This window comes from Crinia signifera, chromosome 4, assembly GCF_055691185.1.
Source record: "Crinia signifera chromosome 4, ASM5569118v1, whole genome shotgun sequence".
Taxonomy (NCBI): Eukaryota; Metazoa; Chordata; class Amphibia; order Anura; family Myobatrachidae; genus Crinia; species Crinia signifera.
The window spans coordinates 31,366,143-31,427,090 of NC_139220.1; the positions used below are offsets into that span (position 1 = coordinate 31,366,143).

General features: G+C 48.0%; 1 protein-coding gene across 1 annotated transcript; it reads left to right on the plus strand.

The window, feature by feature from the left end:
* The first annotated feature begins 41,324 nt into the window (after positions 1-41,324).
* On the plus strand, positions 41,325-42,176 carry TMEM81 (transmembrane protein 81). The gene has a single exon (XM_083179586.1). It carries the CDS (start codon positions 41,414-41,416, stop codon positions 42,074-42,076), a length of 663 nt encoding a protein of 220 aa, XP_083035712.1. The 5' UTR covers positions 41,325-41,413; the 3' UTR covers positions 42,077-42,176.
* The last annotated feature ends 18,772 nt before the right edge of the window (positions 42,177-60,948 follow it).

A 60,948-nucleotide genomic window follows, 5' to 3' on the forward strand; every position in this document is an offset into this window, starting at 1 on the left:
AAACCCTTAAGTTACAAAAAGGTTAAAGAAGATGATGTGCCAGCGGTGGCTGTACCAATAATTGGACAAGACGGTTCTCAAAAATGTATAACAATTTAATAATATAAGAAATTAAAATACGTATAAAGTATTACAAATAGCACGATGAATCATTAGACTTGAAGTCCAAAATACACTGATAAAACATATATCACCGGGATATTTTTGCTTGTTATTTATGATGGAAATTTCCCATGGAAAAACTGACAATGTGGATTCATATTACCATCCTGGTTGGTCTGGTTGATGTCTGTATCCAGACTTGGGTGACACAGCAGTCCTGGAAATGCCCTATGGTTTCAAGGGCTCAAGCTTCCCACTTTATGTGCTCTACCTCTTGAATGCTGGATGATTAGGGATCATGCAGTTATCCCAAAAGATTAGGTCCAGATGTTTGTGAGGGACGTCTGTGGGTGGCAGGGGCGGATTGGCCCACCGGGAAACCGGGCTGTTTCCCGGTGGGCCGGCATATTTTTGCATGGAAGCGGCCGCCCACCCTTCTCAACAGGGCCGGCCGCGGCATCTCCGTGCACTGTTCCCAGATTAAAGATGGCCGCGGCCAGCCTCGCATTGTCCCACATTTAAAATGGCCGCGGGAGGGCTGTTGCGCATGCGCGTGCGCACACAGCCGCTCCCGCGGTCCGGGGAAAGGCTGGCTGGCTGCTTTGCCCGGCCCCACGTGTGTTCAGACGCCACAAGAACGCCAGAGGGCTCCTGAAAGGCTGCAAACTTCCGGAGCGGGGCATAACGTCGGCGTGGAGGTATGCGCAAGGGGTAGGGGGAGCGTCGCAAGTGATGTGTTTGCCCCATTGATGCACAGCTGGAGTCACACTTACATATTGTGGCATGCCCAGAAATTGTGGATTTGGATTTAAAAGTGTCCATGTGTCACCCATCCCCTAAGCTCAGTATGGCAGCATGCAGAAACATTTTATCTGTAACAGTGACTGACACTGAATTCTATTGTAGGAAATAAGGAAGGGAGGTAGATATGAGAACAATTATTATTATTAACTCTAAGTTCAAACTGAAGGTATAAATTACAGTATATTTGAATGAAATATACAGCTTGCAAGTAGATAGTGTATATATGTATGTATGTATGTATGTATGTATGTGTGTGTGTATATATATATATATATATATATATATATATATATATACAAGGTGATTCATCGCGCCCTACGGGCGCTCTTCACACCGACGTAAGGGGCTGCGCCCCCTTAATTTGAACGTTTGTATATGAGAAATATGGTTAGAATTGTATAAAAGATGCCCTGTATTGCAACTTAGGTGTCAGCGAATCGCGGGAGGGGGGGTCGCGGAGGGTGCCGCGAATTGCAGGAGGGGGGTCGCGGGGGGTGCCGCGAATTGCAGGAGGGGGGGTTGTGGGGGGGGTGGATGCTGCGAATCGCGGGAGGGGAGGGATTGCAGAGAATCGCGGGAGGAGGGTCGCGGGGTGGGTTGCCGCAAATCGCGGGGAGGGGGGTTACGGGGGCGGGGGTTGCGGCGAATCATGGTAGGGGGGGTCGCGGGGGGTGTGCCGTGGAATCACGGGAGGGGGGGTCACGGGGTGGGGTGCCGAGAATCGCGGGGGGGTGTGTGTGCCGTGATTCGCGGGGAGTGGGGGTTGCGTGGGGGGGGTGTGACGCGAATTGCCACAAGAAAAAATCAAGACAGAAAGGTCAACACATGTAAATGTTGACATAAGTGTGGCACTTCATTGGTGTCCATGTCGACACATGAGAATGAATATGAAAAAATTCAAAAAATGAAAAAAAAAACTTCAAAAACTCATGTCAACCTTTTTCATTGTCGACCATAGCCATGTCAGTGTTTTTCCATGTGCAATTTAATTCTGGAGCTGCCGCGAATTCCCGGGGGGGTGCCGCGAATTGCGGGAGGGGGGGTCGCGGGGGTGGGTGCCGTGAATCGCGGGAGGGGGGGTTACGGGGCGGGGGTTGCGGCGAATCATGGGAGGGGGGGTCGCGGGGGTGTGCCGTGAATCACGGGAGGGGGGGTCACGGGGTGGGGTGCCGAGAATCGCGGGGGAGGTGTGTGTGTGTGCCGTGAATCGCGGGAGTGGGGGTTGTGGGGGGGGTGTGACACAAATCGCCACAAGAAAAAATCAACACAGAAAGGTCAACACATGTAAATGTTGACATAAGTGTGGCACTTCATTGGTGTCCATGTCGACACATGAGAATGAATATGAAAATATTCGAAAAAAAAACTTCAAAAACTCATGTCAACCTTTTTCATTGTCGACCATAGCCATGTCAGTGTTTTCCATGTGCAATTTAATTCTGGAGCTGCCGCGAATCACGGGGGGTGCCGCGAATTGCGGGAGGGGGGTCGCGGGTTTGGGTGCCGCGAATCGCGGGAGGGCGGGGTTCACAGGGGTTCCGGTGGGGGGTTGCCGCGAATTGCGGGAGGTGGGGGGTCACGGGGGGGTAACGCGAATCGCGGGAGGGGGGGTTGCGGGGGGGTGTGACGCGAATCGCCACAAGAAAAAATCAACACAGAAAGGTCAACACATGTAAATGTTGACATAAGTGTGCCACTTCATTGGTGTCCATGTTGACACATGACAATGAATATGAAAACATTCAAAAAATGAAATAAATCTTCAAAAACTCATGTCAACCTTTTTCATTGTCGACCATAGCCGTGCCAGTGTTTTGCATGTGCCATTTAATCCTGGGGCTGCTGCGAATTGCGGGGGGGGGGGGGGCGGGGGTGCCGCGAATCGCAGGAGGGGGGTCGCAGGGGGGGTGCCGCCAATCGTGCAAGGGGGGGTCGCGGGGGGGTTCTTTTTGCCGGGAATCGCGGGAGTGAGGTCGCGGGGGGGTGTTTTTTCCGCGAATCGGGGGGGGGGGTGGGTCACGGGGGAGGGTTTGCCGCGATTCGCGGGAGGGGGGGGTCGCGGGGTGGTGGTTATGCCGCGAATTGCGGGAGGGGTCGTGGGGGGGGTTCTTTTTGCAGCGAATCGCGGGATGGGGGGTCGCGGGGGTGTTTTTGCTGCGAATCGCGGTAGGGGGGGTCGCGGGGGAGCGGGTGGGGAGGTTTTGCCGCAAATCGCGGGAGGGGGGCGCTCACCTGGTGGCTGTGGAGTAGCAGTGCTGGGCAACATGGGAAGGCAGTGGGTGTCTGGCACTGTCTGTGGGCTCACTGGGCTGGTTCTCTGTCACATACCTCCCAACATGACCCTCTCCAGGAGGGACACAATGCTCTGTTTCTAGACTTCCCCTTAATGAATGATTGCCATCACCTGTTTTAAACAGGTTAATTTCTCAGAAAGGTGTTCAGCACAGATGAAGGCAATCACACATTAAGAGGAAAGTCCAGGAACAGAGCGTTATAGACACAGACACCCACTTTGAGTGACAGATGTAGCCAAATATATAGGAGATTCAAAAAATGAAATAAATCTTCAAAAACTCATGTCAACCTTTTTCATTGTCGACCATAGCCGTGCCAGTGTTTTGCATGTGCCATTTAATCCTGGGGCTGCCGCGAATCGCGGGGGGTGCCGCGATTTGCGGGAGGGGGGGGGGTTGCGGGGGGTGGGTGCCGCGAATCGCGGGAGAGCGGGGTTCATGGGGGTTCCAGTGGGGGGTTGCCGCGAATTGCGGGAGGGGGTCGCGGGGGGGTGCCGGGGTGCCGCGAATCGCCGGAGGGGGGGTTGCGGGGGGTGTGACGCGAATCGCCACAAGAAAAAAATCAACACAGAAAGGTCAACACATGTAAATGTTGACATAAGTGTGGCACTTCATTGGTGTCCATGTCGACACATGAGAATGAATATGAAAATATTCAAAAAATTACAAAAAAACTTCAAAAACTCATGTCAACCTTTTTCATTGTCGACCATAGCCATGTCAGTGTTTTCCATGTGCAATTTAATTCTGGAGCTGCCGCGAATCACGGGGGGGTGCCGCGAATTGCGGGAGGGGGGTCGCGGGGGGTGGGTGCCGCGAATCGCGGGAGGGCGGGGTTCACAGGGGTTCCGGTGGGGGGTTGCCGCGAATTGCGGGAGGTGGGGGGTCACGGGGGGTGCCGCGAATCGCGGGAGGGGGGGTTGCGGGGGGTGTGACGCGAATCGCCACAAGAAAAAATCAACACAGAAAGGTCAACACATGTAAATGTTGACATAAGTGTGCCACTTCATTGGTGTCCATGTCGACACATGACAATAAATATGAAAAAATTAAAAAAATTAAAAATAAATCTTCAAAAACTCATGTCAACCTTTTTCATTGTCGACCATAGCCATGTCAGTGTTTTGCATGTGCCATTTAATCCTGGGGCTGCTGCGAATTGCGGGGGGGGGGGGGGCGGGGGTGCCGCGAATCAGGGGGGTCGCAGGGGGGGTGCCGCCAATCGTGCAAGGGGGGGTCGCGGGGGGGGTTCTTTTTGCCGCGAATCGCGGGAGGGAGGTCGCGGGGGTGTTTTTTCCGCGAATCGGGGGGGGGGGTCACGGGGGAGGGTTTGCCGCGATTCGCGGGAGGGGGGGGTCGCGGGGTGGTGGTTATGCCGCGAATTGCGGGAGAGGTCGTGGGGGGGGTTCTTTTTGCAGCGAATCGCGGGAGGGGTGGTCTCGGGGGTGTTTTTGCTGCGAATCGCGGTAGGGGGGGTCGCGGGGGAGCGGGTGTTTTTGCCGCAAATCGCGGGAGGGGGGCGCGCGCGGGGGGGGAGGTTTTGCCGCAAATCGCGGGAGGGGGGCGCTCACCTGGTGGCTGTGGAGTAGCAGTGCTGGGCAACATGGGAAGGCAGTGGGTGTCTGGCACTGTCTGTGGCTCACTGGGCTGGTTCTCTGTCACATACCTCCCAACATGACCCTCTCCAGGAGGGACACAATGCTCTGTTTCTAGACTTCCCCTTAATGTATGATTGCCATCACCTGTTTTAAACAGGTTAATTTCTCAGAAAGGTGTTCAGCACAGATGAAGGCAATCACACATTAAGAGGAAAGTCCAGGAACAGAGCGTTATAGACACAGACACCCACTTTGAGTGACAGATGTAGCCAAATATATAGGAGATATATATATATATATATATATATATATATATATATATATATATATATATATATATATACAGGTCGAGTATCCCGTATCCGAATATCCGTTATCCGAATTATTCCGAAATACGGACATTCCAGAAAGTGAAAAAAAATTTTTTTTTTGCTAAAAACTCACTGGGGACATTTGTAGCAGCACTACTGGGGACATGATATGTAACTGGCACTATATATGTGCAAGACAATTATTGCTTGGCATTCAAATTCAGTGCTGAGATAGTACACACATTTTGTTTCACGTTTTGAAACCTTGTTTTTTTAACAATTAAAATATATTTGTGTGTATTTTATGTGTTTATACAGCATAAATGCAAGATACTTCAAAATACATCATTGAAATATTAAAATATTCCGAAATACGGAATAATCCGTTATCCAAAATTCTCCTGGTCCCGAGCATTTTGGATAAGGGATACTCAACCTGTATATATATATATATATATATATATATATATATATATATATATATATATATATATATATATAGTCTGATTTTTTCATTGTAAGGCATCATTCTGTCATACCCCATTCACACCAGAAATGCAGGGACAAACCCGGGAATTCAGTTCCCGGGACAAGCAGGGACATTCCCGGGTTTGGACCCATTCACACCAGAAATGTCCCTGCATTTTCTGGTGTGAGAAGGGGGCAGGAAGGAGGCCGGCAGGAGGTGGGGAGGAGGCGGGCAGTCTGCGGGATGGCGTCGGGCAGTCGGCGGGATGGCGGCGGAGGTGGGGAGAATACTCACCCCGGTTGCTGGTCTTCCGCACAGGCCAGGGATCCACACAGGCGGCGGCGCAAATGACGGGACAGGCGGCGGATGAAGATGACGCAGCTCTCCGGCGTCCTCACTGCCGCCGGAGAGCTGCGTCATCATCATCCACCGGCTGTTCCGTCATTTGCGCCCGCCGCCTGCATTAATTCCCGTCGGACAGGACACGGAGGACACGGCAACCCGGGTAAGTATACCCTTTACCTTTCACACCAGCCAGGTCCCCGGGTTGAACCCGGGAACAACCCTGCTACCTAGCCGGGTTGGATTGCCGGCAAATTAGCCCGGTAATTTGTCCCGGGTACCTTTCACACCAAAGGTAGTACCGGGTTGTTCCCAGACTCAACCCGGGAATTTAGGCTGGTGTGAATGGGGTATTAGTAAACAGTAAATAATCTAATTTTAGTTAATGTGAATGTGAAGATGAAGCAACATACAGTACTGTACTGTATGTTGGTTATGTGGAAAGGTATTCTGTGGGTTTGCACTTATCTGCAGCCTACAGTAGTTCTGTGTTTTCAAAGGCATTGTGCTTTAACTTTTCCATGTGTACAGATGACTTTTTCATCTGTATATTACAAAGCTAAATAGCAACAATAATTAAATTATTATTGTTGTTTCTGTTGTTCAGGGGCGGATTGGCCCTGCCAGGAAACCGGGCTGTTTCCCAGTGGGCCTGCATATTTTAGCGTGAAAGCGGCCGCCCACCCTCCTTAACAGGGCCGCGGCCATCTTTAATCACACAGTGCACAGAGATGCCGCAGCCGGCCTCGCATTGTCCCACATTTAAAATGGCCGCGGGAGGGCTGGTGCGCATGCGCGTGCGCACACAGCTGGTCCAGGGAAAGGCTGGCTGCTCTGCCCGGCCCCACGTGGCTGTTGTGTTTGATTACATCGTTTGAAAAATCCTACGAGTGCCGCTGCCTGTCTCATTTCTTCTCTATCCACTGAACCAGAGGGCACCGGGGTGGTTGCTACGTTGAAGGGAGTGCCGGGCCGCCACACACCTGTACCTATATAATTGGTTGAACAAAAAGAGGCACTCTGGAGGTCTTTATATTGAAACGATTTTTAGTGAAGAAATACCAACGTTTCGGGGTCTGCTAACCGCTTTGTCAAGGTGTATAAAATAAGACAAATCAAACATACCTTATATAACAGTGCTGAGGTGCGTGCGGGAGCTCCTGGTACTGGGGCGGGCAGCGTCTGATGTCACTACCGGTGTGATGCGTCATGTGGGGGAAACTCTCCCAGCGTCTTAGGTTGCTGGGCAGCGCTCCCAGCGTCTTGGGTTGCCAGGCAATGCTCCCAGTGGTTGCCCGGCAACCCAAGATGCCGGAAGCGTCTTGGGTTCACGGTGTGTGGCATATGTATAATGGGCATTATGGTGTGTGGCATATGTATAATGGGCATCACGGTGTGTGTGGCATATGTATAATGGGCATCATGGTGTGAGGCATATGTATAATGAGCATCACGGTGTTTGGCATATGCATATTGGGCATCACGGTGTGTGGTACAGTATATGTATAATGGCATCGCGGTGTGTGGCATATGTATAATGGGCATCACGGTGTGTGGCATATATATAATGGGCATCACGGTGTGCGGCATATGTATAATGGGCATCACGGTGTGTGGCATATGTATAATGGGCATCACTGTCTCCCCTCCCTGCATCCTCCACCACTTTGTGACTCCCCTCCCTGCATCCTCTGCCACTCTGCATTCCCACTCCTACCCTGCATCCTGGGCCACCATGCCCCACACACTCTGCGTCCTGTGCCACCCTGTGTAAATCCTTACTCTGCATCTCTCCTCCCAGCATTCTACGCCACCCTCCATCCCCCCTCCCTCCCTGCATCCTCTTCCACCCTGCCACTCTACTGTGTTGGGAGACCCCCTTTCACCCCCCCCCCCCCCCGTCTATATCTCCCCAGCCCCACAGGCTGCAGAATAAACGCTGTACGCATGTGCCTATTCTGCAGCCTGAGGGGCTGGGGACATAGCCAGCAGCTCAGAGAGCCACTAGCCATGCCCTCACAGCGGCAAAAATTGGGTGTGGCCTTGTTGAAATAGGCCACACCCCCATATTTATAGACCACACCCCCCAAAAAAAAATCTACGCGCAACTGCCGACTCCGTTAGGGCTGCTTCAAAATATTTCCCGGGCTGGTTTTAATTCCCAATCCGCCCCTGGTGGGTGGGTTGGACAGGTCACCGCAATTGCAGAGATGGTGTCAGCAAATGGGTTTTAGACAGCTCAATGCGTTTTCCCGGATAATGTACCTCCGGCTTCCTCAGGAGCTTTTCGAAAACATACAGTAGATATCAAGAAAAAGGTGTCGAGCCCTAGTGGTAGATTCAGGGCTACCGTTAGAAACTGTGACAAAATAGGCATGGCCGCCCTTCTCCTTTTTAAACCAATAGTGTCCGCAGCACTTACCACACTACTCTACCTCTGAGGGTAGCTACCAGCAACAGCCAATTATAGTGTGGCCATTGGTGCAATGTATACCACAGCTAGGCGGTGTGCTAGTCAATGTTCCCTCTAATTTTACGAAGGCTGTGTGCGGCAAAAGATTTTGGCTGTGCAACTTTGGAAGGAAATGTAAATTTTTGTGCGTCACTTATATATAACTGGAAAATGACGTTCAGCATTTGTGTTAACTTTACTTCAAAATGATATTAAGCATTTAAACATTCAAAACACAGCACACAATGTAGTTAATGGGTGAAACACACATTAATTGAGTCCACAACTGCAAAAAGGGACCACTGCTGCTTTGTGCGCTCTGTTGTAATGTCTGTGCGCACGTTCGTTGAGTTGTGTGCGCGCGCACGCGCGCACAGCTTAGAGGGAACACTGGTGCTAGTCCTCTGCGCTGCCCTGCAGCCTCTCAGAGCCAGTCTTGAAGAGCTTCTCTGGATATTTTTTTTTTCTGCTGTTTGCCGGTTCTGTGCAAAGGCTGCTCTGCTAGTTATCCATAGCCCAGCTATTGACTCTCAACTCCCTGTGTCACCTGGATCACGGTATCCCAGTTCCTTTTGCTGGAGCCACTGTGACCTCATAATAAAGGCCTAAATCAGACTTGATTGCAGGGCAAATTTGTTCTCAAATTGGGAAAACCATGTGCACTGCAGGGGGGCAGATGTAACATGTGCAGAGAGAGAGAGAGATTCGGGTGGGGTGTGTTCAAACTGAAATCTAAATTGCAGTGTAAGAATAAAGCAGACAGTTTTTACCCTGCACATAAACAAAATAACTCACCCAAATGTAAATCTCTCTGCACATGTTACATCTGCACCATCTGCAGTGCAGCATGGTTTTGCCCATTTCGAGAACAAATTTGGTCTGCGATTGGTTCTGAATAAGGCCCTATGTTTTGCCTCAATTATATCTGGACAGTTATTCAGTCATATACTGTACCATGCGATTATTGCCTATCATACATGAGTTCATCGGTCCATAATTCCAAGTTATCAGAAGCTGACCAGTTCTCTGTCTTGCTTGAGTACCATAGTACCATACATCCATTGTATTTGCTGATTGTATTCAAGGAACTTCAATAAACCTGCCCAATTCCAGCTTGAAGAATCTGCCCCTATTGCAGTCTCTGATCCCCATCCAGATTCACAAATCACCCACAGTGTGACACTTTGCTATCTTTCTGACCGTTATGAACTTGTTATCAGGGCTGCCGAGAGGTGGGGGAGCAGGTACTAATTACCTGGGCCCGGGCTTGCTGGAGGGCTATGGTCTGCCCCCCCCCCCCTTCCTGTTAGCAGCAGCAGCACACACCTACAGCATGTGCTGACAGCAGGATCACCACGAAAGTCTCACTGACAGCCTGAAAGTTTAGGCTGAGCCTGCTATCAGCACTGCCCCCTCAACTTTAGAGTGTTTTTTTCACACCCCCCCTAAACATTTGAGGGCCCTGCTTGTATAGATAACACCTTGCACTGGAGAGCACCAGCGATAGAGACTGGGACGCGCGTGTGTCCCAGTATCACGGTGGCTGGGCAGCGTCTCTGCTTCAGGGAGATGCTGGCCAGTTCGGGGGGGGTTGGGCGGCAAGGGGGACCAGCGACAGGCTCCGTTTGCCAGGGGCGCATGAGCATCTGGTACGCTTGCGCCCCTAGCGGTAGCCGGCCGCTGGCGATAGAATCGCCAGCCCCTGCAAAGTTAAAGTCGGCTCCATCTGTACATTTGCATTAGGAATTGCTGCTGGTAATTGCTGCATCAGGTTCTTCAGTGCCACCCACTATAGCTGAGCGGTGACCAGACAGCATGCACAGAGTTCCAGAACCCAGAAGTGGTCTACAGATTAGGCGTTCTACAGTGTCGTGGTCATCCACAGATTAGGTGTTCTACAGTGTTGTGGTCATCTACAGATTAGGCGTTCTACAGTGTCGTGGTCATCTGTAGATTAGGCGTTCTACAGTGTCGTGGTCATCTGTAGATTAGGTGTTCTACAGTGTCGTGGTAATCTACAGATTAGGCGTTCTACAGTGTTGTGGTCATCTACAGATTAGGTGTTCTACAGTGTCGTGGTGATCCACATATTAGGTGTTCTACAGTGTCGTGGTCATCTACAGATTAGGTGTTCTACAGTGTCGTGGTCATCCACAGATTAGGCATTCTACAGTGTCGTGGTCATCCACAGATTAGGCGTTCTACAGTGTCGTGGTCATCCACAGATTAGGTGTTCTACAGTGTTGTGGTCATCTACAGATTAGGCGTTCTACAGTGTCGTGGTCATCTACAGATTAGGCGTTCTACAGTGCCGTGGTCATCTACAGATTAGGCGTTCTACAGTGTCATGGTCATCTACAGATTAGGCGTTCTACAGTGTCGTGGTCATCTACAGATTAGGCGTTCTACAGTGCCGTGGTCATCTACAGATTAGGCGTTCTACAGTGTCGTGGTCATCTACAGATTAGGCGTTCTACAGTGCCGTGGTCATCTACAGATTAGGCGTTCTACAGTGTCGTGGTCATCTACAGATTAGGCGTTCTACAGTGTCGTCGTCATCTACAGATTAGGCATTCTACAGTGCCGTGGTCATCTACAGATTAGGCATTCTACAGTGTCACGGCTGATTACAATTTTCTGTCCAATAAATTCTAACTGTGTCCCTTTCACATACAGGTAATTCAATAGGGATACTGTACCTTAGTCCTGGGATGAAGCATAGTTCATCTACAAGAAAGATACACAAGATGATCTAAAGAATAGCGACAACTGATCATCACCTCCATATATGGATCATATACTGTATACAGTATATAGGCTCTCTCAGATGGCAGTTGCTGCAACCAAAGGTTGGGATGTTGATTCGATGCTGCAACTTCGGTTGGAGCCTTTGGATCTGAAATGCTGTCATGTGACATCTTTTTACACTAAGGACCTGATTCTGGTTGGCTCGGTAAGCTGCAAAGATCGCAACTTACCAAGTGACCCACCGAATACCCCCCTGCCACTGTTTCCCCATGCATCCATGCGAGGGGATGTGTAACAAAGTCACATCACCTCGCATGCCTCCGACAATCAAATGATTTCTCCGGCCATCGCAAACAGAAGTCAGTAAAAACTGACTTTTATTTGCAGGCGCCGGGGCGAAGACAGGGCAGGCGGCTGACGTCATGTGATGTCAGACTGCCGCCTGTGTACCCATGGAAATGACCATAAAATGCTGAGCATTCCCACGGCCCAGCGACGTCACCGCCCTGTCCACTCCCGTCCCTCCCTCACCACTGCGAACAACTTTCCGAGTGAGTAACTTGCCGCGCCCATTCCCTGTCGGGGCTAGCACATGCGCAGTATGCGCAAACCTCGACCATTGGGGTCGGGGACAAATTCAAATCACTAGTAGTGATCCAGAATCAGTCCCTATAGGCCTCAAAGACAACGTGACTGTTTGGTAAATATATCTTTCAAAACCAGAACCCAAACGCCATTGGTATTCTGTTTGATGCAGGAACAGACTCTTCTGAGAAGATGTTACACTTTATCTCTCTCCAATGCTTAGTTCATCTGCCCGATAACAGAGATACCATTTTTTAAAACATTTCACCATGTCATTCAGAACCAGGACGCCAGCAGTTTAATCCTGCATCCTCCAAGTTACTGTAAACCGATGAACAACTAGGTGTGAATACAAGGGAATTACGCATTTCGCCACGCTGGCAGTGATAAAAGCTACAGTATTAAAGGCAATGACAAACTGGAATAAAGAAGGCTGGTAGGGGAACCTTGAGGGCCGGGCTGCAATGACATCTCTCAACAAAAGCAGGTTTTCAATGCAGCACTTTGTACATGACATTGAATTGAAATTCAATTCCTATATTGTTCATTTAAGGGGACAATGGCAGCTCTATGAAACGCGTGGATCTTATCCTCCACAATTGTGAATCTCTTGTCCATCTAACCTGCTTAATAGCTATTAAGAAGTGGTTTGAAGTTAAGAATCCTATGCATTTCTAAAACCCTTCTATGCGAGGTATTGCTTTGTTATATTAGTTATCATTTTCAGTATTTCCAATGGTAAGAGCTTGAAGATGTATATATTGTAATAACATACGTACTGGGCTAAGATGACAGTTCAATGTCTCCACCATGCTAATTTCTCTGAACTTTCTGTAATCTGTACCTGCGAATGTAAGTAAATATGGGTTTTGCAAGGGAATTTACATAGACAATGTACAGTACTGTAGATTAGTGCCTTGACATGTAATTGGAAGAAAATTCAGATCATTTTTGCATACATTATGATAGTGCTGCCCCAATCAGAATGTAGCATTCTCTACCTGCCTCCCGGCCTGTATCCAGACATTGAATGGCTGCCAGCATGCTGATTGGTGGATGGCTGGAGCTACCCACCAATCAGAATGTAGCATTCTCTACCTGCCTCCCGGCCTGTATACAGACATTGAATGGCTGCCAGCATGCCGATTGGTGGGTGGCTGGAGCTACCCACCAATCAGAATGTAGCTTTCTCTACCTGCCTCCTGGCCTGTATCCACACATTGAATGGCTGTCAGGATGCTGACTGGTGAATGGCTGAAGCTATCTACCAATCAGAGTACTGACAGCCAAGTCACTTTTGAAACTGTTCTTTTTAAAGTGATATGAATGTGGTTACTAAAGAGTTTATCCCAGGGCAGCCTCCGCAGTGGGAAATCCCTGGGAGAAAATTACACGATTCACGTCTTTGTAGCCCGCCCCCGCTGTGCATTGCCTGAAATACCGGGGGGTATGGCCAGGAGGATGCGATCGCATTGGCCATGCCCACACATTGATTGGCTCCCCGCCACCATCCAGTCCTGTGAGTGGCCCCTGCCCCCAGCCAGGAAGTAGGCTACCCTGGTTTATCCCCAACATGTCAATAAGACATCATCTGCTTGATATAATGAATATAAGGATTGTAGAGTACACCGTAGACTAAACTGTTCTCTGAACATTAAAACAAATGTTATAAAAATAAAACCCTGCGTGCTTATCTTTTCCACGCACTCTGTGCACTGTCTGATCCATTGACATTTATACTTATGGACATGGGGACAGAAGTCAGATTTCTCACCTATTTAAAAACCTGATCTCACTTCTAATGTTTGCTCCTCTTTTTTCTGCCTATTGTCACCCTATCTTCCCATTCATTATTGGTGACCCCCCTCTTGGGAGCCCATTAAGTTGCAGGCACAATGAATGCCGTAGGTCAGGGTCTGAGAAGCAGTGACAGCTGTCCTAGACTCTTAGGTAGAGTGTCAGTGTGAGTTACATATCCACGCTGTACAGATAGGAGTTCTGGTGATGCAGATCACAAAGCCACAAGAGATATCCGCACATAGGAAAATGACTGGAAAAATGTACACAAAAAAAACCTATGTTTTGTCATTTTATTTATTTTTTACCCTCAATCTGCCTTCTCTTCCTTGTTAGGGGGAGTTTGTAATTCAAAAAAAATCTAAATATCAATGACATCTATTACTTTTCGTAAAATGTAATTTTTTTAATGATTTTTTTGCAAGTATTCAAGCATAAACTTTGTTGTTTGTATTGTATTTTCTCTATTTTGTATACAGTATGCTATTCTAAATTTATGATTATTATAATTATTGTTATTATGATTATTTATATAGCACTTTTGTCCCAATAGGATGTTGGCAGAGTGATTTTGTATATTCAGACAAATTATAATATTAACATTATTATTAAACTTTATTTACAGATGTACAGTACCCACACTTATTTATCCTGCAATAGGGCCACGCAAGCATACAACTTAGTACACTGGGCTATAAAGAGTGGCGGATCCAGAGGAGGGGCTGCAGTACAGTTCAAAATTTAAATAGGGGAGAAACACCAACTGCCAAAGAGTCAGATTGGAATGGCAGTTGGTTACCGTTGGTCTGGCTTCCCTATTTGAATTTTGAACTGTGCTGCAGCCCCTCCTCTGGAGCCGCCACTGGCTATATTTATTCACACCCATGATTGCACCATAGAAAGTCTATGGTTATTTGTATGTGCACACTACTACCCACAGCCAAATAGATTGTCGGTGCACATAGAGCGGGGGAACATTGACCTTAGACTTTTCCAATATGGTTCTGCAAGTGTCACTCCTCTGTCACAGATATTTCCATTCCTCCCAACTGTACTGTTTTTCACAGGACCGTCCCGTTTTGGGGGATGGTTCCACTTAACATTTTTTTGGCAAATTGAATAAAACTCCCATCGAATCTTTTAGTATGCTAACCAAGGCTTTTACAGGGCAGAGTGTACATCACGTGCACCGGAGTTTTACTGGCACCAAAGATTTAGTGATGGTTATGAGGATGTTAAAGATGACGAATGTCCTAGAAGGCTGTGCACATTAAAAACAAACAAAAATATGGAAAAAATTAGAAAATAGTTTGAGTCAACCATCGGTTAACACAGAGCAATGTCCTCCATTCTTTATGTACTACAGTAGATCGCATTGCATATAGTACAAAAAAGCATATGATGTGGTACAGCAACATGCTTTTTGTACTAGATGCGATCTAGTATCGCACAAGCAAAACGCACCATGTATGGGCATCGTTAGGCAAGTTTTGCATCAAAATTGTTGAAATTTGTGCTAAGATGCTTCCAAGGCTCCTCGCTGCCGAACAGAAAGTAAAGCGAAAGCGATTTTGTACAGACATTTTGGAATCAAATGGATTCGCATTTTTTTAGCTACAATTTTATTTAATCTATTTCATTTTTTGACCTTCCTGTACGATCCTGAGACAGAACACCAGTCCGTGCATTGGAGAACACCATAATCACCAAGAATGAAGAAAGCACATCAAAGTGAATCCACATTAAAAGCCAGCTGCTAACACCGCCGAAAGATAATGCACTACATTGCGGCTTTGACCAATGAGAAAATTAAGAATTTGGCAGTGTGTAGATGAAGGGGTGTTCATAGAAGGACAACCTAGCCTGTTTGATGAATAGGTACAGATGGAGCCGGCCTTAGTGTTGCTGGCGAATCGCCAGCAGCATGCTGCTGGCGATCCGCCAGCAACACGGCGCTCCATCTGACTGAGACGCGCGTGCGTCCCCCACGCACGCGCGTCTCAGTATCCGGGCGGCAAGGCGGACGCAATACTGTCCGCCTCCCGCTCGAGGGGGCTGGGGGGGACCCGAAGGCACTGCGGGGGGGGGGGGGGTGCGGTCGCCCGGTGCGGTCACCTCGTGCGCGTGCGTCCCCTTCCGGCAAACAGATGGTGCGGGGCAGGGGATGGCGGCTGGCATCGCCATCCCCTGCAAAGATGAATCCCGATACATCTGTATGTTTAATACCTATTCATCAAACATGAATTATAGCATCAGTTTTGTTATTTAATAACCAATAGCCAAATCTATTAAATAAGGGGTGTAGTTGTGTCCTTGAACAAATTCATTGTTCAAGGACACATCTCTCATCCTGTTTCAGTTTGGTTTTGGACCTAAACTACACACATCTCTAAACCCTCAACCATCTTGTCTTCGCTTGACCGGTCAAAGCAGTCTTCTGTGTTAAGACAAACTCCCTCGTAATATGCATAGTGCCCCTCCCACAGTTAAAACCAAGCGACACAGGTATTCTTAACCCTTTGAGTGCCAGGTGAATTTGTCAAAATAGGTGTGAAAATTGCCGAGCAAACATTTTCATTCATCATAATGACCTGTAATGCTTACCTTATATAGGAAATATAATCTTTTTTTGCACAACATTTTTTATTTGAATTTATATAACAAATGTGAGCGACGCCTGCATTTTTAGCAGATATTGCATTTTGAACATCTCTCCCAGAGATGTTGCCACTGAAATGGTTAAATATCCTAGCAGCTGATAAAAAAAATTGTAACCTAAGCATGAGAATATAATATAGCTGTAAGACTGAATTAAATAAAGTCATGCGAGACATACTGCGGTATTGGTGACCAAAATGGTCAGCTTTAGTTATAAATTGAATGGACAACTATCGGCATCACTTGACCAAAGCAATTACAGTAACTTTAATGAGCACTGGATTTGACCAACCGCATCAGTGAGCTGCAGGCTGTGAAGGGCTTTGTGTGAGTCTGCCCGTATTTTTAAATTTGCACTGATAAACCGTCAGGATGTAGACAAAGAAGACCACTTCAGAAAAAGAGTGGTGATTGAGATTGGTGATTGAGGAATAATTAAGGTAATTGGAAAGTTACAATTACTTAATTAGTCATAGGGGGCCACAAATGTCCCAAACCAGGTCCCCATGATTCCTACTACATGGAGAGATTTGTGCGAAAGCCTTGAAAAAGACAGCAGTTTGCTGTTGAAACGCGTTGGGAATTGAGTGACTGATCCATTCACCTGGGTTGTGGTGAGACACGTGTGGGGGCCGGACAGCTGACATAGCCGGATGCCAGCTACCCGCCCATATCCCTGCTTTCGCACGGAGAAATGTCCGAGTGGTCTGGAGCACTCGGAGCTGTCTGACTGCTCGGTCCATTATTCGATGGTTGGTGACTATCGGAGGATGGGGGAGGTTCCCACAGATGGGGGAGTTGTTCACATGAAACATCCACTCACGGTCCGTTCACTCGGCATCTTACCGCATTTGGACGGTGTGAGTGATCCGTACGGTAGGTGGGGCTAAGTACACTCAGTGGCCGTACGAAAATGCACATCCATCCGAGTCATAAGGACCATGCTGTGATCCCATAAAGAAACCTTTATGTGCATGGATATTTGTGACTTTCTGTGAGTTTGGTATGCTATATAGGTTCCCTCTGTACTTCTATCAATTTATCAATCCACTGTCAACATAACTGACACCCATCCATCTCTTTTTTTGTCATGAATAATTGATCAAATGGATCTTTATCCATGGAGGCCCTGAAATTAATTATTTGAAGATAAAGAAACCGCTACGAGAGTATAAAGATCTCTTTCTAGTGAGTACGGTACGCCACCTACTCTTCCCCTCTCAGGTCTATCACGGAAGGTGTTCCCTTAAAGAAAACTTTACACAAGGGTTCTCCTGAATTAATTTGTGAGTTTGGTACGCTATTATTCCCCATCTCCCTTCTCACATTATTCGTTTGAATTTCAATAACCTGACACACTTTAATTATTTTATTTTTATGTACACCATCACAATTGATCACCATCATTCACTACATGAAGTCAAGCCCCATCAGTGTTGTTCGTCCAGCAAAAAGTATTCTCCAAAGGAGGCGTTCCAGTGACCCTCGATCGACATTGAGGCAGCACGGACTCCTAGATTGCACCTTGGGACTTTCTTTTTTGTCCAGATTTGTGCGAGAGATTCATAATGGGAGATTCAGCATGAGACATTTCCAGTCTCTCAGGAGTGGAATAAAAATATAAACATATGAACATATAAACAAACATATATAAAAATAAACATATAAGCGTTGGTGATATAGGGGTCCCCCACCCCTCCAAACATATAAGCATTGGTGATATAGGGGTCCCCTACCACCCCAAACATATAAGCGTTGGTGATATAAGTCCGCAGTCTTCAGCGGCACGTCCTCACACTCCTACAGGCAGTGCAGAATGAAAATGGCGGGAGAGGCAGGGCGGCTCTGGCTGCTCCAGGGCAACGTACGTATGGCTTCCTTGGGCGTCTTCCTCCAGCGGGTTTGGGTGGCTTTGGTGATCGCTCAGAAGGTCACCACACACGCAGAGTTGTGCAGGGCTTTCTAAGAGACCAATAAGAATTTATAAGCAAGGCTGTTCTACATTGCGGACCCGCGGGGCCATGCATTTGAAACGCTGTGTGGGCTACACACACAGTGATGTTTAACTAGTTTCAGAACAATTTAGTAAAATTATGTAAAATCGCTCAGAAAGTGGCTGAATATTGCTCCGTGGGCCTTATTCTGATTGCATTGCTCCAATGCGTGTTCACACAGGGGAGCGATGTTTAGCATCAGTGTGGGCGCGGTGCGATGGGCTGCGCCCATGGGAACGCCCAGCATTTTATGGGCATTCCCATGTAAATGTGACACGGCTGCGGGGGGCGGGCAGCTGGCGCCAGCGGATGTCAGATGCCCGCCCGCTTCCCATACAGGGAGCTCACAAATGTAAGACACCAGAGAGGTGTCTTACATCTGCGTTCACCTTCCAAATCATTCCATGGTCTGCGACCATGGAATGATTGGGCCCATGCACCCAAGGCTGCGAACGGAGGACTATGCTAAACATCCATTCGCAGCTGTGCGGGGGTACTCAACCAGCGAGGGGGGGCAGGCGGCTGCGCGGGCGGTGTTTCATGAACGCTGTCAATTTCACAGTATGGTGTGTGGACTAGAAAAAGGTCACATGTTTTTTCCAACATCTTGGTCTTGATTGTCTGGGGAGAAGACAACTTTTACATCCAGTAGTGGGTTTTAAGTCTGCCTTGCTCAGAAAGTGCCAGCTAAACAGTGGGCAAGGTATGAAGGTGGTTTTAGCAGCTTATTCGGAAGTTGTGAATTATTGAAATAAAGTTTGAATGTAATTATTCCTCAGAAAGTGACTTAGCTAAGCAGGTATCCAAACACCTGCTCCCTTTTGTTCTCGTTCCCTTTCAATTCCTGCAGCTTGAGATAGAAGTTTGCTCGCAGAATTTCCGAATGAGTCATTGGCATCTGTCTTAGGATTTGTACTCTCAAGTGATCGGATGCCTAAAGGAACCGTCTTCTCGTCATGCTATGTATTGGATAGACAATAAATTGCTACAGTTACAGTAGTTACAGTAATATAAGCTCTACAAATTTTTTTTCTATGCTGGATGTTTATTAGCTTTTAGATTAAACTCGAAAGCCCAAGCAGACCAGAGAGGCGCCATATTCTCCCGGCGTGTACAAAATATATTCAAGTATGTTTTATTAAACCGGTAATTTGATAGCACTTTTATGTTTAGTGGACAGTATTTGGTAGAAGAGAATAAGTATCCTGTTTATTAAAAATTTGGATTACGTTTACAGTATGTTCAGTGAAACAAAATTAAACGCTTCAGATTTCCGTCATTGGTACTTGTGTATTATCACGGCGCCCCTGATTTCCATTGCAGGGCATTGTACAACCACAAAATCGCGTCGCATCGCATGCGATATGATCGCATGCGATGCGATGCGATTGTACCCGATTTTTAATTGTACAGGCACCCAGATGCCTGATTCCTATGTTAAATGCCCCCCCCCCAGACATGATTTTAGATTGTACACCCACCCTGATGGGTACTGACTATGTATTATGCCCCCCCATTGTTAACGCCACCCCACTATCAACGCCAACCCGAAGCGCAGTGAGCGCAGCGAGCCCGCGAGGGGCGGCGGTACGCGTACTCTGACCTTTTCATACCCCCACTATCCACGTCGGCGTGGAGTTGATTTTATATAGTGTGGCGAGCGCAACGAGCTACCGAGCCCGAAGCGTAGCGAGCGCTGCGAGCCCCGCGAGTGGACGCGTAATACTTGTGAAGTAATGCTCGTCCCCTCGCGGGGCTCGCTGCGCTCGCCACGCTTCGGGCTCGGTGGCTCGCTGCACTCGCCACGCTTCAGGCTCGGTGGCTCGCTGCACTCGCCACACTATATAAAATCAACTCCACACCGACGTGGATAGTTTTTTTTTTAAATTTATTTAATTTTCTATTTTTTTTACACTAAAGCCTGCACGGATCTGACTGATCCGTGCAGGCTAAAGCCAAATACGACAGGACAATCAAGGTGTATTTTCCTGTCGTATTTGCGTGGCTGTTTTACACCAATTAGCAGCCGTATTATCAATATGGCTGCTTAGTACATCAGGAACCACCATTCTTTTGAATGGTGATTCCTGTCGTATTCTATCGATGGTGTAGACATTCGTATTTGTAAATACAAATACGAATGTTCCATCTTTAGGAATACGAATTGTTGTATTTTCGGGATTGTAAATCCCGAAAATACAAATGTGTAAAAAATAGGTGTATTTCTGCCTACGAATACACCTATTTTTTACGAATCCATATTTGTAAATTTCCCCCTTTATCACTTCACCGAGCTTAATAAATCTGCCCCCATGTTTCTAAAAAAGGTACTGTTTACCTAGAACGGCGCCCACGATCTATATCGCGGGTATCTTGCCACAAATCGCAGGCATCGCATGCATTTTATGTGTTTGTAATGTTAAATTCCCTTCCAATCAACCTGATCAACCCAATGGACACGATTTTACATAGGGAACAATGTTAAATAGCCCCCAGACCACAAATTGAATTGAATAACCACCCTGAAGTGTGAAATGCCCCCCGCCCCCCATTGTTAACGTCACCCCGTGGTCAACGTCATCCCGAAGCGTGGCGAGCGCAGCGAGCCCGCGAGGGGCGGCGGTACGCGTCCTCCGACCTTTTCATACCCCCACTATCCACATCGGCGTGGAGTTGAGAATAGAAAGTGTGGCGAGCGCAGTGAGCCACCGTGCCCGAAGCGTGGCGAGCGCAGTGAGCCCCGCAAGGGGACGCGGATTACGAGCCCGAAGCGTGGCGAGTGCAGCGAGCCCCGCGAGGGGACGCGTATTATTTAACATGTATTCCGCATCCGCTCGCCACGCTTCGGGCTCGGTGGCTCGCTGCGCTTGCCACACTTTCTATTCTTAACTCCACGCTGACGTGGATAGTGGGGGTATGAAAAGATCAGAGGACGCGTATCGCCGCCCCTCGCGGGCTTGCTGCACTCGACACGCTTCGGGATGACGTTGACCGTGGGGTGACGTTAACAATGGGGGGGCATTTCACACTTCAGGGTGGTTATTCTATTCAATTTGTGGTCTGGGGGCTATTTAACATTGTTCCCTATGTAAAATCGTGTCCATTGGGTTGATCTGGTTGATTGGAAGGGAATTTAACATTGTTCCCTATGTAAAATCGGCTCCATTGGGTTGATCTGGTTGATTGGAAGGGAATTTAACATTGTTCCCTATGTAAAATCGGCTCCATTGGGTTGATCTGGTTGATTGGAAGGGAATTTAACATTTCGTACAGAAAGGGACCAGGGGCGATGAAGAGGTGTTAACACATCCAACGAAAAAAGAAAAAGAAATGGTGATATTAGGTTAGGATCAACCTTGATTATTGGGGAGTAATCTTTATCACAATAAACAAATAAAGATTATTCCCCTTTCCCCTTTCTGTACGAACTGCATCCACGTGGGGTTGAGTGGTGACCCCTTCTTTCGGACCGGCAGAAGAAGAGCGACTGCGCCTTGGGACTGATAATTTTTGTTTGTTTAGATAATTTAACATTGTTCCCTATGTAAAATCGCTACAATCGCACCCATCGCATCGCAGGCATTGCATGGCACCATAATGGCATGCGATGTACATGCGATCAATGCAATGGGCGCCGTGCTAGGTAAACAGTACCCTAAAAAATAATAATGTTAGTTCTTGAAGATGTTCCCTAAGCAGGTGTCTTGGGTCTTTCCTATAACAGGTAATGGCGGAGATTTATCAAACAGTGGAGAGAGATACAGGGTGTTATTCTGGTTTATTCGGGACCGATGTTTTCACACACATTACTGCGTATGTGCAGACGCAGGGTGCGAGCGGGCATGGCGAACTACATGTTTGCTGGCCCATTCGCACCTAGCAGAGCGGGCTGGGAGGCTTAAACAATATATCAATTTATTTTAAAAAAATTGAATTTCATAAAAAGCATTAATTGAAGTGCACTTCACATATACATGATTTTTAGACACTACAATACAAACACCACATGAACTTTTCCAACTGGAAATGTTATCCAAGTCACTGTGCTGTTACCAGAGATGCGCTCCAAAGGCTGGGTCAGGGTAAGTATTTAACCACAATCATTGAGAAAGCAGCGCCAGACTGTTGTAAACTCAGCTGTATTTTGATGTAACAGCGGTAACTGGGCTGCAGGGCTCACAATACGCGTTTCTCCACCTTCACACAGGACTCAGCGGCTTCCTCATCTGACCCAACTCTCGCCCAGGCCCTCACTACTTCCCCCCCCACCGCTGCCATCACCACCACCCACGCTGACTCTTCCTCTAGCCAGGCCTCTTGTACGCTGCCCCCCACTGCTGCCTGTGAGTAGCAATGTTAAGATGGTGCCGCTGATGGCTGCCTAGGATCTGTGCCTCTAGCCAGTACCCGTGTCTTCCCTGTCGTGTTAGTTTTTTTTTTTTTTTTACCTGCTACCTATCTGGCTGTTGCAATCACCATGTGGCGCCACTGAATGGCTGCCTGGGTGCTGTACAGCTCAGTAGATGTTCCTCATGGCCGTGTCCCTCATCTCCCTACATGTGTACTGTCACTGTTTTACTTGTTCCCACCCTGGCTGTTACATAGCAATCCAAATCTAATTCCTAGTATACGCAAGTATACCTGGCCAATAAAGCTGATTCTGATTCTACATAGACACCTTAACCAGTACTACTATACTTACCTCACTCTATGTCACCAGTTTCATCCTAATGCTGGGTACTCACCAAAACGATTTTGGCACAATCCCATCAATCTGGATCCAATTCAGACTGATTGGATGCAGATTGGATGCAGATTTGGTCAAAATCGTTTGGTTGGATCTGAATTGGATCCGAATCCGATCCTACCTGCTGCAGGTAGGATCTGTAAAAGATCCATTCATCTGAATACAGAGGGGATCAGATCGTATGCAAATCGTATGCAAATCGTATGCAAATCGTATGATCCGATTTGCATACGATTTGCATCCAATCCAAATCGTTTTGGTGTGTACCCAGCATAAACCTTCAAGACTAGATGGGTCAGCTGGTTCTTTTCTGCCATCACATTCTATGTCTCTATGCTTGCTTCCAAACACAATTCTATGCTCTAGTCTACTCGCCTGCCACTACTCGTAATGAGGTCTACCAGATACCATCCCATCCCTCTACCATCAACGGTCACAGCCCTACTCTCTCTATCCACATTGTCTCAAGTCCATGACCATCATGCCTTTTGATTTATGCCTGCACCAACTCCGTCAAGCTCATGTATTTGTATCACTTAGTGAAAGATTATTGTTATGAGTTGTAACAGTGACTGGCGGTGCTGTAGGGCGATGTCGTGCTGTTAAAATAAATGGTTACTGTCATTTCCGATAATTTAAATTATTTATAATATGCACCCACTGCTAGTCTGTTGCAGATTAGCTCAATAGATCTCTTACTGACTGCCATGAATTCAGTTATTAGACAGTCGTACTGTATGTCAGTGGTGGGCCCAGGACTGCAGCCCCCCCCCCCTATTTAAAATCTGCCACCCTGCTCAGCCTTAGTGAAGCCAGATGCAGTCTTTGAGACTGCACTAGCTTCACTGTGACTGGAGGTGACTTCTTATTGGAAGTCCAACTGTGCCAGTCACCCGCAATAAGGCAGTCCCATTGGGAGGTGTTCCTTCCCTCTGGGACTGCTGGTCCTGGCTGCTATTGGCAGAGAACTGTCTTCCTGTAGGAAGCCACTCCCTGCCTTGCCATGCAGACCAATTAGCTTGTAGGGGCTGCAGCCCATAGATGCCGGGAGTATTTGCATGTGCAGTACCGTCGCCGATACTACACACCTGCTGATCCGGCCATCTGTCATTTGCATTGCACAGGTGCCGGAACCACAAAGGGGAGAAGGAGCAGCACTAGTGCGGGGAGTCGGGGGAAGGGGAGGTTGCCAGCAGAGAGGCCAGTGGCAGCTCCCCTCCTTTGATGAGGTAGGAGCCACCGCTGCTGTATGGTATACTGTAAGTAAAAAGTGTAGTGTGAAACATACAAGTCGACATTTTGACATGTATGTTTTACACTGCAGGATTGGCAAAACTTACAATTTGAATAAATAACTATTTCAAACTCATCCTACTGTAGAACAGGGGTGTCAAACTCAAATTCATCGGGGACCGCATCAGCAGTTTGGTCACCCTCAAAGGGCCGGTTGTATCTGTAGGACTATGTGTCCACTCTTTATTATCATAAATTATTGTCACTGCATGGGACAGGGCACAGTGACGTGACGTCAGATCGCCCAGCAGGTGACCTGGGCCTTTGGGTTCGCAGGTGACAGTGGGACAGATAATGATACAGTCACTACGCCGCGGCGCTCGCTGGGAGGAGGAGGGAGGCAGGACAGTGGAAACAGACTTGTTAGTGTCACTATGTGACGTGCCCGACTCCTCCCCGGCTTCTCCTGCGGGCAGCCCAACGGATGCACATGGTGGTGCTGACCTATCCCTTGCTGGTATCTAGCTTGTAAGTACATTTGATACATGTATGAATGAAGTTTGCAGTCAAACATGGCTCACTGGTGTTGTGGAACTACACGTGCCAGCATGCCCTGACACACTACAACCATTACAGTCCAAACCATGAGTGTCAGAGCCTGCTGGAATATGTAGATCCACAACCTTTGCCGGCCAAGGAGTTACCCCACACTACTTTAGTGCAATCCCATTGTCATATACCATTACAATATGTTATAATTCACACATTAATTGGTTTTTATAAAAATACACAAACACAATGGTATACGGTTAGACATTTTTACTTCTGCCTACTTTGTCAGACGCAATCTGCATTTTTGCAGGTGAAACATAACAACTGTGGGGGCATGTTACAAGATGTTTTGGATTTTACAAAATTAACAAACATATATATGAGCTACCTTCTCCCAGCATCAGGCACCCCTACACCACTTCTAGAACCTGCACCAAGCCCACCACGGGTCCTAACACTCCGCCGGGGTGGGGAATTGGGGGAGCCACTTATTGGTGTGCTGGATACACTGCTGAGGGTTGATGCTGCACCACCTCCCACATTGGCTTCCAGCTGCTGTATTTGGGCCTGCATACCTATTAAGGCATTGGTCTGCGCTGTGCATGATTGGCTTAGTGCAGATATACTTTGTGCCAGGCTGCCAATATGGCTATTCTGCTCCCTTACAGCAGAAGTTAAATCTGCAAAACGGGTGTCAATGCTGTTAGCAATGCGCACATGAGTGCCTACACCTACCCGTACACTACGTGCAATTTTGCGTAATTGAAGAAAGGTGTCACGCATGTACCCCTGGATGTTACCTATTTGCAGGCTTTGGGAGGCCATGAATTCTATCTGTTTGTCCTTGAAATTGACCAAGGAGTTAGCTACTTGGGAAGCAGAAGCTGCTGTATGGGGTGTGTTTGTGGGTGGGGGTGGGTTGGGAGACACCCCACTTGGGGGAAGATCACTCTGTGATGAGGTCTGTATTTCTTCCTCTGCCGCAAAGGTCTCGACCGGTTCAAGAATAATGTCCATTTCGTCTAACAGCATTATTGAAGAATCTGTTTTGTTGATCCCTAGTTGTATAGCACCTGTGGATACAGATGAAGAGGTAAGTACTGATGCATATATAGGCCACACTGTCGTCTATACTGTTTTAGAAAGGGCTTGAGATGCTGGACGCACATACCTAGGGGTGTTATGTACTTACACATGTACCCCGTTACAGCATGTAACATTGACATTAATAATATGTCACATGCCTAGCTCAGATGACATTCATTTCCGTTGCAATGTAGCAGCAGGAGATGAATGTAGTGTGAGATATTGTTGATGTGACATGGGTGTGTGTACTGTATGTGTAATGGCGTGTTTTTTGTTCATTTACCTGCTTCCGCAGATTCTGCAGCAACAGGCCTTCTGTTCTTGGATTCCGCAGCACTTCGGGATGGACAATCTGTACAAGGAAAGATGGGCAGCCATTTTGGACCTTACAATGGATAAGCATTTACAAAAAACATGCATTCAAATGACTATAATGGACAATACTTTCTTTGGATAAGGACTGCATTATTTATTCACCACAATTTTTTTTTTTTTCACACTATTATTTGGTAAAATTATTATTAAATTAGTGGCCACATGACAACTATTGGATAATCTGTGGTATGTAGTCAGGGCAGTTAAACCACCAGTACACCTCTGGGTTTTTGGCCACATACATGTTAGGCTGCTAGAAAGAATGTTACAGTGTTGATCAATATGAGCAGTTGTGGAACTACAGGGCCCAGCATTATGAGCAAATTTGAAAGTAGGAGCAGGCAATTTCTTGTGCATGACCTTGCTGGGCTATGTAGTTCCACAGCAGCACTTTACTTAGCATAACAATACAAGTGAACATTATAGTTATAAAACATTGGCATGTATGTTTAAGATTGCATGGGGTCACACTTACCAGCTCTGGATGGCGTTTGCGGCCTATCGGTATCCGCCACGTGCATGCCAGGCAGGACCTCAGGGGGTATGATGCGCTTTAGCTTCACCTCATACTCATTGTAGCACACAGTGGTGGGGCTTCCTCCTCCAGTCTTGGTGGCCTCCTCCAACTCCATGGCCATTTTACTTTTCAACTGCCTTTTGATGTCGTTGAATCTCTTTTTTACATTGCGGACCAGGCGCTTGTGCTGACTGACAGCGTTCACCGCCTGGGTGATGTCCTTCCACATAGCCCTTTTGCACTGTGCAGTGGTCTTGTGGTGAGATTTGCCAAGCAAACGGTCAAACACTGGCATGATAGCCCGGACAAGTGCAGCATTTTCCTCATATGAAAATCTGACCTTCCGGACACTTTTGGTGCGGCCAGCTTCCACCTCCTCCTCCTTCTCCTCCTCCTCCTCATTTTCTACTCCAGCCATGTACCCCTCCTCCTCCATGCCAGTGTCTTCCTCCTCCTCACCTCCATCTTCCTCCACCTCTGACATGTGGCCCTCCTGCAGCTGGTGTGGGGTATGGTCAAGGTCTTGGCTATAGGATGGGGATGCCAGCGGATCCTCCACCTCCTCCTGCTGGGGCTGGACGCCCAGGGCCTGGTCTGGGGATGGCCTTGCTGTGGCCATGCTGCCTGCCACACTGCTGCCTCTCCCACTTGGCTGGCTGCTGCCACTGCTCCCTCTGCCACTGCTCCCTCTGCCACTGCTTCCTCTGCCACTCCTCACTCTGCCACTGCTCCCTCTGCCACTCCTCACTCTGCCACCAACACCTCTTCCTCTACTCACATTGCCACTGCTCCTCTCCATGCTCCTTACTTCCTATCAAAGAGTGAAATGGCGCCAATGTCCCTTTATATAGGGGTGTGATGCATAATGGAGGGGACAGAGGTGGGCCAATAGGTTGGGGGGTTCTTACTCATGCGGAGACAGTTTTGTAAATCGCACTCCGGTTGGTCGAAAACTCGCACATGACCGGCGGAAGAACTCGCACTTTTTTGTTACTTAAAATCGCACCACTTCGCCGCAAATCGCACCACTTCGCACTTTTCAGCCTCCAAAGCGCATCACATTAAATATGCGAATTATGACTGAAAAATGCGATTTCAAAAAGGGCGAATAGCGGCGATGTGGTGCGCTAAAAAAACATGCGCATTTATCTCATCACATAGAATGTCACCCATAGTGACACATCTGTATAATGTGTATAGTGTACATGCGTATATTCATTTTGGCTCAATAATATCCCTAACAGCTAGATTTCCCTGTGGATCCTTTACAACTGTAATTTTACTTTAATAAAATACACATATTTAAGCAGCCCGGTGAAAGTTGTGAAGGAAAAAAGTTGTACAACAGTGTTTCTTCCTCCCTGTAGTTTTTGGAGAAGTGCTTTATTAATGCTATCAATCTGTACATTTTTACGAGCACTGAAATTCACCAATTAAAATAAAGCTATTAAGAAAAAAAAAAAAGGAAGAAAGATTGCATTGTGGCTTATTGCAAACAGAGAATCTATCCTATGCCTACCTACATGAAATGATGAGTTGGGGAGTGGGGGTGGGGGGGTGTTACTGAAATTTGCTCAATCAGCAGAAATAAAAAAGTTCCTATGCAGTAGTCAGCTAGAAGAGTGTTCGTGATAAAGGAAAGAACCAAGTTATACCAACGCCAGGCAAATGGCAGAAAAAAATATTCAAAGTTAAATGTATATTTGAAATTAAGGGAAATAAAAAAGACAAAAGACGTGAAGGTTAGATTGAGGTGAATCACACAGGAAATCCCAAGATAGAACAGGACTTTTTTTTTTTTTTTGCCAGCGGAACAAATTTATGTGATTACTTGAGCAAGAAATATTTAGCAACTAAAATACTGTAGAAAAAAAAAAACATAAAGAACAATCAACAAAGCAAATAAAGAAAAGAAAATGTTGAGTTTGAGTTTCCACTAAATTAGAAATTTACACGAATCAGCCATTTTTTTTTTTTTTTTAAATGTTTGTTTGCGAAAACATGGGAAAGACAACAAATGCGGTGCTTTTGTGTATTCACAGTGACCATAATTGGAAGTAAGCAGAAGTTATGGGAGAAAGCGGAAGCGGGGAACTGGCTGATGCGACAAGGAGAGGATAGAAGCGATTGTGAATTAAAATGGGTTCTAAGGCGCAAGAAAAGGCAAGTTGTCACTGCAGATGTCAGCAGTGCTACTCAGAATGAGAAGGCGTTAGGAGAGCTAGTGAAATGGAACGACATGTTATGCTGAGAAAGAGACTTGGAAAAATTCTTTATAGCTGGAGTTTTCAGAGAGGAACGCTAAAAAAAAAAAAAAAAAAAATTCTTTAAAAGTCTTTCTGAAAGTGCCTGAAATCTTCTGATAGGACTTTTCAGGGCAGGAAGCCTGAATTTAGAAATGTGTGTTATATAATTTACCAATAGGAATCTTTATATGGTCAACTAGCTTATAATCTTTGGCAAAATGACCTCTTTAAACAGAAGCTAAACGTATTTTCAATGCTTAGGACTTTGTACATCAAAAGATGTACTGTAGAGTTGCATATTTTTACCCGCTTTGCATTATTAATGCGCGTGCCCTGCTAAAAATAATGCTTCAAACTTTTGCTTAAAACTTTATCTATGGGGGAGATTTATCAAAGCTTGGAGAGAGATAAAGTGGACAGACATAAAAAAGGAAAAAGGTAGCAGCGCTTGAACAACTAAAAAGTAAAAAGATTTGATGATCTTTACAATATTTTTACTTCCGTAAGACATAATATAGACACATGAATAAAAAAGCACATTAAAGTGCAGCATAGATAATAAGCATAAAATGAAATGCAATTACTGTAGAAGCCCATTTCCACACTATGACAGTGCTGAGGAGAGTCCGTTCCTAGTATGCCCAGATTAACAATGTAGAAACATAGTTACCGCTCCACGTTGGGTGAAGACATTGGGTGTCTAGAATGTTCAAGTGGTCGGCCCAAGATGGCACAAATTACCGGAATCCACTGGAGTTGGTCTGAGGACAATAGAGTAGGCACCTTTTGATGTATAGATGATGATTTTTTGGAGAAAGCGGTGATCCAAAGGATTTTTGGTGTCCTTATGTAGTTGGAAGTGAGAGAGTGACTTCTCTGCTGGGCTGGTTTGGACTGCGATCCAAAATGTAAGGTGGCAAATGGGCAACAGCACGCTGACGCGTTTCGCTGGTCCTGCCAGCTTTATCAAAGGTATAGTGCTGTTGAGGCATGGCTGGATATATATACCCTCTATAATAGGGTCACATGACCAATCAATTCTAATTAGATCATGCAACCAGTAAACATATTAGGAATATCAAGGTGGTATAATAGGAGGCTTTTTGTACCTATACAGGAGTAACTAACCTGTTTACAGCAGCTGCTGGGAAGCCACTCCTGCCAAGCGCCCTCCTTTAGACCCCTATCCTACCAAGGGTGGGCTCTTTCTCTTTCCTTGTTTTTGTGAGACATAAAAAAGGGTCTATGCACTAAGAATTGGGGCCTCATTCAGACCTGTACTAGTACAGTCGGGTCATGTTCATCCTGCAGACACCACGCTGAAGAGTGATGCAATTAGCACTCTAGGGGTAATTCAGACCTGTTTGCTATGGTGCATATATTTGCTGCCCTACCCTGCTGACTGAATCCCCGCGACTTAATGCTAACGGATGTGTACGCTCACACATCCACTCGCAGATTGCCGCACCGAGGAAAAAATCATTCAGTGGTCGCTCACCCTCGAATTGCGGGTGGGCGCTGATAACCACCCGCCCTGAGCAGGCATGGGCATGCCTGTGTTTGCTGGGGTCCGCCCAGCTTTTCTATGGGCGCGCCTACCGTCTTTGTGCCCCCTGGCTGCCAATCATTTTGCAAACGCCCCAGCGAGTGTATAACTCGCTGAAGGCGTTCGGTCAGGGTGTTTGCAAATCCGCAGGGTGTTTGCATGTCCCATTCAAGATCGTCCGAATTCGGACCTGTGTGACCATCTTCAAGAGAACTCCCTTCTTATTCATTCTACAGATGAAGCCTTCTTCAGGGCTGGGTGGTGCACCAGCCAGCCCTGAAGAAGGCTCCACCTGTAGAATAAATATCACTCACGTCGTTTTATTTAATTGTATAATATTATACCAGGCATATCCAAACTATTGCTCTCCTGTTGTGAAACTACAAGTCCCATCATGCCTTGCCACAGTTCTGCCATTATTGAAGGCTAAAACTATGGCAAGGCATGAAGGGACTTGTAGTTTCACAACAGCTGGAGGGCCATAGTTTGGACATGCCTGTATTATACATACAGGTTGAGTATCCCCTATCCGAAATGCTCGGGACCACGAGCATTCCGGATAGGATTTTTCGGTTTTTGGAATAATTTTTTTTAGGCATACTTACCTGTCCCCTGATGGTGTCTGGTGGTCCCTCGGCGTCCACGCAGTCCCCGGGCGTCCACAGCAGGCCTCCGGCATCTTCTCATCTTCGTCACCGGCGCGCGCGCACACTCGCGCAATGCATTCCTGGGACCGCTGGAGACCCTGGAGAAGATGCCGGGGGCCTGCTGTGGACGCCCTGGGACTATGTAAGTATGAAAAGAGGGTTAGGGGGGTTAAAACCACGGTTTTTGGAATAATTCGAATGAGGGATGCACGGATACGGGATACTCAACCTGTATTAGTATTTATATTTGTCAGATGCTGCTTCCTGAATCTTTTTATACGGGGAAAGAGAATATAAACAAACCTGGAAACACTGAAGACCCTTATGTAAATGCTTTCTCAAATAGTTTTCTCTTTACGAGTTTGTTGACTCTTGACAGCAGAACAATTATTACTGATCACATGCCAGACAGCACCTGCAAAATTTTCGTGGCAGCAACAGTCTTTAAATTCGCTTTATTTGCAGTGATTTGCCATATAGTCATTACTCTGAATAATAGTTCAAAAAGCTAAGTACTAGAAACAAGAAAGTAGGTGTATATAATAAAGCGCTCAATGCGAGCCTGGGTACCATACAGATTTTAAATCGATTGAAATATATATCGCAGAATCCTAGTAGTTTTCCAATGACCAGACAGAAGGGGTATCTGTAATGATAACCACCTCCCCTCACAGTGAATTGTGGTAAAACAGAAAGAAGCGATAGTGCAAATTATCTTTGATAAAAGATGAATTTAATAACAGGTCCACACTTACAATAGGTACACGATAAAAACAGCATAGGGTAAAGGGCCCCTTAAGGCCCCCATACACTAGGGCGACTTGTCCTTAGGACAAGTCGCCCCCGACTTCCCCCTGAGCTTCCCCGGCTGCTCCCCGGGGGAGCTTGATTAGATTGGCACTTGATGTGCCATTTTTTACATGTGATAAATCGAAATCGTCTCGATTTATCACATGTAAAAAACCCGGGGAGCAGGGGGGGGCTACAGAGGTGGGAGCTGGTGGGAGCAGGGGGGCTGGGGACGCTGCGGGGAACAGCGTCTGTGCGGCGAGGCGGTAGAGGGAGCAGGGGGGGCTGGGGACGCTGCGGGGGACACAGGCGGCATAGAGCCGGGCAGGGGGAGCCGGTGGGAGCTGTCAGTGCTAGAAAAAAAAAGCCTATACAATGAATGGGCAGCCTGTGATTGGCTGAGCGCTCTCTCAGCCAATTGCTGACTGGCTGAGAGAGCGCTCAGCCAATCACAGGCCGCCCATGCATTGTATGGGCTTTTTTTTTTATTCAATACTGACAGCTCCCGCCGGCTCCCCCTGCCCGGCTCTATGCCGCCCGTGTCCTCCGCAGCGTCCCCAGCCCCCCCTGCTCCCTCTACCGCCTCGCCGCCCCACTAGGTCCCAAGTCGGGTGGTCGGACGTGCAGCAGGTCCGACCACCCGACGCAGATCCGATGCGCATGGGACCGCGCATCGGATCTGAGGGGACATCAAAACTTGCCGATTTTGGTCCGATTTCGGCCAAATCCGACTGATCTGGCTGAAATCTGACCAAAATCGGCTAGTGTATGGGGGCCTTTACACTTGTGAGATTTTGTAAGATTTGATCCAATTTGAGTCAATTTATCTGACAAAATCTGATCTGCTTGTCTGACAAAATCTTATGTGCCTGATGTGTAGGACACAATCCACAATCCTGTGCCATTGGGTATAACCAAGAGATTGGGGGCGGGATTATCAGGGTTTTTACCGCATTTCTGTATTCTCTAACCTCCCTCCGCAGTGTCACCGCTGCGGAGGGAATCGCCAGCAAAAGCTGGCGGTTCCCTGCAGAAGCCTATGGGCTTCTTACCGCAGCGGTGTGTGAGGGATCCGTCACGGATCCCTCCCAGCATGCCCTGCGGCCAGCGCCGGGGTCTGCGCATGCGCAGACGGACTCCCAGGTCATAGACCCGGAAGTCCAGCAACGGCGCCGCATCGCAAGGTGTCCCTTGCGTTAATGACCGCATATTTTAGAGAATATGCGGTCATTAGAAATGCGATGCCGGGCGAAGAGGGCTGCGGATTTTAGAGAATCCCGCACTGGATGAGATTGAACCTCCTGCACATAGGATAAATCTCGAGTCAATCAGGTTCAATTTGTTGAACAATAAGTTGAACAAGTGTAAGGGGGCCTTAAGTCTCCCACAAGGCAAAACAGCAACAGGTCCAGATGGAACTTAAGCAGACTCAGGGGTAGATTTATTAAGCTAGGTGAAGTGATAGTGTCTGGTTTTTATCACCGGCCAATCCGGTCCTGTAATTTTTTAAACCAAGCCTGTAACTTCACAGTTAGGAGCTGCTTGGCTAGTGATAAAAACCAGACAGTTTATCACTTCACCGAGCTTAATAACTCTACCCCTCAGTCTCAGGATCAAGGCACCAGTCCGGAACAGGCGATGGATATGTGACATACACTCCTGACAAAGGATTTCAACACCAGGTTACCGCGGTGCCTCAGACGCTGTATCCATCCCCTGTTCTGGACTGGTGCCTCGATCCTGAGACTGAGGCCCTTATTCTGGTTCGGGCGGTACGGCCCGCGTGCGGCCGTACCGCCGATGTTTTTATTCTGCACATGCGCAGAGGTCAATCTGCGCATGTGCAGCCCCCTTCGCCGCAGACGTATTTCGTCCGCCGCAAAGGGGGCGTATAGGGGCGTGAGGGGCTTCAGACCCTCATTTCCCTATGTATACGCCCCGCGTTTCATGGGCGTTCCCATGCAAACGCGGGGCGTATGCATGCTAATCAGGGCATGACGCAACTCATGGGGGCGGAAAGCTGACGTCGCCGGATGTCAGCTCTCAGCCCCCATACAAGCTATCACACGGACGATTGTCCGTGTGGTCTCAGCTTGCGGGAGCTGCTGTGGCGTGCGGCCCTGCCTTCGATGGTCGACGACCATCGAATGCAGGGGGCAGCTCCCACCATGGTGGAGGCGTACGCCTCCACCATTTTTATGCGGATCGCCAGCCGTCCGTGTACGGACGGCCGTGGCGATCCGTCTCGTGGGCGGGGATTGGTTTGTGCGGCCGGAGCACCGTGTGCGGCTCCGGCCGCACCAACCAGAATAAGGGCCTGAGTCTGCTCAAGTGCACCACTAACATCTTGTAAGGAGCAGGGGAAATGTTTTACTGCCCATTCCATTATCGTGTTCTTTTCCCTATGTTACCAGTGTTTGACCAACAAGTGTCATGGAATTCTGGTGCCTGGGTTTTCCTGAGTGTGAAACCAGTACTGAGGGAGATCGGTAACTGAAGGATGTTGGGGACAGAGTTCTATAGGAGCGGGGGAGCATTGTCTGTTGGAAGTGGGGTAAAGAGTTACATAGATGATGGTCATTATTTGGTGGAACAGTGGTAAGTAGTTCCCTAGAGGATGGTTATTGCCTGTTGGATACAGGTGGGGTAAGTGTTCCATAGAAGATTGTCACTGTCTGTTGAAACTGTGGTAAGGAGTTCTGTAGAGGAGTGGTTCTCAAACTCGGTCCTCAGGACCCAACACAGTTCACGTTTTACAGGTCACCCGTCAGGTGCACTTATTACTCACTGACACATTTTAAAGGATCGACTGGTGTAGCAAATTATTTTACTTGATGCTGTGAGGAGACCTGCAAAACATGCACTGTGCGGGGTCCTGAGGAACGAGTTTGAGAACCTGTGCTGTAGAGAATGGTCTTCATCTTTTGGAACTTAAGTAGGAAGTTCTTCACATGACAGTCATTATCTGTGGCATAGGGCCTGATTCAGAGCTGATCACTGGGCTGCTAATTTTTGTAGCCCCGAGATCAGGCCGGTTACCACCCACAAACACCGGCTTACTGTCAATCAACTTGTCTACGGGCATCGCTCAAAAATTTGCAGGATTTATCGCCGGATGACCTTGCGCATGCTTACTTCAGGCCTTACACATGCACAGTCTATCATTAATCACCCGGTCTGCTAATTAGCAGCCATTGAGTCTGAATTAGGCCCATAATCTGTTCCATAAAAAAAGAAAAAGGAAAAACGTGTGCACTTCAGCAAGAGATGACGAGGACTAGATAAGTCTCTACTACAGTATCCTGATTTCTGGATCAATTCTGTAAATACATCACGACCCCACAAAGATTGTGATGCATTGGGCATGGAAATCGGACTTTCCCAAAGAAATCACACACATGGTTTTATGAACGGGACACAACTTTAATGTCAAATACATACTGTGACAGTCAGTGTGATCAAGATTCAGATTCAGGTGGTTATTAAAATGCACAGTCCTTGTGCTGCTGCCACTGCTGGTTGTTGGGAGAACCTGAAGTCATATTACTACAGTGCCGCTCACCTAGGAAGTGCTGGTTGTGCATTGCCATCTCTTTGGCTGGCAACAGACCATGACCATGCTAGGGCTGGCACCGGGAGCTGGCAGTCTGTGCCCAAGGTGAGGTTTTTGGGCCACCCCAGAGGTCCCCCCCAATTAAAAACCCCATAGCGTCCATCCAGTTGCCTCAACTATACTAGCTTCTCACAGTGCCGCCTTTTGGCAATGCATTTTCAAAGACGGTACTGTATATGCAGAGAGTGTTTGCAGGGAAGGAGTAAGTATAGGGTTGGCTGCAGCATGGGCCCATATGAACCATGCACTTTACACCCATTACAACTACATCATTGAGTCTGCTAAAGTGCTCCCCTGATGTACAGTAAATAAGGGGTCTGTTTTCCCAGTGTACAGCTCCCATTGTCTGGTGAACAAGTCTGACCCCTATGCACAGACCCCTGTCCATAGTACTCATAGCCATGCTGCTACCTGCCACAATTTTGCCCACGCTGCTGATACAGCAACTCAAACCCAATTAATATTTGTACCAGATATAACACATGTACGTTAATGCCTAATAATATACCCATACCTCCATACCGTACCGATTTTAGCGAGACATTCATTCACGGACTGTCCAGCTGACACAGCCACGAGTTACAGTGTCCTGCAGGCGGTTGTGTAGTGGGAAGGACTCAACCAACGGTACCAGCGGGGGTAGTGAGTGGATGCTGTGTAACCGCACTCCATGCCCATACATTGCAGAGTGGAGACTGGGGCAGCCCAGCTACTGCTGAAGTGCTAAGCGAAGCACATTGTGGAAGTCAGGCGGGCACGCCCCCAAAATATTGTCATTCACTGGGCCTGTGGGGGAGGAAACCACATCCCCAATCCTAATACTATGGGGGTTATTCTGATTCAAAATCACTCTCTAATGGACAAAACCATATGCACTGCAGGTGGGGCAGATGTAACGTGTGCAGAGAGAGTTAGATTTGGGTGGGGTTTGCATACCCTCCAACATTTGCAGATAAGAAATCGGTACACATTCAGCAAGGGGGCGTGGCCATGAACAAAGGGGCGTGTACATGGGGAAAATGGGTGTAACCACGCCCCCTTTCCGAATGTGACTACTGTACACCAACTACTACATATCATGCAGCTCATGTCACATGGTGGCTTGGTGGGCTGCTGGCATATAAAATAAGTATGTTTAATATACTTATTTAATAAATAAGTATATTAAACACACTTATTTAATATACCAGCAGCCCACCAAGCCACCATGTGACATGAGCTGCAGCCTGCAGCAGGTGCACATATGTCACACAGTGAGGAGATAATATATTTTATTATTCAAACTTGAGTCACCTACTTGCTGCATAAGACTATTATGTGAAAGTGACAGGCTCCCATCATCCTCCGTCACATGCGCCCGCCGCCGGGGCTAGCCACTGCACTCCTCCCAGCCCTCAGGCAGCGCAGATTCACAGTTACAGTGTGCGCAAGTGGAGACTGAGCCAGGGCTGAGTCAATAGAGTGCGCGGTGCCGGCCCGTGACGTCATGAAGCACGGGGCCGGTCCGCACTGCACTCTTGGGAACGGGGGAGAAAGGAGAGCTGGCGCAGGGGGAGGGGAGAGCTGGCGCAGGGTGAGGGGAGAGCTGGCGCAGCTCAGACGGAGCCAGGAGGATTGAGCACAGTGGGTAATATTTGATGGCTGCGGGGAAAATCGGTACATTCGGTACGATTTGAATTTGCCGCTACAGACTGTTTAAAAACGGTACTGTACCGGCAAATTCGGTACAGTTGGAGGGTATGGGTTTGTACTTCAAACCGATATCTATATTGCAGTGTAAAAATAAAGCAGCCAGTATTTACCCTGCACAGAAACAATAAAACACCCAAATCTAACTCTCTCTGCACATGTTACATCTGCCCCAAATGCAGTGCATATGGTTTTGTCCATTAAGAGAGTGATTGTGCCCTTCCGAGTGAATCAAAATAACCCCCAATATGCATATACACGCAGGACATTAACTGTTGTTGCAAAAGACGGTTTTACTAGGGTTTCAGCTAAATGACAGCAAGAAGATATCACAGTTGACTCTTTGATAATTATTGCTTTTCTCACAGAATGGCAACCTCCTTTGCCAGCTCATTTGCAACTCTATTCCAAGTACATTGGCGGCGGATTACCATGAAGCTGTACTGTAGGAGGACATTACATTCAACCAGGGAACAGTACAGTCTGTTGCTGGATGCTAAAGGGAAAGGCTCTTTGCCCACCCAGGAAATTGTCAATCATGTGCAGCTAATTATTGGTGCGGAACATATTCCACAGGATTGGAACAAGCGCATATGTTATTTCCCCTTCAATTTAGGGCCCTAACCTGTGAGTTACCTGGGTACATTGCAATCTTAGTCAATCCTGTCAAGAATAAAGAAGTTGTATAGGCGCTTTGATGCACATTAACTGGAAAGAACAATTTAACCGAAGGCAACATGCTGTCAGGCAACTTGGCATTTCAATAACACAGACACCACAAGATGGTGGCTCAGATGTCTGCATTCCCATCATGCACGGCAGCACTGGAACTCGTACAGGCTGAGCGGCAGCAGATGGAAAATAAACAGAACATAAAAATGACTGATTGTTAAACTTTGCGACGGCACCGCTAACAGTAATTTTCTAATAACTGCGTAACAGTGCCCTGATTTGTTGCATTCATTTTCTTTCTACTGCACTGTTAAGGCAATGACCTTTTAGCCCATCCAAACGGCATCATTTCATGTAATCATTTGCCGCCGAAAATGCTGCTATTGAAAGACTAATATAAAACTGATCATAATGTACAGCCATGCACCAGATTCATCTAATTAAACAGAAAGTGCATCTCTGCCCCTCGTTTATATCACAGGACAATAGAAACGGTCATCTGAATGATGTCATAATTATTTCATCTTTTATCTTTGGAAGTAGTTTAGAAATGAACATTAAGGCTGGAGAACAAAAGACCACCTAGCTGTGTAACAGTCCACACATAATCATTTTGATGGATCTGTACTACGGTTATCAACATTATCTTTGAAGATTTTATTTTGCGTGCCTGGAGACATTAGCAAAAAAAAAATAGATTTTCATATAGTTACAATAAAAGTAAGACTTCGGCCATTACACATTTATAAAGGTACAGTTACTGTATTAAAGCAAAGGTGTTTTCTTATCATTCACATGTATTTGCTTCTTGTTTACTCAGTGGCAGTACTAGGGGTGCGCGGTCTTGGAGTGTCACGCAGTCGTCCATCGACTCTCCGCCACAGCAAACTCTCAACAGCCTAGCAGCACTGGTGTGTATGCTAAGCCAGCAGGGAGACACTGGACGGGAAGACCGGCTGCAGCTGAATTAAGGACCTCGTCCGCGAGATTGCAATATTAGCGTGTCTGCTTCCTGTCGCAGCTAGAGATGGCAATCGTAAAGCCGTCCATTGATGGTTGCCATTGCTGTACATAAACCATCTATGGTGAACGATTGATGATTGTTGCCACTTGGTGACGACTGACAGCAAGTGCTGGCTGAGCTGTGGGTCATTACCAAACAGGATGGGGCTTAGCGGGCTGCGGCTTATTGGGAAAGAGAATTAAATTATTTAGGTCCACTTAGCCACCAATGGAAGAGAACTTTTGGCTCTATGCCATTGATGATCAGTCATTGGTAGTTAGCGATCGATGTTTAGCAACTACCCTGGCTTGCCCATATACCCCTGCACTACATTAAGGCACCCTGTATCAAATATGTGCACAACGTAGGAGGAGCACGCACCACAGTATTATCATCATCTACCAAAAGCAGAATGTCTTCTGAAGATATAAGAGTCGCAAGCAGTGGAACAGAGGGGAGGGGGGGGGGGGGCAGACAATTTCCCTCCCTAAATATTTGAGAGGCACCTAAACTTATATCTACCTACAGTATGCCACTATCTAGCTCAGGGCTGGGCAATTGCGGCCCTCCAGATGTTGATGAACTACACATCCCAGGATGCTTTGCATTAGTTTTGCTCTGTGGCCATGCTGAAACTGATGCAAGGCATGCTGGGATGTGTAGTTCATCAACATCTGGAGGGCCACAATTGCCCAGCCCTGATCTAGCTACAGTATATAACTACAAACATACGGCCTGATTCAAATTCGCTCGCCAGGCAGTGTATAATCTCTGTCTAGCGGGTGGGAAAAGCCCCGCTGCCACCCAGACAGTGCCGCCGGCATCCAGTGTTGTGTAGGAGTATACATCCCCTCATGTTCGTCCGAAAGAGAGAGATAACATTCTATACAGTAGTTTCCAACCATCGAATGGTTTCTTCCCCCTTGACTTTTATTTCCACTGTGGATCGCCGAAGACTGGGCGGGCGCAGTCGCCTGCTCCGAGCACTCCTGTGTTCCCAGGTAAACGCCCAGAATTTTCATGGGCGTTCCGCTGATGTCACCCCCTGACCGACCCCCCTCCCTCCCATACCCGTGTGAACACCTCAGCGAGTGTGATACTTGCCAAAGTTGTTTGCACAGGGTTCTGCATAATGTTCTCCAAGTTAATCAATTACATCCACAGCAGAGTTTAGCTCATTTTAATTTAAGGGCAGACAATTCCTCTACTATAATAAGTGACAGACACATGAATAGATAGGTAGATATCAGTATTATTGCTTTATTAATAAAGTATCAACACATCCTGCAGCATTGTACAATGCATTAGTAAAAGAAGCATCTTTTGCGACATTAAAATATAGAAATAATGGTATATATTTGTCACATGTGCCCAAAAAGTTCCAATTATTAAAATTGTTTCTGTTCCTGAAAGCAGTTAATTATCCAGTGCATGATCCAGTTAGCAATTATAATATACTGGGACCGATTCAGGCCAGATTGTTGCCATTACACACAGCCCAGCGAACAGGTGGGAATCAGGCCCACTGTCTTCCCTGACACTCCAAAATTGAGTACCAACTCCTAAGTTTATTATATTATGCCATACACTGCATGAGCATTCAGCCCTTCCGATCGGGGCTGAATTAGGTCCATAAATCACTATCTACCCAACAAACTATCTACATATATAACTACCTAACACACAAATTATCTATATAACTGTCTACATTGAACTATCAAGCTAATAAACTATGTAACAAACAACTGGACAAGATATACTAAGCCCTTAGAAGTGATAAATTGGAGCGTGATAAACCACCAGCCAACCGTCAGCTCATAACTGTCTTTCTCCAGCCCAGCCTGTAACATGACAGTTAAGAGCTGATTGGCTGTTTGTTTATCACTCTCCACTTTATCACTTTTCAAGCTTAGTACATCTGGCCAAATGTATCTAACAATATATCTACCTATATAAATACCTAAGGCATTAAATATACATATACCTATCTAACAATCTACCTAAAGCAGGCTTTACAAATATAAAAAATATACAATAGACTATTTCATTTATAATAGAAAATCAGGGGAAAAAAACAATTACAAATAACTTGGATACAAATTTTTTATAAAACTTTCAATAAATAACAGGGAAAGGGAATATACAAAAACTTAAAACAGAATAAGGAATTCAATTGTAATTGTACTGCATATGCCATTATGATGTCACTGTGATGTCATGTTAAGGAGCCATTGTGATGTCATAATGGATCTCTGCACAATAAATTCTGGTGACTCAGCACTCCACACTCAGACACAAATTTGATTCATGAGAGTACACATGTGTATTTTGGAGAAAGCGATGTTTGCTATAATTTCAACAGTATTCATCATATTTGGGATGTGCCAGTCCCAGGAGAATGCAGTGGAAAACCTTAGGCGTGTGACTATACCATCTATATTGAGAGGGATCTCCGCTAAGGTGGTTTTGGAGAGCACTGCATGCAGTGTAAGCTGCGGTGTAGGAAAAAGAATAGAGAGTCGATGCATAGTGGACAAACAAGGCATGCATAACGACTGTGAGAAGGTGGCAGTTGAGTGTGTGGTCAGCTGGATGTGCGGAATGAAGACATACACCCGGGCTATTGGGGAGTCCTTCAATGTAACCTGTATTGACCCAAAGGAGGCTTACAGAGATCCAGAGACCATCAATTTTTACTGGAGTAAAGCAAGGTCACTAATGACAACGGAGACCGAGGTCTTCAAACCTTTGAAAATAGAGGGTTACAGTATAATATTTCCATTCGTTGGGGAGAAGCATGCTGGAACGTACCGCTGTGAAATGTACAGCAAAAATGGCGGGAAGATGCTTAAACGCCTGGATTTTGGATTAAAGGTACAAAACTCTTTGTTTGCCGGTCTCAATACGGAGAAGCTGGTCGCTAAAAGCAAGCTGGTGATCGGTGCCATACCGCAGGGGCTAGTTCCAGAGCGTCGAAAGAAAAAACTAGTGCCATTTGAAGCAAGAATGCTGATCATGCTGGTGTTTGCCGTCGTTATAGCCGTAGCGGTAGTCAGGATTTATCTAACACTACGTTGGTGTGTGAACCTATGTAGAAAGGCAGATATTGAGGAAGGTGAGACAGACTCTCTGAGGGATGCCTTTTTTGGGGCGAGGCGCAAAAAAAGATTTCTTCACCGGCCCATTCCCATGATTCCTGGCTTTTAGCTCCAGAGATCCCATGCCAGGATAAGCCTGCACCAGACAACGCACTAAAGAACACACTCCTGCCTTCAACCATCTTCACAAACCACTGGTCATCTATCAACTCTCACCAAAGACCAGGGCCCTGCCTCCAGCCCACTCAAGAGACTTGATGGCCAGTGTAAACTGGGGATTAGGGCTACAGGCGATACCCCAATAAAAAAAACGACACCGGGCAGCCACCTCATGGGTGTGTTGGAAGAGCTGCTAAGCTGCAAATTATTTTTAAAGGTTGACATTTACATACAACTAATTGATAACTTAATAACTTGAAGTATAAACATTTCTTTAAACAGGTCGTATTGAATGTCATCAGGTTGGATGTACTGCACCGCCCCCCCCTCCACCTGCATACAGACAATGTGTCACCCCTATGCACTTGCCAAATATACCTAGTAGGAGATCCATTACTGCAGGTGGTGGGAATTTATTGATATATTTGCTCTCAGTACTGTCTGGCCGTAACATGAGGTACAGGGGTAGCTGTGTGGGTGGGTATAGGGGTTAGTAAGGTAAAAGGGTAGCTGTGTGTGGGTATAGGGGGTTAGTAAGGTACAGGGGTAGCTGTGTGTGGGTATAGGGGGTTAGTAAGGTACAGGGATAGCTGTGTATGTGGGTATATGGGGTTAGTAAGGTACAGGGGTAGCTGCGTGTGGGTATAGGGGGTTAGTAAGGTACAGGGATAGCTGTGTATGTGAGTATAGGCATACCTCCCAACTTTGGCAGGACAGCAGGCGGGAAGTTGCTTCTGCGCGCCGCATGCGCGTCAAAATTTTCGGGGGCGTGGCCTAATTTGGGGCGTGGCCTATACTCGCAGTTCTCCCATGAGGCCACGCCCCCATTTTGCCGCTATGGGGGCATGACCCAGAGGCTCTGTGAGCCTCTAGCCATGCCCCCAGCCCCCTGCGTTTATTCCCCGCTGCTTACTGACGGGGGGACTCCCAACAGCCCCCCCACACCGCGGGACACTGCCGCCCGCGGGTGGGACAGCGGGACAGGCCCTGACAATCGGGACTGTCCCGATAAAATCGAGACTGTTGGGAGGTATGGTATAGGGGTTAAGTAAGGTACAGGGGTAGCTGTGTGTGTTTATAGGGGGTTAGTAACGTACAGGGGTAGCTGTGTGTGTGGGTATAAGGGTTAGTAAGGTACAGGGGTCGCTGTGTGTGGGTATAGGGCAGGCCTGGCCAACCTGTGGCTCTCCAGATGTTGTCAAACTACAAATCCCATCATGCCTTGCCACAGTTTTGCTATAAGGGAGTGTTAAAACTGTGGCAAGGCATGCTGGGATTTGTAGTTTCACAACATCTGGAGAGCCACAGGTTGGCCTGTCCTGGTATAGGGGGTAAATTGTTGGAATATGTGCAACAGACTGTGGGTTTCACTCATATGCATATACATGTGTATGTACACTGGAGGGACAGTAGATGGCGATATACTGTCATATGTATTGTTTGTCTGCTGTTATATTCCTGTATCTCTCTGATGTTTCCTGTTTGTTGTTGCCTTAAGAGGAGGAATGGAGAAGCACAGGTAGCAGACATCTTGTGTGAACAAGATACCACTGAATGCTGATGTTATGTAATGTTATATTGATCCTGTTACTCAGTTATACATAAAGAAGTTATTCCTTTACAAAACTCATCCTATCTGATTGCAAGGTAACACCTGTGACCATCTTTTATGTGAAGCTGACCGCTGCATACATCATTGGTAGATTCCATCGCAGAAACGCCAACATAAGTAAGGTACAGGGGTAGCTGTGTGTGTGGGTATAGGGGGTTAGCAAGGTATAGGGGTCGCTGTGTGTGGGTATAGGGGTTAGCAAGGTACAGGGGTAGCTGTGTGTGGGTATAGGGGTTAGTAAGGTACAGGTGTAGCTGTGTATGTGGGTATAGGGGGTTAGTAAGGTACAGGGATAGCTGTGTATGAGGGTATAGGGGGTTAGTAAGGTACAGGGATAGCTGTGTGTGTGTGGGTATAAGGGGTTAGTAAGGCAAAGGTGTAGCTGTGTGTGTGGGTATAGGGGGTTAGTAAGGTACAGGGGTAGCTGTGTATGAGGGTATAGGGGGTTAGTAAGGTACAGGGGTAGCTGTGTGTGTGGGTATAGGGGGTTAGTAAGGTACAGGTGTAGCTGTGTGTGTGGGTATAGGGGGTTAGTAAGGTACAGGGGTAGCTGTGTGTGTGTGGGTATAAGGGGTTAGTAAGGCAAAGGTGTAGCTGTGTGTGTGGGTATAGGGGGTTAGTAAGGTACAGGGGTAGCTGTGTATGTGGGTATAGGGGGTTAGTAAGGTACAGGGATAGCTGTGTATGAGGGTATAGGGGGTTAGTAAGGTACAGGGGTCGCACATAAAATAAAATAACAGTAACGATACCTGATCATCCAAAAAAACATAGAAAACATAGTTAACATATTAAACTTAATTGGAAATGAAGTTAGTGAGATGTTTGACATTGTTTCTCACATTCTGACACAGAGAATAGGCCGAAATTCACATTTGGACACAGAGAATAAGCCAAAATTCACATTGTGACACAGAGAATAAGCCGAAATTCACTTTCTGACACAGAGAATAAGCCGAAATTCACTTTCTGACACAGAGAATAAGCCAAAATTCACTTTCTGACACAGAGAATAAGCCAAAATTCACTTTCTGACACAGAGAATAAGCCAAAATTCACTTTCTGACACAGAGAATAAGCCAAAATTCACTTTCTGACACAGAGAATAAGCCAAAATTCACTTTCTGACACAGAGAATAAGCCGAAATTCACATTCTGACACAGAGAATAAGCCGAAATTCACTTTCTAACACAGAGAATAAGCCAAAATTCACTTTCTGACACAGAGAATAAGCCAAAATTCACATTCTGACACAGAGAATAAGCCAAAATTCACATTCTGACACAGAGAATAAGCCAAAATTCACATTCTGACACAGAGAATAAGCCAAAATTCACTTTCTGACACAAAGAATAAGCCGAAATTCACTTTCTGACACAGAGGGTGACATTCTATGGGATGAGATTTTTTCGCACTTTCAAAATCGCCCATTATCGCACTTTTTTAATATCGCATTTTTGCCGCGAATTCGCATATTTAATGAGGTGCGAATTCTGGAATGAAAAGTGCGATTAGGTGCGATAATGTGCGAATTTTAGGCATGAAAATGTGCGAATTTTAGGCATGAAAATGTGCGAATTTTAGGCATGAAAATGTGCGAATTTAAGGAAATGTGCGATTTTTTGTTCATAAAAAAAAAAATGGCGTGGGGTCCCCCCTCCTGAGCATAACCAGCCCCGGGCTCATTGAGCCAGGGCTGGTTCCAAAAATACGGGGGACAAAAAGCATAGGGTTCCCCCGTATTTCTGAAACCAGCCCCGGACTCTTGGACCGGTCCTGGTTCCAAAAATACGGGGGACAAAAAATCTGGGGGTCCCCCGTATTTTGAAACCAGCACGGGGCTCCAACAGCACTCGGTGTCATGCCACAGCCGGGTTACACTTTTTATATAAGGTCCCCCGGCCGAAACATGAGCACCGTGGCTGGTCAGCCTTGGACGGGGTACCTGGAGGAGTGGGGACCCCCCCATAAAGGGGTCCCCCCCCCCCAGGCTTCACCCGTCCAGGGCTGAAGCCGGGGCTGTCACCGGCGTCCGTGGCCAGTGGACGCCGGCCTGATAGTGTTAAATCTTCCATAAATAACATTGCTTGATACAGAAGAACTACAAGTGCCAGCAGACCTCCCCCGCATGCTGGGACTTGGAGAACCACAAGTCCCAGCATGCGGGGCATTAATGGGCCCGCTGGGACTTGTAGTCCACCTGTAAAAAGAATGTTTAAAAAAACACACACACAGAGAAGTAAAACTTTATTGCACACACACACACACCTCACTTTTACACCCACATACTCACCGATCCAGGATCCAGCGCTGGTCTCCCTTCTGCTGCAGAGCCGGCTACCCCCGCACTGACAGCGGGGACAACCGGCTCTCTCCGATGCCGCTAACAGCCTCTGTAGCGCTGTCCCAGCGCTACAGAGGCTGAGAGCGTCTTTGGCTTATGTGTCTCCAAGGAGACGCATAGCTCAGCCAATCAGGGCTGAGCTATGCGTCTTCATGGAGACGCATCGGCCAATCACGCTCTCAGCCTCTGTAGCGCTGGGACAGCGCGACAGAAGCTGTTAGCTGCATCGGAGGAAGCCGGTTCAGCCCGCTGTCAGTGCGGGCTGTCCGGCTCTGCAGCAGAGAGACCAGCGCTGGATCCTGGATCGGTATGTATAGCGGTGTAAAAGTGAGGTGTGTGTGTGTAATAAAGTTTTACTGCTCTGTGTGTGTGTTTTTTTAACATTCTTTTTACAGGTGGACTACAAGTCCCAGCGGGCCCATTAATGCCCCGCATGCTGGGACTTGTGGTTCTCCAAGTCCCAGCATGCGGGGGAGGTCTGCTGGCACTTGTAGTTCTTCTGCATCAAGCAATGTTATGTATGGAAGATTTAACACTATCAGGCCGGTGTCCACTGGCCACGGACGCCGGTGACAGCCCCGGGCTTCAGCCCTGGACGGGTGAAGCCTGGGGGGGGACCCCTTTATGGGGGGGTCTCCACTCCTCCAGGTACCCCGTCCAAGGCTGACCAGCCACGGTGCTCATGTTTCGGCCGGGGGACCTTATATAAAAAGTGTCCCCCGGCTGTGGCATGACACCGAGTGCTGTTGGAGCCCGGTGCTGGTTTCAAAATACGGGGGACCCCCAGATTTTTTGTCCCCCGTATTTTTGGAACCAGGACCGGTCCAAGAGTCCGGGGCTGGTTTCAGAAATACGGGGGACCCCTATGCTTTTTGTCCCCCGTATTTTTGGAACCAGCCCTGGCTCAATGAGCCCGGGGCTGGTTATGCTCAGGAGGGGGGACCCCACGCAATTTTTTTTGTCAAAAAACAATTTTCCACATTTTTTAACACAGGGCCATGCACAGATCTCTATGATCTGTGCAGGGTTCTGGCCAAATCGCATATCAGAACCTGGTCTGATTTTTTTGAGATTTTTAGACACATTTTTCAAATTCGCATCTCATTAAATATGCGAATTGTATACTTTTCAATGTGAAAACATCTGGATGCGAGTTCTGGCGAGAACTAAAAAAACCGCACTTTTTTGCCGATTTTCGCATCTCATTAAATATGCGAATTCGGGAAAAAGTGCGAAAACAGCCGTTTTTGCGATAAAATTCGCCAAAGTCAGATTATCTCATCCCATAGAATGTCACCCAGAGAATAAGCTAAAATTCACAATGTGACACAGGGAATGAGTAAAAATTCACATTTTGACACAGAGAATAAGCCGTAATTCACATTTTGACACAGAGAATAAGCCAAAATTCACATTGTGACACAGAAAATAAGCTGAAATACACATTCTGACACAGGGAATGAGTAAAAAATTCACATTCTGACACAGGGGCCCTTATTCTGGTTGGTGCGGTCGAGCCGCATATGCGGCTCCGACCGCACCAGACGAATCCCCGCCCACCATACGGTTCGCCACGGCCGTCCGTACACGGACGGCTGGCGAACCGCACGAAAATGGTGGAGGCGTACGCCTCCACCATGCTGGGAGCTGCCCCCTGCATTCGATGGTCGACGACCATCGAAGGCAGGACCGCACGCCGCGGCAGCTCCCGCAAGCTGAGACCACACGGACAATCGTCCGTGTGGTAGCTTGTATGGGGGCTGAAAGCTGACATCCGGCGACGTCAGCTTTCCGCCCCCATGAGTGGCGTCATGCCCTCATTACCATGCGTACGCCCCGCGTTTGCATGGGAACGCCCATGAAACGCGGGGCGTACACATAGGGAAATGAGGGGATGAAGCCCCTCACGCCCCTATACGCCCCCTTTGCGGCGTCTAAATTTTTAACACGGAGAATTCCCCTGCACATGCGCAGAGTGACCTCTGCGCATGTGCAGAGAGAAAACATCGGCGGTACGGCCGCACGCGGGCCGTACCGAGCCGATTAGAATAAGGGCCAGGGTGCCAGATAACACATATGCCCCCACAGTGCCATATGACACACATGCCCCCACAGTGCCATATGACACACATGCCCCCACAGTGCCAGGTGACACACATGCCCCCACAGTGCCAGGTGACACACATGCCCCCACAGTGCCAGGTGACACACATGCCCCCACAGTGCCATATGCCCCCACAGTGCCATATGCCCCCACAGTGCCAGGTGACACACATGCTCCCACAGTGCCAGATGACACACATGCCCCCACAGTGCCAGGTGACACACATGCCCCCACAGTACCAGGTGACACATATGCCCCCACAGTGCCATATGCCCCCACAGTGCCAGGTGACACACATGCCCCCACAGTGCCAGATGACACACATGCCCCCACAGTGCCAGATGACACACATGCCCCCACAGTGCCAGGTGACACACATGCCCCCACAGTGCCAGGTGACACACATGCCCCCACAGTGCCAGGTGACACACATGCCCCCACAGTGCCAGGTGACACACATGCCCCCACAGTGCCAGGTGACACATATGCCCCCACAGTGCCATATGCCCCCACAGTGCCATATGCCCCCACAGTGCCAGGTGACACACATGCCCCCACAGTGCCAGGTGACACACATGCCCCCACAGTGCCAGGTGACACACATGCCCCCACAGTGCCAAGTGACACACATGCCCCCACAGTGCCAGGTGACACACATGCCCCCACAGTGCCAGGTGACACACATGCCCCCACAGTGCCAGGTGACACACATGCCCCCACAGTGCCAGGTGACACACATGCCCCCACAGTGCCAGGTGACACACATGCCACCACAGTGCCAGGTGACACACATGCCCCCACAGTGCCAGGTGACACACATGCCCCACAGTTCCTCTTCTTCACCCCCCCCAAACCACCCCACCCCACCCGACCTGTAAAAAGTCTTACTATTCTTGCTGCGCCGTCCGCCCCTCCACCTTCAGCACTGCAGCAGGACCCAGCGCTGTCTTTATGCCGGCAGATATGCTTTGTTTCCCTTCCCTATGGCGGCCGACTGCACGTTGAGTGCCAGCCTCCACCAACTCCTTTTGGCGCCTGACATCTAGTAAGCGCCGTACGTCAGTGCGCGGGTGTGTGATGACGTCACCCGCGCACCTCCGCAAAGGACTGCTGGGACCGGGCTTCAGAAGAAACATCATGCCCCACAACAGCCATTGAAGCCCGTTCCCAGCAGGTTTTTTTTTTTACTCTTTAAAAAATTGCACTGGGCCGCATTGCTAGCCGACCTGGGCCGCATGCGGCCCGCGGGCCGCGGGTTGGACAAGCCTGGTATAGGTGATTATGAAGGTACTGGGATAGCTGTGTGTGTGGGTATAGGGTTACTAAGGTACAGGGGTAGCTGTGTGCGTATAGGGGGATAGTAAGGTACAGGGGTAGCTGTGTGTGTGTGGGTATAGGGGGTTAGTAAGGTACAGGGATAGCTGTGTGTGTGGGTGAAGGGGGTTAGTAAGGTACAGGTGTAACTGTGTGTGTGTGTGGGTATAGGGGGTTAGTAAGGTACAGGTGTAGCTGTGTGTGTGGGTATAGGGGGTTAGTAAGGTACAGGTGTAGCTGTGTGTGTGTGTGGGTATAGGGGTTAGCAAGGTACAGGGGTAAAGTGTGGGTATAGGGGTTAGTAAGGTACAGGTGTAGCTGTGTGGGTATATGGGGTTAGTAAGGTACAGGTGTAGCTGTGTGTGTGGATATAGGGGGTTAGTAAGGTACAGGGGTAGCTGTGTGTGTGGGGGTATAGGGGGTTAGTAAGGTACAGGGCTAGCTGTGTGTGTGGGGGTATAGGGGGTAGTAAGGTACAGGGGTAGCTGTGTATGTGGGTATAGGGGGTTAGTAAGGTACAGGGATAGCTGTGTGTGTGTGTGGGTATAGGGGGTTAGTAAGGTACAGGGATAGCTGTTTGTGTGGGTATAGGGGGTTAGTAAGGGACAGGTGTAGCTGTGTGTGTGGGTATAGGGGGTTAGTAAGGTACAGGTGTAGCTGTGTGTGTGTGTGTGTGTGGGGGGGGGGGGGGGGGGTATAGGGGTTAGTAAGGTACAGGGGTAGCTGTGTGTGGGCCTAGGGGTTAGTAAGGTACAGGGATAGCTCTGTGTGTGGGTATAGGGGGTTAGTAAGGTACAGGTGTAGCTGTGTGTGTGGGTATAGGGGGTTAGTAAGGTACAGGGATAGCTGGTTGTGTGGGTATAGGGGGTTAGTAAGGTACAGGTGTAGCTGTGTGTGTGGGTATAGGGGGTTAGTAAGGTACAGGTGTAGCTGTGTGTGTGGGGGTATAGGGGTTAGTAAGGTACAGGTGTAGCTGTGTGTGTGGGTATAGGGGGTTAGTAAGGTACAGGTGTAGCTGTGTGTGTGGGGGTATAGGGGTTAGCAAGGTACAGGGGTAACTGTGTGTGTGTGGGTATAGGGGTAAGTAAGGTACAGGGGTAGCTGTGTGTGTGGGTATAGGGGTTAGTTTGGTACAGGTGTAGCTGTGTGGGGGTATAGGGGTTAATAAGGTACAGGGGTAGCTGTGTATGTGGGTATAGGGGTTAGTAAGCTACAAGGGTAGCTGTGTGGGGGTATAGAGGTTAGTAAGGTTCAGGGGTAGCTGTGTATGTGGGTATAGGGGGTTAGTAAGGTACAGGTGTAGCTGTGTGTGTGGGTATACGGGTTAGTAAGGTACAAGTGTAGCTGTGTGGGGGTATAGGGGTTAGTAAGGTACAGGGGTAGCTGTGTGTGTGGGTATAGTGGGTTAATAAGGTACAGGTGTAGCTGTGTGGGGGTATAGGGGTTAGTAAGGTACAGGGGTAGCTTTGTATGTGGGTATAGGGGTTAGTAAGGTACAGGTGTAGCTGTGTGGGGGTATAGGGGTTAGTAAGGTACAGGTGTAGCTGTGTGTGTGGGTATAGGGGGTTAGTAAGGTACAGGTGTAGCTGTGTGTGTGTGTGTGTGTGGGTATACGGGTTAGTAAGGTACAGGGGTAGCTGTGTGTGTGGGTATAGGGGTTAGTAAGGTACAGGGGTAGCTGTGTGTGTGGGTATAGAGGTTAGTAAGGTACAGGGGTAGCTGTGCGTGGGTCTAGGGGTTAGTAAGGTACAGGGGTAGCTGTGTTGGGGTATAGGGGTTAGTAAGGTACAGGGGTAGCTGTGTGTGTGGGTATAGGAGGTTAGTAAGGTACAGGTGTAGCTGTGTGGGGGTATGGGGGTTAGCAAGGTACAGGGGTAAGTGTGGGTGGGTATAGGGGTTAGTAAGGTACAGGGGTAGCTGTGTTGGGGTATAGGGGTTAGTAAGGTACAGGTGTAGCTGTGTGTGTGGGTATAGGGGGTTAGTAAGGTACAAGTGTAGCTGTGTGGGGGTATAGGGGTTAGTAAGGTACAGGTGTAGCTGTGTTTGTGGGTATACGGGTTAGTAAGGTACAAGTGTAGCTGTGTGGGGGTATAGGGGTTAATAAGGTACAGGGGTAGCTGTGTGTGTGGGTATAGGGGGTTAGTAAGGTACAGGTGTAGCTGTGTGTGTGTGGGTATAGGGGTTAGCAAGGTACAGGGGTAACTGTGTGTGTGGGTATAGGGGTTAGTAAGGTACAGGGGTAGCTGTGTGTGGGTCTAGGGGTTAATAAGGTACAGGGGTAGCTGTGTTGGGGTATAGGGGTTAGTAAGGTACAGGGGTAGCTGTGTGTGTGGGTATAGGGGGTTAGTAAGGTAGAGGTGTAGCTGTGTGGGGGCATAGGGGTTACTAAGGTACAGGGGTAGCTGTGTATGTGGGTATAGGGGTTAGTAAGGTACAGGGGTAGCTGTGTGAGTGGGTATAGGGGGTTAGTAAGGTACAGGTATAGCTGTGTGGGGGTATAGGGGTTAGCAAGGTACAGGGGTAGCTGTGTGTGTGAGTCTAGGGGTTAGTAAGGTACAGGGGTAGCTGTGTTGGGGTATAGGGGTTAGTAAGGTACAGGGGTAGCTGTGTGAGTGGGTATAGGGGGTTAGTAAGGTACAGGTATAGCTGTGTGGGGGTATAGGGGTTAGCAAGGTACAGGGGTAACTGTGTGTGTGTGTGTGTGTGTGGGTCTAGGGGTTAGTAAGGTACAGGGGTAGCTGTGTTGGTATAGGGGGTTAGTAAGGTACAGGTGTAGCTGTGTGGGTATAGGGGTTAGCAAGGTACTGGGGTAACTGTGTGTGTGGGGGTATAGGGGTTAGTAAGGTTCAGGGGTAGCTGTGTATGTGGGTATAGGGGGTTAGTAAGGTACAGGTGTAGCTGTGTGTGTGGGTATACGGGTTAGTAAGGTACAAGTGTAGCTGTGTGGGGGTATAGGGGTTAGTAAGGTACAGGGGTAGCTGTGTGTGTGGGTATAGTGGGTTAATAAGGTACAGGTGTAGCTGTGTGGGGGTATAGGGGTTAGTAAGGTACAGGGGTAGCTTTGTATGTGGGTATAGGGTTTAGTAAGGTACAGGTGTAGCTGTCTGGGGGAATAGGGGTTAATAAGGTACAGGTGTAGCTGTGTGTGTGGGTATAGGGGTTAGCAAGGTACAGGTGTAGCTGTGTGTGTGTGTGTGGGTATACGGGTTAGTTAGGTACAGGGGTAGCTGTGTCTGTGGGTATAGGGGTTAGTAAGGTACAGGGGTAGCTGTGTGTGTGGGTATAGGGGTTAGTAAGGTACAGGGGTAGCTGTGTGTGTGGGTATAGGGGGTTAGTAAGGTACAGGTGTAGCTGTGTGTGTGGGTATAGGGGGTTAGTAAGGTACAGGTGTAGCTGTGTGTGTGGGTATAGGGGGTTAGTAAGGTACAGGTGTAGCTGTGTGTGTGGGTATAGGGGGTTAGTAAGGTACAGGGGTGGCTGTGTTGGGGTATAGGGGTTAGTAAGGTACAGGTGTAGCAGTGTGGGGGTATGGGGGTTAGCAAGGTACAGGGGTAACTGTGTGTGTGGGTATAGGGGTTTGTAAGGTACGGGGGTAGCTGTGTTGGGGTATAGGGGTTAGTAAGGTACAGGTGTAGCTGTGTGTGTGGGTATAGGGGGTTAGTATAGTACAGGTGTAGCTGTATGTGTGTGTGTGGGTATAGGGGTTAGCATGGTACAGGGGTAACTGTGTGTGTGGGTATAGGGGTTAGTAAGGTACAGGGGTAGCTGTGTGGGGGTATAGGGGTTAGTAAGGTACATGGGTAGCTGTGTATGTGGGTATAGGGGGTTAGTAAGGTACAGGTGTAGCTGTGTGTGTGGGTATACGGGTTAGTAAGGTACAAGTGTAGCTGTGTAGGGGTATAGGGGTTAGTAAGGTACAGGGGTAGCTGTGTGTGTGGGTATAGGGGGTTAGTAAGGTACAGGTGTAGCTGTGTGTAGGTATAGGGGTTAGCAAGGTACAGGGGTAACTGTGTGTGTGTGTGTATAGGGGTTAGTAAGGTACAGGGGTAGCTGTGTGTGGGTCTAGGGGTTAATAAGGTACAGGGGTAGCTGTGTTGGGGTATAGGGGTTAGTAAGGTACAGGGGTAGCTGTGTGTGTGGGTATAGGGGCTTAGTAAGGTAGAGGTGTAGATGTGTGGGGATATAGGGGTTAGTAAGGTACAGGGGTAGCTGTGTGTGTGGGTATAGGGGTTAGTAAGGTACAGGTGTAGCTGTGTATGTGGGTATAGGGGTTAGTAAGGTACAGGGGTAGCTGTGTGAGTGAGTCTAGGGGTTAGTTAGGTACAGGTATAGCTGTGTGGGGGTATAGGGGTTAGCAAGGTACAGGGGTAACTGTGTGTGTGTGTGGGTCTAGGGGTTAGTAAGGTACAGGGGTAGCTGTGTTGGGATATAGGGGTTAGTAAGATACAGGTGTAGCTGGTGTGTGTGGGTATAGGGGGTTAGTAAGGTACAAGGGTGGCTGTGTTGGGGTATAGGGGTTAGTAAGGTACAGGTGTAGCAGTGTGGGGGTATGGGGGTTAGCAAGGTACAGGGGTAACTGTGTGTGTGTGGGTATAGGGGTTAGTAAGGTACAGGGGTAGCTGTGTTGGGGTATAGGGGTTAGTAAGGTACAGGTGTAGCTGTGTGTGTGGGTATAGGGGGTTAGTAAGGTACAGGTGTAGCTGTGTGTGTGTGTGTGTATAGGGGTTAGCATGGTACAGGGGTAACTGTGTGTGTGTGGGTATAGGGGTTAGCATGGTACAGGGGTGACTGTGTGTGTGTGTGGGTATAGGGGTTAGTAAGGTACAGGTGTAGCTGTGTGTGTGGGTATACGGGTTAGTAAGGTACAAATGTAGCTGTGTGTGGGTATAGGGCAGGGGTCCTCAAACTTTTTAAATTGGGGGCCAGTTCACTGTCCCTGAGACTGTCGGAGGGCCGGACTTGGGTGTGTATGGACATTTTTTTCAAACAGAAAGGCGAACGCAGGAGGGTTGTATTGAATCAATAATATATCAATAATATATATATATGTACACTGCGCAGCATGCACTGTACATCCCCCGCGCATGTCTGTTGTGGTGGCTGCCGTCCACAACAGACAGGGGCGGGGGATGTACAGTGCATGCGGCGCAGTGTACATATATATATATATATATATATATATATATATATATATATACACATACATATATATCATTTTAAATATGTTAGTATAAAAAAAACCGCACCTCTAACAATAAGAACACAGTCAAGAGTAGACTGTGCGCGGACTGGGACACTGTCAGTGTCTGCTCAGTCAGTGCCACTGCTCCCTCCGTGCTGCCTTCTTGTCCGGCTCCTCTCTCCGGATTCTGTAAGCTACTCTCCTCTGTGCAGCCGCAGCGTGTGACATGATGATGTCACACGCATAGGAGAAGCTTATGCAGGGAGACGGGACGGTCCGGCAGACACTGTAGCTTCCCCTGACGTCCCAGGCCACTCCCCCGCCCGTCCATTCGCCAGCCAGCCTGCCCATCCATCCTCCCGGCATGTGAGGCAAGTGAAAGTGATTGCCATGCCAGCACTTGGGCAGCGGCACACCAGGCGGGCCACATAAAAGTCCTCAGCGGGCCGCATCTGGCCCGCGGGCCGTAGTTTGAGGACCCCTGGTATAGGGGGTTAGTAAGGTAGAGGTGTAGATGTGTGGGGGTATAGGGGTTACTAAGGTACAGGGGTAGCTGTGTATGTGGGAATAGGGTTTAGTAAGGTACAGGGTTAGCTGTGTGTGTGGGTCTAGGGGTTAGTAAGGTACAGGGGTAGCTGTGTTGGGATATAGGGGTTAGTAAGGTACAGGTGTAGCTGTGTGTGTGGGTATAGGGAGTTAGTAAGGTACAGGTGTAGCTGTGTGTGTGTGGGTATAGGGGTTAGCAAGGTACAGGGGTAACTGTGTGTGTGTGGGGGTATAGGGGTTAGTAAGGTACAGGGGTAGCTGTGTGTGTGTGTATACGGGTTAGTAATGTACAAGTGTAGCTGTGCGGGGGTATATGGGTTAGTAAGGTACAGGGGTAGCTGTGTGTGTGGGTATAGAGGGTTAGTAAGGTACAGGTGTAGCTGTGTGGGGGTATAGGGGTTAGTAAGGTACAGGGGTAGCTGTGTGGGGGTATACGGGTTAGTAAGGTACAGGGGTAGCTGTGTGTGTATGGGTATACGGGTTAGTAAGGTACAGGTGTAGCTGTGTGGGGGTATAGGGGTTTGTAAGGTAAAAGGGTAGCTGTGTGTGGGTATAGGGTTAGTAAGGTACAGGGGTACTGTGTGTGTGGGTATAGGGGGTTAGTAAGGTACAGGTGTAGCTGTGTGTGTGGGTATAGGGGTTAGTAAGGTAAAAGGGTAGCTGTGTGTGGGTATAGGGTTAGTAAGGTACAGGGGTAGCTGTGTGTGTGGGTATAGGGGTTAGTAAGGTACAGGGGTAGCTGTGTGTGTGGGTATATGGGGTTAGTAAGGTACAGGGTAGCTGTGTGTGTGGGTATAGGGGTTAGTAAGGTAAAAGGGTAGCTGTGTGTGGGTATAGGGTTAGTAAGGTACAGGGGTAGCTGTGTGTGTGGGTATAGGGGTTAGTAAGGTACAGGGGTAGCTGTGTGTGTGGGTATAGGGGGTTAGTAAGGTACAGGTGTAGCTGTGTGTGTGGGTATAGGGGTTAGTAAGGTAAAAGGGTAGCTGTGTGTGGGTATAGGGTTAGTAAGGTACAGGGGTAGCTGTGTGCGTGGGTATAGGGGGTTAGCAAGGTACAGGTGTAGCTATATGTGTGGGTATAGGGGTTAGTAAGGTACAGGGGTAACTGTGCGTGTGGGTATAGGGGTTAGTAAGGTAAAAAGGGTAGCTGTGTGTGGGTATAGTGTTAGTAAGGTACAGGGGTAGCTCTGTGTGTGGGTATAGGGGGTTAGTAAGGTACAGGGGTAGCTGTGTGGGGGTATAGGGGTTAGTAAGGTACAGGGGTAGCTGTGTGTGTAGGTATAGGGGTTAGTAAGGTACAGGGGTAGCTGTGTGTGTGGGTATACGGGTTAGTAAGGTACAGGGGTAGCTGTGTGTGTGTGGGTATAGGGGTTAGTAAGGTACAGGGGTAGCTGTGTGTGTGGGTATAGGGGTTAGTAATGTACAGGTGTAGCTGTGTGGGGGTATAGGGGTTAGTAAGGTACAGGGGTAGCTGTGTGTGTGGGTATAGGGGGTTAGTAAGGTACAGGGGTAGCTGTGTGGGGGTATACGGGTTAGTAAGGTACAGGGGTAGCTGTGTGTGTGTGGGTATAGGGGGTTAGTAAGGTACAGTGTCAACCTAATGACCCTGTCGACCTAACCAATGTCAACCTTCAGTCGTGTCAACCTATTGCTTGTCTATCCTATGATCCACACCCCCCCCGGTCACTGGTGCCAGTTTCGATGGTGCATCCAATAGCGCATCTAAAGAAACTCTGGGGCATTTTAGTTTTGTGTAAATAGGGCGTAGAAGAAGCCATAGACATACTGTATGGATACTCATATAAGCATTAGGTGGTAGACAGGTACCAGTCAGAAATGTGTCCACAGATGCTCACGACTCAGAATCTGACTGTCATGAACCTGAGTTGTTTCACATTTATTTTCTGATGTTCCATGCCTGTCTGTTTCCTAGCTGCTGCTGCTGTGAGGCTCCCTGAGTTCAGCACCAGTCACATGATCCCAGGTAACTCAAGGCATACTTCCTGGTTCTGTCTGCTGCTGCAGACAATCAAGCAATCACCTGGAGGAATATAAGCCAGCTTCCCAGAGTCCTCCTTGCCTTGAACAAATGTTCTTTCTGCTTCCTGTGTGGTTACCCCAGAGACAGAGAATTCCAAGGCTCCTGGCTATCCAGTCTCCAGCTATACCTTCTCCTAGTGTCCTGCTGCTACTTACCTGGTTCTGTTCATCTCCAGAGACTCCTGCTAATTCCATCACTGCGGTTGAGTGAGCAAGCTATCCCCTGCAGAGGATACCGCTGGCACTGGCTAGCAAATCCCCACTAGCTCCTAGGCTAGACCCCTTGGCTCCCAGGCCAAACTACCTTCAAACCTATCAGTGACTTTTTCCCATCACAGTCCTGATCTGTCGACAGGCACTGTCTACCTCACAGTCGACACTCAGTTTCTGCCGTCTATCCCTGACTAACAACATCCGTGTCATCCCTGACGTCCATCAGTTGCTGTATCCAAGTATTGTCACATTATCGCCTATTGTCGACATTGTGTCCACTGTTTTCCAAAGTGCCTCCAGAGACTCTGTGCTTCTGTCGTCTCCTGGTGACTAACAACATCTGTGTCATCTCCGACGTCCACCAGTTGCCGCATTCAAGTATCGTCACACATACACCTGTTGTCGACATCCTGTGTCAACTGTTTTCCAAAGTGCCTCCAGAGACTCCGACATTCTCTCCTGGTTATCGACATCATTGTGCAACGACTCCCAGGTCGTCATCTCCGGCTTCCAGGCCATCCTGCAGCTCCCAGGCTGCCAACTGTCATAACTGTCATCACCGGCTCCCAGGCCATCCCGCAGCTCCCAGGCTGCCAACTACAACCCCGGCTCCCAGGCAATCCCGCAGCTCCCAGGCTGCCAACTACAACCCCGGCTCCCAGGCCATCCCGCAGCTCCCAGGCTGCCAACTACAACCCCGGCTCCCAGGCCGCCTCGCAGCTCCCAGGCTGCCAACTATCATGCCCGGCTCTCAGGCCGTCTGCAAAGACATTCTCAGCATCCCTGGTTATTCCGCTCCTGCCAGAAGCTCCCACGAGTTCCATCTACCGTGTGATCCAGCCTTCTCTGTGCAGCCCAGGTTATCTCCTCAGCGTCTGGATATCAGTGGGTTCCCGAGCCCGTCTCCCCTTGGCTTTCAGGCCGCTCCAGCGATCCCCAGTGTCGGCTCCCTAGCCGCCCCAGCGATCCCCAGTGATCTCCAGTATCGGCTCCTTAGCCGCTCCAGCGATCCCCAGTATCGGCTCCCAAGCCGCCTCAGCGATCCCCAGTGGTCTCCAGCGTCTTCCTGTGTTACCCTCGTGTCATCCCCGGCTTCCAGGCCGCATCTCACGGTACTCAGTTCCCCAATACTGTGTACTCCCTGCTATTCACAATCCTCAGTGTCCTCCGTGTTGCTGTATAGCATTCAGTGCCATCGATCACCATCGATGGTTTAAGTACCCCTCAAAAGACTCTTGTGTTTCAAACCCTGCCAAAGCCACAGGGGAACCTGGGCAGAGGGCCGCGACCTGGTCGGCAGTTGCAGCGAAGTCCATATCCCCTTGCGGGGGTCCCTGGTGAATACCACTGTCGGCTTAGACCCCGCGCCTCTGCTTTAGGTCTCAGCCAATCCTCTGTGTCCCCGGCAGGTCATCCTCTCTCCTCCGTGCATGAGCTCCAGCTACCTCAAACCTCCTTCGTCCTGCTACCCAGTGCCCTCCACTGGTCCACCACGGTCACAGCCGGGAACACAAGGAACCCCGGTGCTGACACTGACCTGGTTTTACAAAACATTGAGCAAACATTTTACCCAGTGGCGTAACGTCTAGGTGGCCATAGACACTGGCTTGACAGGAGGAACAAGGAACAGCCACCTTCAGACTGTTGGAGTCAAACTGCCAAAGACTAGGCAGGGATTTCATTGACCATTAATGGGTTAAACCCATTGATGGTTGAGGTGCGATGTGAAAGGGGTATATGTCTTATGCTTAAAACCATGACGTTGAAATGATTTAAATGGAATGCTGATCTCGGACGGCTACACCTGCTCTGATTGGGTTCCTCATTCTTCAGTGATGTCATAAGTAAATGTATAGGCTGAATTCTAGGTTCGACAAACAGTATCGACAAAATTAGGAATTGACGTGATCAGGTGGCGCAAGATAAAATAATAGTGAATGGTGCACAAATTAGTGTAGTGAAACAAATAAGTACAAAATATGAAAATACCGCACTTTCTAAGCTCACATTCTCTCCCCCCCCCCCCCCCCCCCTCATCTCAAAGCACCTGTCTCTTCTGCCTCATAGCTGCTCTCTGGCCTAGTGTACTAGGACCTTATTCTGGTTGACTCGCAAGGCTGCGAAATTCACAGCCTTGCAAGTCCCCCAGACGCTGCCTGCATGCCCCCCCCCCCCCCCCTTGAACGCCACAAACAAACCCACACACGGCTAGACACATGAATAGATAGGTAGATATCAGTATTATTGCTTTATTAATAAAGCATCAACACATCCTGCAGCATTGTACAATGCATTAGTAAAAGAAGCATCTTTTGCGACATTAAAATATAGAAATAATGGTATATATTTGTCACATGTGCCCAAAAAGTTCCAATTATTAAAATTGTTGCTGTTCCTGAAAGCAGTTAATTATCCGGTGCATGATCCAGTTATCAATTATAATATACTGGGACTGATTCAGGCCAGATTGTTGCCATTACACACAGCCCAGCGAACAGGTGGGAATCAGGCCCACTGTCTTCCCCGACACTCCAAAATTGAGTACCGGTTCCTAAGTTTATTATATTATGCCATACACTGCATGAGCAGACCCCCCACCATCAGAATGGGGCGGAATTCGTCCCCTTCCGATCGGGGCTGAATTAGGTCCATAAATCACTATCTACCCAACAAACTATCTACATATATAACTACCTAACACAAAAATTATCTATATAACTGTCTACATTGAACTATCAAGCTAATAAACTATGTAACAAACAACTGGACGAGATATACTAAGCCCTTAGAAGTGATAAAGTGGAGCATGATAAACCACCAGCCAACCATCAGCTCATAACTGTCATTTCTTGAGCCCAGCCTGTAACATGACAGTTAAGAGCTGCTTGGCTGTTTATCACTCTCCACTTTATCACTTTTCAAGCTTAGTACATCTGGCCAAATGTATCTAACAATATATCTACCTATCTAAATACCTAAGGCATTACATATACATCTACCTATCTAACAATCTACCTAAAGCAGGCTTTACAAATATTAAAAAGATACAATAGACTATTTCATTTATAATAGAAAATCAGGGGAAAAAAACAATTACAAATAACTTGGATACAATTTTTTTATAAAACTTTCAATGAATAACAGGGAAAGGGAATATACAAAAACTTAAAACAGAATAGGGAATTAAATTGTAATTGTACTGCATATGCCATTATGATGTCACTGTGATATCATGTTAAGGAGCCATTGTGATGTCATAATGGATCTCTGCACAATAAATGCTGGTGACTCAGCACTCCACACTCAGACAAAAAATTTGATTCATGAGAGTACACGTGTATTTTGGAGAAAGCGATGTTTGCTATAATTTCAACAGTATTCATCATATTTGGGATGTGCCAGTCCCAGGAGAATGCAGTGGAAAACCTTAGGCGTGTGACTATACCATCTATATTGAAAGGGGTCTCCGC

Coding starts and splice junctions, on each gene's coding strand:
- TMEM81 (XM_083179586.1), top strand. CDS start 41,414: ATGCATAACGACTGTGAGAAGGTGGCAGTTGAGTGTGTGGTCAGCTGG.